We start from the raw sequence: 51165 nt of genomic DNA, 5'->3' as shown, positions 1-51165 counted from the left end.
CGAACAGGAAGTGTCTCCAGTTCTGCTCGTTCCGGGGGCACTCGCCGGGCTCTCTGTCGGACGCTTTCCTGTATCCGTGGCAGACTCACCTCCTCTATGCCTTCCCTCCGTTTCCACTCGTGCACAGAGTGCTCCAGAAGCTTCGGAGGGATCGAGCCACCATGATACTCGTGGCTCCAGCCTGGCCGAGGCAGCATTGGTACACCCTGCTGCTCGAGCTCTCCGTTCGGGAGCCCATCACCCTCCCATTGTGGCCGGACCTCATCACGCAGGACTTCGGCAAACTCCACCATCCGAACCTGCAGTCCCTCCATCTTACAGCCTGGTACCTGCGTGGTTGACCCACGCAGAGAGGGGCTGTTCGGCGGCGGTGCAGCAAGTCCTGCTTGAAAGCAGAAAGCCTTCCACTCGTACCACCTACATGGCAAAATGGAAGAGGTTCGCGCTCTGGTGTGACCAGCAAGGGCTCAACCCATTCGTGGTACCTGTCCCTACCATCCTAGATTACCTATGGTACCTTAAGGAACAGGGTCTGGCGGTTTCCTCCTTGCGGGTCCACCTCGCATCACTGTCCGCCTTTCGTCCGTCGGTCGAGGGTCGAACCATCTTTTCCAATCCGATGGTCTCCCGCTTCCTGAAGGGCCTCGACCGCTTGTACCCGCCAGTACGTCGCCCTGCCCCGACCTGGGACTTGAACCTCGTCCTGGCCAGGCTCATGTGTCCGCCATTCGAGCCTATGGCCACGTGTTCTCTCCTCTACCTCTCCTATAAAACGGCATTCCTGGTTGCCATAACATCGGCAAGGAGAGTCTCGGAGCTCCGAGCGTTGACGGTGGGCCCCCCCTACACCGTCTTTCACGCTGATAAGGTGCAGCTTCGTCCTCACCCGGCCTTCCTACCAAAGGTGGTCTCGGCCTTCCACCTTAATCAGGACGTCTTTCTCCCGGTTTTCTTTCCGAAGCCCCATGCTTCGCCCCGGGAGCAACAGCTCCACACTCTCGACGTCCGTCGGGCGCTGGCGTTTTACATCGACCGGACAAGGTCCTTTCGGCGTTCCACCCAACTCTTCATCGCAGTCGCTGATCGCATGAAGGGCGAGCCGGTCTCTACCCAGCGCATTTCCTCCTGGGTGACTCAATGCATCAGGTCATGCTACGAGCTGGCTCACGTGACACCATGCCGACTCACCGCTCACTCTACGAGGGCGCACGCCTCGTCAGCCGCCTTCCTGAGCCATGTCCCCATCCAGGACATCTGCAGAGCGGCCACCTGGTCTTCGGTCCACACCTTCGCCTCCCACTACGCGTTGGTGCAGCAGTCTAGAGACGATGCAGCCTTCGGCTCTGCGGTATTGCATTCCGCCACGTCTCACTCCGACCCCACCGCCTAGGTAAGGCTTGGGAATCACCTAACTGGAATGCATTGGAGCAATCACTCGAAGAAGAAAGAACGGTTACTCACCTGTAGTAACTGTTGTTCTTCGAGATGTGTTGCTCCAATCCATTCCAGACCCGCCCTCCTTCCCCACTGTCGGAGTAGCCGGCAAGAAGGAACTGAGGAGCGGACGGGCCGGCTGGGGTATATATTTAGCGCCATGGCGGCGCCACTCCAGGGGGCGCCAGCCGGCCCGCCGGGGTTGCTAGGGAAAAAGTTCCGGAGAAGCCGTGCACGCGCGGCGCGCACACGTATCTGGAATGGATTGGAGCAACACATCTCGAAGAACAACAGTTACTACAGGTGAGTAACCGTTCTTTCCCAAACGTAGCCTCTTTGCAAAACAGGCCTGAGCCAGGATTGAGACCCTGATTCTCTTAACACCCAAAGGTGGCATCATACCCCAAGCCAGCTGGCTAAGCTGCCTACGCTAGGGGTACTCAACAGGCCAGATCCAGCCTGCCAGATGCTTTTGAACAGACCCCAAAATCTTTTTATGTATTTATTAATTATTATTATTATTATTGTTATTGTTTTATTGTTTTCTCTGGAGTCTGGACCTTGACCAAGCAAGCTGGACCTTGACAAAACATAATTGACTACCCCTGTAAATCTACACAGTTCCTGATGCGTCACTCCACAGTCATGTCTCTTTGACCTCTGTTGTGACCACGGGGCCTACAAAGCGTACCCCTGTTGGGAGCTCAAATGTAAAGAGTCTGGGAAAGTGCGTGAGACATTACAACCGCCGTGAAAAACAGGCCAAGGCGTTAACAATGCTGAATGTTGTAACAAGTGCAAGAGACCCACGCGAAGAAGCTGGATTCACCCAAGCAAAAAGGCCCCCCAGATATAATTTGAGGATTGCTGAAATCATGCGTGGTGGAACACGGAAGATGTGGAACTAGAAATGAATAGACCAAAATCAGTTTGACTAATTTGGGAACACAATAATGAGCAGGGTGAAGTACGGTGCCCACTTGTCCCCTTTTTGGGTTTTTTAAAAAGCGGCTTTGACAAAACACACCATCAGTTCAGGCCTCGCCTCTTGTCCCCCCGCCCAGCTCGTCTCGCCTCATCTTCCCTACCCTGCCAGCAGTGAAGCCCAGCTGTCGTCCTGAGAGGGGAACGCCCAGGCTTGCTCTTGGCTAAGGAGCCTTGTTTTTCCCCTGTGAAGGCTGAAAGTCGTCGCCTGGTCATGCCAGCTGATTTGTGTGTGGACAGAAAGGGGGCAGCATGACTCAAACCTGAATCAGTGCCCGGGATTACTGTAGACCTGCCAAAAGACTGTCAGCTGACTGTGAAGCTCCACACCTGAGTTGTTAAGTGTTACCTGAGTTCCCCAAAAAACCAACCCAGGGTCACACTTGTATTAGTTTTATTACAATGCTGCTGTTAGGTCAGATAGAAAAGAGATGGAGCTCATTCATACATGCGCACATTCACTGAATACATACCGTCATGCACCCACACACTTACATAGGTGGAGAGTTACCGGAGACAGCATGGAGGCCGAGAAGCTGAAGCGTGGTAGATCTGGTGTGTCTGCCTGTGGTCACGAATCCAGGCTGCTAAGTAGGTCAAGACACAGGGGCTTGTGTGCATGCCTTCTTCCTCTTATTTTGGAACTGGGTGGCTCCTGTCACGTACGCTGAGTTTCCTTTCTGTGTCCGTCACCGAGAAGCATTCCCAGACCAGTTCCTTTCATGCATACCAGGATCTTCTTTTCTTTACAGCACTTCATTGACTGCCTTCTCAGGGCAGATTATATCAGACACACCTGGCTCCTCTCTCCTTGCAGTTCGTCTCCGCCCAGTCCCACATACACTCCCTCATTCACACTCTCTCTGAGGGATGGGATATTACACAGCTTGGAAGTTCATACAAGTGGTAACTTGCAAAGGTTACAGAGCTTGCAAAGGTTACAAAACTTTAAAGGCTACGCTAACAATCACTGAATTTACAAAGTCTGCAAAAAGGTTGCAGAACTCAATACAAGTTACAGATCTTACAATTGCATTTGAGCGGAGGCTTTACATAACATTTCCCGCCCCTTGGTCACCTCAAATTGTGGTGACCATCCAAAGGGGGATGGCGTGCCTCCGCTCATCCATGCCAGTGTTTCAACTGCTGGAACAATTCTGGATTTTCATTACACGTAGCTGTCCGAAATAGATTGCGGTTCGATCAGCTTTATGTTGGGAGAGGAAAATCAGGCAGGACCAGAATAAGGTGCAAAGCCAAGTGGCTGCGTTTATTTGGGGGAAAGTTACAACTTGGGTCAAGGGAGAGAGGCAATTTTTAGCTGGGATGTTGTTAGGCATGTGGAAGCCAGTAAATAATTAACAAGGTTTTGAAGAGATCTTAATGAATGTTAGTTAGCATGAGTTAGGCTAACTGTGACCCTGGTGACGTGAGGAGGCAATATAAACAACCCAAAAATCATTAACAGTACAATTCTATACTGCTCACTGCACCACACTGGATAGGCAGACACACCAATCACACAAGATGGGAATCGGGTTTGTCAGGGCGATGCCCGGTGCAGCACAGGAAAGAGACCCACAGGCCACTGCCTCAACCGCCCTTGCTTTCACACTAAGGGTAAACCCAGAGTGTGGTGTGGCTGCAGTTGGGCAGATTCCACTCACACAGACCGCAGGGACAGGAACTCCTTGGTCAGCTAATCCCCAGGTGGAGACAGCTCCCAGACACAAACACTCCGGACAAAGACAGAGCAGTGACTCACACACTTAAAACAGTTTACAATAAACAATTTATTAAAACCTTAGAACAACTATACACCTAGGCAATTGTGCAATTATGAGCTCAATACTTTAATCCTTAACACTGTGTACACACTTGGTACTGGGTTAGGGAGGGGAAAAATAGGAGGCTAGATAAGCAAACTGCCAGAAATTAGAAAACAAATACCGCACTCCAGGCGCAGCTGACCAGCAAAGCAGACACCAGAAGCATGATGAGGTGCCAGGAACAGGTCCAAGGCAACAACGAAGATGACACGACATGAGCTAGCTATACTGGGAGGAGACCCTGGCCAAAAGGTTGATCAGGTCCTTCAGCTGACACGCGGATACTCCACACAGATTTTGGGGGGAAACCTAGTTTTATAGAAAGGGTCTCACTCACTCGTGTCAACATCTGATTGGTCCCTGGTTCCCCCTCCCTCCAGGCTTTGAGCTGTTGCCCCCCACGCCGGCAGGATTTGCACACGGCACACTGGGGTATCTAGGCAGAATTAGGTCTCTGTATACAGTACTCTGGAGCTGCTGGGCAGAACTAGCCTGACCTCCAGACGACCGGGCCCAAAAAGAGTGGGAAAATGCATACTATGGAGTTGCTGGGCAGAATCAGGTCTCTGCACACTGCACTAGCCTGACCTTTAGATGGCCCAACAGAAAAAAAACAGGAAAGTACACACAGCACTTTAGTGTTGCTGGGCAGGATTAGGTCTCTGCCCTTTCCTATGCAACAAGAACCTGGTCCAAGATGGAGGCTGCCTTGTCCTTTTAACAGGACAAGATGGCCGTGGACCGACAATTGGCCATACAGAGCCATAACTGCGTATCAGGTTGCGACAGTAGCATGTCCACAGTAACAGAAATACATATGCAAATATTGACCGGAGGATGTAACAATGAGTGTCAAACAGTCCTTCTCATGTACAACATTTAGATGAAAATCACAACATTTGGTGGGAAGGTAAACAATTGGTAAAGGGGGTGGTTATCCCAGGCTTTTGGACGGAGGTGGCCACCATGGGGATAGGTATGTGACTGACAATTTGGCAGGAGACGGAGGGGTAAGGAGAGGGAGGGGTCTAGTTGGAGTTAAAGAGGGTCGTGAGAATGGTGTGTTGCTATTCCTTGCCTAAGACGGTATCTTTCCTCTTCCAGACACCACATAATGCTAGTGATGAGACAAGCGCTACAAGACAAACATAAAACATGAAACACAAAACACAGAACATGAGACAACATAGAACATGCCACACAGAACACAGACTTTCTCACGACACTATAAGCATGGTATTTTTATAACTCTTCAGCTGGCACCAGCTTTCCTGATGTTCTGGTCTGGAGGCTGAAAGATAGAAGCTTCGAAACAAATTAGCACAGTGCTCCCACCGTGGCAGACCCTGCTTGTTCGAGTTGTCTGCGGTGTACCCATTTTCCCTCTGGAGTCCCATGTCCGGTCAGAAAGGGTCGAGGTATCTAGAGTGCTAGTCATGGCCTGGTGGGCTAGCGTGGAGGAACCGTGGAATCCCTGGGCTATGCAGGTAAATAACACTGTACTTCATCCACATGGAACGTGAATCAGTCCTGCGATCCTTCCTCGAGTGGGATAGCAAAGAAACAGTTACACAAGGGGGAGGGATAGCTCAGTGGTTTGAGCATTAGCCTGCTTAAACCCAGGATTGTGAGTTCAATCCTTGAGGGAACTGGGGTAAAAATCTGTCTGGGGATTAGTCCTGCTTTGAGCAGGGGGTTGGACTGGATGGCCTTCTGAGGTCCCTTCCAACCCTGATCTTCTATGATTCTAAGTCCAGTACAGAAAATCTTTTAGCTTCGCAGCTGATTTGTGTGTGGACAGAAAGGGGGCAGCATGACTCAAACCTGAATCAGTGCCTGGGATTAGCAGAATCGCCCAGAGGATTCAGGGTGCCTGGGGTCTTCGGCAGCGGGAGGCCTCCGTTGCTGAATTGCTGCTGAAGACCCGGAACTTTGGTGGTTGGTCCTGGGGCGGAAGGACTCCCCCACCCCCGCTGCCGAATTGCCGCCAAAGACCCGGAGGGGAAGAAGCTCCGGGGGCCCGGGCCCCGTGACAGTTTTCTGGGGCCCCCGGAGCGAGTGAAGGACCCTGCTCTAGGGGCCCCGAAAATCTCTCATGGGGGCCCCTGCGGGGCCCAGGGAAAATTGCCCCACTTGCCCCCACCCTGGGCAGCCCTCGGGATCAGTGTAGACATACCAAAGGACTGTCAGCTGGCTGTGAAGCTCCACACCTGAGTTGTTAAGTACCTACTATGCTCTAGGCATGGCTGAATGACACCTACTAGCAGCAATTAACCATAGTCTCCTGTCCACAAACTTTAGGTAAACTCTGTGCATTGAGTTTTCACCTCTTAGAATCAGGATTCAGCCCAAAGCAGTGTTTTCCCCAGGGACTGAAATACAATTGGGTGTTCAAATGCACAGGGTGGGGATTGTAAAACCATTACATTGGCAACACTGATGTAACTCATTGACCACTGCGGGAGGAGGGTGGGGGAGTTCAGGGGGGTGTTCACCCAAAACCCTCATGGCCACATCTCAGGGGGCTCTGAGTTATAACCACCATGGCAGAGCCCAAAGAGACACGGCCTCCTTGCAGATCAAGCACCAGTTGGGTTGATATCTGATTAGGTCTTCAAGGGGGTCTGTAATGAATAATGACTTTATTCAAGCAATGGCACCATTTGGCTAATGGAGGTGGACCCAAGAACTGGAACTAGGGAGACTGGGACAGAAAATTCAGGGCTTAGAACCATTTCCTAAAGTTTCAGTTCTTGTGGGTTCGCTGGCATATTGGGACTCCTGGAGAAAGCCTGGTGAGAAATCTTCCTAAGCATCATTTTCCAGAGCTGCTGGGCTCCATAGGTTCCAGTTGGGTCAGCAGAAGTTCTGGCTGTTTGGTGCTTCTGAACAGCAGGCCGCGTTCCTCAAGCCTGAGCATGGATGTGGCTGCTTGGCTGTCGCTGAGAATTTTCCACGTCTAATTCTCATTCAGACCAGAGACTGGAAAGAGACAGCTCTTCTGGGAAGTTAATAGGCGCTGGGCATTCTGGTCCCATTTGGAAACCCTCACCCCTACCTGAGCCAGTGGTCTGGGCTAGTGACAAAACCGGAATCAAACCCCAGTATGCAAGGACTGTCCATAAAACTCCTTGGGTGTGGTTTATAATCCATATTGCAGTTGTGGTGTGCCTGGCGCTGCACAAACACAGAACAAAGCAACAGGCCTGCCCAGAGAGCTGGCACCTAAGGAAGTTCGGAAGTTGGATCTGAGGAGGGTTTGGGTATTGATCTGAGGAGGGTCGGAGGTTGGATCTGAGGATGATTTGGGGGTTGTGCTGAGTAGGGTCAGAGGTTGGATCAAAGGATTATTTGGGGGTTGATCTGAGGAGGGTCAGAGACTGGATCAAAGGATTATTTGGGGGTTGATCTGAAGAGGGTCAGAGGTTGGATCTGAGGAGGATTTGGGTGTTGATCTGAGGAGGGTCAGAGGTTGGATCAAAGGAGGATTTGGGGGTTGATCTAAAGAGGGTCGGAGGTTGGATCTGAGGAGGATTTGGGAGTGGATCTGAGAAGGATTTGGGAGTGGATATGAGGAGGGTCGGCAGTTGGATCTGAGGAGGATTCGGGGGTTGATCTGAGGAGGGTTGGAGGCTGGATCGAAGGAGGATTTGGGATAGATCCTGGTAAGGTCTGGGTTTGGATGCAGGACTTGGTGGGAGCAAGAGGGATCATAGCTCATCCCCCTCCCCTGCCTGGCTCTCAACCTGTGTCTCAAAGTGGACTGGTTCCCCATCGACGCAGGCGATGACGATTCTGCTGGTGCTACTGGACCCGCTGTAGTCACAGTTGGGGGGATCAGACCCTCCTTGGAGCTCACAGACAGTGAGGGGGAAGGGGCCTTCGCTGAGGCGCAGGTCTCCTCCAGCCGGCTCCCCGCCGTCCCCACAGACGGGCTCGATCTGGTCGGCACTGCTGTGGATGAAGGTGTTGAGGTGTTTGCACTTGTGGGCAGTGGCCAGGTCCCGGCGCCGCATCAGGAGGTTGCAGTAGCGCCGGGTGTCTGGAGGGCTGGGGTCAGAGGCGTCCACATGCTGCCTCAGGAACTTCTCATAGCGCGACTCCCCTCGGGCCAGGGCCAGACCAGTGACCAGCAGGACGAGGGGCAGCAGGAGTGCAGGGAGGGCTCCCTTCAGGGCCATGGCCAAGTCTGTCACTGGATCAACCTGCAGTGGGGAGAGAGGGGGGAGATGGGTAGAGACAGCGTGGGGTGGGGATCTGCCTCCTCCATGGAACCTCCTGGGCACTGCCCAGACCCCATCTGAGATAAGGGTCCCTGTTGTGCCAGGTGCTGCACAGACCCTGACCGAGATCAGGGTCCCCGTTGTGCCAAACGCTGCCCAGAACCAGAGATCAGGGCTCCCATTGTGCCGGGTGCTGCACAGACCCTGAATGAAACAAGAGCCCTGTTGTGCTGGGTGCTGCTGTGATGTTTCTTCAGGTGTTTGGAGCTGTACGTCACCCCATCACTGCCCTGCCTCAAAGCGAGAGAGATTTGCAGCTGCTAAAATGAGTCTGCTCCCTGCCTCTCCCATCAGCCAGCTGGCCTGGCACACTCCTCTGGTCCTGGTGCACCCTGGCAGGTAGCCCTTGGGGCTCTTCAGTTCCCCAGCTCTTCAGAAGCGTCTTCCTGCAGCAGGCAGCCCAGACAGATCGAGAAATCACCCAGGCCAGCATCTCCAAAGAGCCAGGACAAGGCCAGCCTGGGTACTCCGCCCGCCCGTCAATATCACAGCACTGAGCTGCATTTATAACCAACCAGGGTCCAGTCCTGACTAAAGAAAAGAGCTTTCTGTGCCATGAAGCAGAGAGACCAGAGGCTAAAATGATCACAGAGAAAACACACCTACGACCTCCGTCCCCAGTGACTCAACAGCCCTCAGCCAGCCACAACCCACAGCGAAGCTCCCTCTCTTACCTACTGTGACTTCTTGATGTCCCTCTCCCACGTGGCTAGAGACCTGTTGTGCAAAGCTACAGAGAGACCCAGGTGCTATGTCCCGACGTGGTGGCCAGAAAGGCGATCTCTCCCCTTCTCCTTATAGTCCAACTGACCTTAGACAGGCCAGGTAAAGGTCTCTGCCCCAATGACTGTTCTCCAATCAGCCGACACACTCCTGCCTCCCTCACCTGGCTCTCAGCTGGCTTTTCCTGTTGACTCAGATGCACGTAACTTCCTAAGTCTCCGGCCTTAGTCAGAGCGGTAAAGCCACATTCCTGTAATGAGGTTGAACTTGTAGATCAAGTTTGTCCCCGAAACACGCGTGAGGACTATCTGTGTGGCACATATCTTGATATGCACCCTCTGTGCCTACGTCAGGCCATGGTGTTACTGAGCAGTGTGTCACCGGCTTTCCTTTGCTGCACCTTGCAGAGAAATACTGTGACAGTTAGGGGCAGGGAGATGAATTTGTAACAAAACCAGTTACATTTAGAACTAAAGATCAGAGCTTCAAGTGCCACGAAGCAAAGAGAATAGAGACAGAAAATGGTCACAGATCAAGCACAAGTATAACCTCACTTCCTAGTGACTCGACCTGCTTTCAGCCAGCGACAACCCGCGGTTAAGCACCTCAGTGTGACCCTGAGTCCCTGTGTTCACACCCTGCACTTATTGTAATAGTCTCCATGCCAAGGATGCCATGCGAGGTAGCATTTAATGACAGCCTGGTGGGTAATATGTATGTGGAGAGTGTGCGCGGAATGCATGGCCAGAGTTATGAACATGAGCTGAGGTTATGACTGCAACGTGTTTGCCAGGTGAGCCTGGGGGCAGGCTAAACCAGGTTCACAAAGACAAAGCACAAGCCAATGACTCTGGTCAGGAGTAAGCAAACTTGATGGGCCCTCACCTGTCAAACAGCCTGTCCTTGCCAAGGAACAGGGGCTCTGTCCCCATGAGCCCCCGTGTCTCCGTTCTCACAGTGGGAATGACCTTTACTAGGGGTAACCCTCCAGAAACTGCATTTCAGAGGGTGACTGGACTATTAAAGGGGGCAAAACACCCCAGATCATCTCTCAGTCCCTTAAGAAGCCAAAGGGACCAGCTTTTTGGCTTTGGGAGTTGATCCTGACCTGAGAATCTGGTTCGCCAGGTTGCTGGGACCATGTGGGAAGGATTTTCCCTTCAGCCAAGTCCAGCTTGTTAAGTTTTTGAGGCAGGGAAGTGTTTTATCTTCATTTATCTTGTCTTTCCTGACTTTCATGCCCGATGCTCGAACTCACTTGAAAGCTCTCACTGAGTCTGTAAAATAACTTGCTTCATCTTTAATCTGAACCCATCCAGTGCTGTGTTTAATGTGAATCAGTTGATAATCCAGTTCAGGAGCACCGGCAGGTCCCGCCCCCGAAATACTGCTGACGACCATGCGGTTGCCACCCCACAAATGTCAGTGCCCTAGGCGACCGCCTAGGTTGCCTAATGGGTTGTGCCGGCCCTGCTCCAGTTAAAAGAACAGACTTGGTTTGACCCTCCTGGGGGGGTGGTGGGGAACGAATCCTCAATATCTGAGCTGCCCAGAAGAGGGCCATACGGTGCAGAACACACATCTGGGGAAAATCGGGGCTGGGAAGAGTTAACCAAGGCTGGGGGGGACCAGCGGACGGCTGTGGCACTGCAGGCAGGCTCCTGAACCTGAAACTTTGGCTCAGGACTGCTTAATGCACAGACGTGAAGCGGCTGCTCCCTGCGGGCATCCCAGGCAGAGGCAGGTAAAAGGGGACACGAGTCTTCAGCACTCTGGATTGCCCCTCCTCCGGCAGGTCACACTGACCCAAAGCAACTTTTCAGGATCACCCTCCCGCTTGGCAGGGGATCCACTGTATGGACAAAGCCAGCCCCTTGGAGTGATGGGTACAAAGGAGATGTCTCCCCTTTGCCTTATAGTCCAGTTGCTCTTAGACAGGCACTCCTAGGTAAAGGTCTCTGCCCGCTGACTGTTCTCCAATCAGCCGACACACTCCTAGCTCCCTCACCCGGCTCTCAGCTGGCTTTTTCTGTTGACTCAGACGCATGTGACTCCCAAGTCTCTGGCCTCAGGCAGAATGGTAAAGCCACATTCCTGTGTCAGGACGAACTCGTAGATCAAGTCTGTCCTCGAAACACGTGTGAGGACCATCTGTGCGGCACAGACACATAACTCTGTGCACCGGCCGTGCCTACGTCAGGTCATGGTGTTACTGAGCAGTGTGTCACCAGCTTTCCTTTGTTACGCCTTGCAGAGAAATACTGTGACAGAGCCCTGTTAGGGGCAGTGAGTGTGTTGGGCCTCAGAGGAGTTACAGAACAGAGGGTCTTCTGCCAGGTGGCATGCGGGGGTGCTAAAGGTCACAGCTGCACAGACCCAGACCGAGATCAGGGCCTCATTTTGCCAGGCACCGCACAGACCCTGACCGAGATCAGGGCCTCGTTGTGCCAGACACCGCACAGACCCTGACCGAAATCAGGGCCTCGTTGTGCCAGGCACCGCACAGACCCTGACCGAGATCAGGGCCTCGTTGTGCCAGGCTGCGCAGCACAGATCCCAATCAAGATCAGGGCGCCCGTTGTGCCAGTCGCTGCCCAGACCCCGACCTGATCAGGGCCCCCATTGTGGCAGGTGATGACATCCAGCTCCAGGGGCCGCACTTTTCCTCCTCTCTCCCGGACCGTGTCCGGGTTCGGGCCCTCGGCTCTTGCCGGGCTGGGCCTCCTATGGACCAGGTGGATCTCCTGGGCTATTGACCGTTTGTATCAATGGACTGGAAAAAGCAGATGGTTTGCAGCAAAGCCGGGGGATGGTAACTAATGAAGGGGGTGGGTGGTCACTGCTAGAGGATGATGTGGATCTGTTGGTAAACAGGGCCTGAGCAAGTAATGTGTGTTTGGATCTGGCTAAACGTGGTCAAGCGACTCGGAGCAGAGACCATCGGCGTATCTCCATTGCATGGGTGTGGCTGCTTGGTACAGGAAACACCTCTGGCACCAGGAGAGGCCAGGAGCGAGCGGCTTGAGACAGAGCCATCTTGCCAAGCACAGGGAGCTCCCATGTCCTGGGCTATGCATGTTGTTTACCATATGTGTGGTCACGGGTTCAAATCCTGGTTAGAAACAGCCGTAAGCTCTGATTGTTTAACCTCATGGGAGGAAATGAACCAGCACAGGCCAGATTAACTCTTTGTGGGCCTGGCGCCAAACATATTGGTGGGTCCCCCAAAACCGGGCTGCGCCCCCTCCCCTTCCCGGAGTGCAGGGGGGGCAGTTTCTGGGCATTGCCATTGGCCCGGGGCGCGGCAGCCAGCACTGACGAGTCACTGCCCCCCCTGCTCCCAGGCACCACCGACAACCACCCCCCACCCCAAAGCGCAGGGTCGAGACATGCCCAGGAGCCCCCGGCATCACAGTCGCTGGGGGGGCTGCCCCAGGAGCATGGGGGAGGCTTGCGGGGAGGGGGCGCGCAGCGCGATGAGCGCCAGGACCCCCTGCCCTGCACCAGACCCTTTCCTGCTTTGGGGTTTCAGCTGGGGCGGCTGGCAGCGTGGCGCGGGGCATTCTGGGACTAGTAGTGCAGCTGGCAGCGCAGGTCCCAGGGCCCCTGCGGAACACAGCGGCACGCAAACTACAACTCCCAGCACACCCTGCAACAGGCCGTCCCTGCTGCACCTGCGCACTGGCGCTGGGAAGTTGCTGACTCTTCACGTTGCTGGGCTGTGGCCCAGGCTGGGTTAACCCTTTGTGGGCCTGGCGCCCTGGCTCCACTGTAAACGCGGTACTGAACCCGCCACCGAGAGAGCCCAGTTGTGCCTGTCCTGGGACGGGAGGGACCATCTGCCTGCCCAGCTGCCAGCCCCCCTAAGAGAGGAACGAGAGAGAGAGAGACCTCATTTGGGGGGGGACTTGGGAGCACTTTCCGGGGGCTGTCTGGCCTAGTGGTGACCTCCACCATTGTGGGCTAAAATCCTGCCAGGAGCCCTGTGCTTTGGGGCCCTGGGCCCTGAATTTCTTGTCTGATCTGCCCCAAACCCATCTGGCCTGGGAGGCTAGTGTGTGTGGGGAGCTGGCTGCTACAGGATCCTACTTTCAGAGCCCTCCATCTGGAGCAGCCCCACCAGGCCTGATTGGGAGCCTCCCCAGAACCCCAGTGGGAAAATGGAGTAGATGCAAGGGGGGGGAGGGGGTTTAAGGAAGACAACCAGGGGCGGCTCTAGGTATTTTGCAGCCCCAAGCATGGCAGGCAGGCTGTCTTCAGCGGCTTGCCTGCAGGAGGTCCCCGGTCCAGCAGATTCGGCGGCCCGCCCACGGGAGGTCCGCCGAAGCCGCGGGACCAGCGGACCCTCCGCAGGCAAGCCGCCGAAGGCAACCTGCCTGTCGCCCTTGCGGCAACCGGCAGAGCGCCCCCCGTGGCTTGCCGCCCCAGGCACGCGCTTGGCGTGCTGGTGCCTGGAGCCGCCCCTGAAGACAACACACTTAATCCTGTAGCCCAGGGGTTCCTGCCCTGGGCTTGTGAAGTGGGGGGTCCGGTGTTCACATCTTTCATGGGCCGTTTGGCAGTGTGCCATAAATTTCCCAGCTTTGCCGTCCCTCTCCCAGGGCTGATGGTGTCTCCACATGCCGCAGCTCTGCCTGGGCACCGGTGCTTTGGTTTGTCTCTGTGTAGTGGGCATATTTTATATGAAACATCAAAACCAAGGGGATTTGCACTGTGTTAGGAGATTTTCACACCCAGCTTTTCCCACGTGCTGTCTCCCATCTGGCGTCACATGGGAAAGGAAAATTGTTTGAAACCAGCACCCCCCCAACCCGGTGAAGAAAGGCCCCATGTTCCATTCCCCACCCCCTGAGCCAGCCAGTAGCTAACCTGGGGCCAGATGGCAGCTGGTGCCCCTTAGAGGAGCACCATGTTCCATTCCCCGTCCTTTTTGAGCAAGACAGTCATGTTTGTCTGCTGCTACTGAAGCCCTGGAAACAGGGAGTGCTGGCTTGCCTGTAGCAAATCCCCCACAAACACTCCCCAGCCATTCTGCATTTGCAAAAAGTATTTTACTGCAGGAAGAAGCAAGATAAAACAGCATCCAGGGCTCAGCCTGGTAACATCTCCTCTGCACGTTGACCCTTCTCCGCCTCCCCCTCCATGGATAAAGGATGGGGAAAAGGTGCCCATACTACATAATGGGCACTAGGGGGCAGCAGAGGGGAAGGGGCGGCTATACTGTATCATGGGCACTAGGGGCAGCAGAGGGAGGGGGTGGGGAAGGGGCGGCTATACTGTATAATGGGCACTAGGGGGCAGCAGAGGGTGGGGGTGGGGAAGGGGCGACTGTACTGTATAATGGGCACTAGGGGGCAGCAGAGGGTGGGGGTGGGGAAGGGGCGGCTGTACTGTATAATGGGCACTAGGAGGCAGCAGCCAGTTCAGGCTGGGGAGGGGGCAGTTATAATTTGCCATAGAAAAAGGAACAACAGTCTTCGTTGCTGTCCCCAGTGAGGTGCCCAAATACTCTGTTGGGGAGGAGGATGGGGATGGCGTCCGGCAGCTATGGGCGCCCAGGGCTGCCAGCACTGCCAAAGCCCAGGGGAGCTGCAGGGCTGCATGTCCGCCTCACGGCTCACGGGCCGCCGCACACCGACGGCCGGGCGTAGTGCACAGGCTGCCCATATGTGCAGGCGACACAAATTCTCCTACTGCGGCCATCTCCCCTGTAATCGCAGCGGGGCCAGCGGGACGCTCCCGTTGTCTGGCAGTCCGTGACCTGGAAGGGAGAGTTGCTGTAGTAAAAGTCCCCGTGATGCCATGTCCCCCCTGAGCCGCAGACAGCGGTTATCACTGCCAGCGCCCCGTGGACGAAGCTGTTGAGATCTTTGCAGGCGGACACCGTCATGTTCCTCCGCGGCATCATGAGATTGCAGTAGCGGTTGGGGTCGGGCTCCCAGCTCCCGGAGGTGTCCACATGCTGCCTTTGGAACTTCTCGTACGGCGTCTCTCTCCCGGCCGCGGCCAGGCAGGCCGGCAAGAGGAAAATCAGCAGCAGGAGGCCTGGACCCAGTCTTGTCTTCATTGCTGGCTGGAGGGGAGAACGGGGGAGGTGGGTATGAGATGGGAACGTGAGACCAGCATAGCATGGACCCCCTGTGGGCGACTCACCCCCGCTGCAGCGATTTCAGGGCTCATCCTCGCTGAAGGCTGTGGCCACTCGAGGGTGCCAGTGTCGTTCTGTCACGTAGCATACAGCATTTAAATCACCCTGGCTTTGTCCCCCCTCCCCCAAGCGTCTCTTCGCCCCAGCCGTGGGCCAGCCATTTTTGAGCCCGTCTGCTAGTCATTCATGTAAAGCAGAGTGTTTTGGAGGGGATCCCCTTGTCCGAGTGACCCTGGCAATGCCCCAGACACCGACGTGCCATGCCAAACGTCCAGGCGCTCTGCCCAGGTAGGTGGGGTTTAGAGCACTTTGAACGCTTGGCAATCCCAGTGATTGTGCTGGCAAATTTCCTCTGCTCCTAAGGGTACGTCTACACTGCTGGGTAAGCCCAGGGTTAGTGGGACTCCACTCAGCCGAGCTGTGTTGGGAACCCTGAGCTTGGGCATCCGTGTGGTATTTTAACCGAAGGGCTTTTCTAACCCGGGCTCAAACCTGGGGATCTGGCATTCACACTGCAGCCTGCAGACCCTCCAGCACCCCACAATATGGCCGCTGTAGCCCTAGGGCTCATGGGAAAACTTTCCTGCCCGCCCTGCCCGTGAGCGGGAAGCCACTGGCTTTGCAAAAGGCTTGCTGGGTTCGCTCCCCGCTGCCAGCCCAGGCAGCTCTCTGACAGTGCACGTGGTCAGAGGACGGGTCCATGCTGACCTGAGCCGTGGCCGTGAGAGGACTAAGGAAGTTGTCCCGTGGAACTGGGAGATATTTCCGTCTGACTTCCAGGACCGGAGTCGAGCAGGGCTGCGTCTCTACTGCAAAGTGATCGGGCTTGGCCCCTGGGTCCCGGCTTCGCTTGAGCTGGGACCCTCCCGCTACGTTCCCTCTAAGCTGCACGGCCAAGGGCCGCACAGGCGTGTAGCCACAGGGGCCTGGAGAGGAGAGAGGTCGGAGGTGGGTGGGGACTGGGAAGGGGAGCGGAGCAAGTTGGGGCATGCAGGGCTGCCATGGGCCTCTCCCCTGCCACTGGGGAGGAGAGACGCCTCGGCCCTGGTCCCGGCCCTGCTGCCGGCGGGGAGAAGCATCTCTCCCCGGGCCCCGGCCCTGCTGCCGGTGGAGGGAGGCATCTCTCCCCGGGCCCTGGCCCTGCTGCCGGCGGGGGGAGGCATCTCTCCCCGGGCCCCGGCCCTGCTGCCGGCGGGGGGAGGCATCTCTCCCTGGGCCCCGACCCTGCTGCTGGCGGCGGGAGGGCTGGGGAGAGTCCTCTGATCCCAGCCCTGGGGCATCCTGCACCCTAAACTCCTCATCCCTTGCTCCACCCCAGAGCCCACACCCACAGTTGGAGCTCTCACCCCCCCTGCACCCCAAACTTCTGCCCCAGCACTGAGCCCCCTTCCGCACCCTGAACTCCTCATCCCTGGCCCCACCCCAGAGCCCCCACCCCCAGCCGGAACCCTCACCCCCCACGCACCCCACCCCTCTGCCCCTGCCCTGAGCCCTCCCCACACTCCAAACCCCTCAGCCCCACCCCTGCCACACATCACCTCCATATTGGTGCACATAACAAAATTCATTCTGCACATGGATGTAAAAAATTAGAGGGAACCTGGCCCACCAGCCCTGCAGGGTCCTGGGTCTGAGCCCTCGATTAGCGCAGCTGCAGTGTAGACGCAAGGGGGTGGGTTGAGTCCAGCTGATGCACAGCTTTACATTGCAGCGTAGAATCATAAGTAGGGCCCTACCAAATTTACATCAAGGTTCTTGTGTGTGGGGGGGTCCCAGTATTGCCACCCTTATTTGCTCTGCCTTCAGAGCTGGGCTCCTGGCCAGCGGCCATTGCTCTCCAGCTGCCCAGCTCTAAAGGCAGTGCCGCCGCCAGCAGCAGCGCAGAAGTAAGGGTGGCAATTCTGCGCCCCCCATACAATAACCTTGTGAGCCCCCCACAACCCTCTTTTGGGTCAAGACCCCCAGTTACACCGCCATGAAATTCCAGATTTAAATAGCCAAAATAATGAAATTTACGATTTTTAAAATCCCATGAGCATGAAATTGACCGAAATAGCCCGTGAATTTGATAGGGCCTGAAGCATAAGGCTGGGAACTAGATCTCGGCTCCTGGTGCTACCTGAGCACAACAGCCTGTTTTACGTGAATATTGCCCGAGCTTTCCCCTTTAGCAGCGAGTGAGGAAAAAAGCAGGGTGGAAGCAGGAGGGTATTTTTAAAAAGTGGTTGCTTCTGGGGGTGCTGTATTTTGGGCCTCCCTTGGCAAAACAACCCCAACTTTGCACCAGGAAACTTCAATAGCAATTGAGACTTTCCACTCCGTCCTGAGGCCTTTGGAGCAGGTCTTTGCGGCTGGAGTGCCCACATCCGAGCTGCTCTGAGAGAGACCCATGGCGGCAGTCGGGAGAGATTTGTCACAGCTCTGAAGGTCCCGGCTCTCAGGTCTTTGCAGCTAGTGGGCACCATCTAAGAGCCAAGTAGCCTTGAACAAGGGATGGGGGGAACCCGGCTGGGATTCACGAGCCCTGGATTTGAGTCCCCAGCCATTCTGCATTTGCAAAAAGTATTTTATTGCAGGAAGAAGCAAGAGAAAACAGCATCCAGGGCTCAGCCTGGTAACATCTCCTCTGCACGTTGACCCTTCTCCGCCTCCCGCTCCATGGATAAAGGATGGGGAAAAGGTGCCCATACTACATAATGGGCACTAGGGGGCAGCAGAGGGGAAGGGGCAGCTATACTGTATCATGGGCACTAGGGACAGCAGAGGGTGGGGGTGGGGAAGGGGCGGCTATACTGTATAATGGGCACTGGGGGCAGCAGAGGGTGGGGGCAGGGAAGGGGCGGCTATACTGTATCATGGGCACTAGGGGCAGCAGAGGGTGGGGGCGGGGAAGGGGCAGCTATACTGTATAATGGCCACTAGGGGGCAGCAGAGGGTGAGGGTGCGGAAGGGGCGGCTATACTGTATAATGGGCACTAGGGGGCAGCAGAGGGTGGGGGTGGGGAAGGGGCGGCTGTACTGTATAATAGGCACTAGGGGGCAGCAGCCAGTTCAGGCTGGGGAGGGGGCAGTTATAATTTGCCATAGAAAAAGGAACAACAGTCTTCGTTGCTGTCCCCAATGAGGTGCCCAAATACTCTGTTGGGGAGGAGGATGGGGATGGCGTCCGGCAGCTATGGGTGCCCAGGGCTGCCAGCATTGCCAAAGCTCATGGGAGCTGCAGGGCTGCATGTCCGCCTCACGGCTCACGGGCCGCCGCACACCGACGGCCGGGCGTAGTGCACAGGCTGCCCATTTTGGCAGGCGACACAAATTCTGCTACTGCGGCCGTCTCCCCTGTAAATGCAGCGGGGCCAGCGGGATGCTCCCGTTGTCTGGCAGTCCGTGACCTGGAAGGGAGAGTTGCTGTAGTAAAAGTCCCCGTGATGCCATGTCCCCCCTGAGCCGCAGACAGCGGTTATCACTGCCAGCACCCCGTGGATGAAACTGTTGAAATCTTTGCAGAAGGACACCGTCATGTTCCTCCGCGGCATCATGAAATTGCAGTAGCGGTTGGGGTCGGGCTCCCAGCTCCCGGAGGTGTCCACATGCTGCCTTTGGAACTTCTCATACGGCGTCTCTCTCCCGGCCGCGGCCAGGCAGGCCAGCAAGAGGAAAATCAGCAGCAGGAGGCCTGGACTCAGTCTTGTCTTCATTGCTGGCTGGAGGGGAGAATGGGGGAGGTGGGTATGAGATGGGAACGTGAGACCAGCACAGCAAGGACCCCCTGTGGGCGACTCACCCCCGCTGCAGCGATTTCAGGGCTCATCCTCGCTGAAGGCTGCGGCCACTCGAGGGTGCCAGTGTCGCTCTGTCACGTAGCATACAGCATTTAAATCACCCTGGCTTTGTCCCCCCTCCCCCAAGTGTCTCTTCGCTCCAGCAATGGCCCAGCCATTTTTGAGCCCGTCTGCTAGTCATTCATGTAAAGCAGAGTGTTTTGGAGGGGATCCCCTTGTCCGAGTGAACCTGGCAATGCCCCAGACACCGACGTGCCATGCCAAACGTCCAGGCGCTCTGCCCAGGTAGGTGGGGTTTAGAGCACTTTGAACGCTTGGCAATCCCAGTGATTGTGCTGGCAAATTTCCTCTGCTCCTAAGGGTACGTCTACACTGCTGGTTAAGCCCAGGGTTAGTGGGACTCCACTCAGCCGAGCTGTGTTGGGAACCCTGAGCTTGGGCATCCGTGTGGTATTTTAACCGAAGGGCTTTTCTAACCCGGGCTCAAACCTGGGGATCTGGCATTCACACTGCAGCCTGCAGACCCTCCAGCACCCCACAATATGGCCGCTGTAGCCCTAGGGCTCATGGGAAAACTTTCCTGCCCGCCCTGCCCGTGAGCAGGAAGCCGCTGGCTTTGCAAAAGGCTTGCTGGGTTCGCTCCCTGCTGCCAACCCAGGCAGCTCTCTGACAGTGCACGTGGTCAGAGGATGGGTCCATGCTGACCTGAGCCGTGGCCGTGAGAGGACTAAGGAAGTTGTCCCGTGGAACTGGGAGATATTTCCATCTGACTTCCAGGACCGGAGTCGAGCAGGGCTGCGTCTCTACTGCAAAGTGATCGGGCTTGGCCCCTGGGTCCCGGCTTCGCTTGAGCTGGGACCCTCCAGCTACATTCCCTCTAAGCTGCACGGCCTAGGGCCGCACAGGCGTATAGCCACAGGGGCCTGGAGAGGAGAGAGGTCGGAGGTGGGTGGGGACTGGGAAGGGGAGCGGAGCAAGTTGGGGTGTGCAGGGCTGCCATGGGCCTCTCCCATGCCACTGGGGAGGAGAGACGCCTCGGCCCTGGCCCCGGCCCTGCTGCCGGCGGGGAGAAGCATCTCTCCCCGGGCCCCGGCCCTGCTGCCGGCGGGGGGAGGCATCTCTCCCCGGGCCCCGGCCCTGCTGCCGGCGGGGGGAGGCATCTCTCCCCGGGCCCCGGCCCTGCTGCCGGCGGGGGGAGGCATCTCTCCCCGGGCCCCAGCCCTGCTGCCGGCGGGGGGAGGCATCTCTCCCTGGGCCCCGGCCCAGCTGCTGGCGGCGGGAGGGCTGGGGAGAGTCCTCTGATCCCAGCCCTGGGGCATCCTGCACCCTAAACTCCTCATCCCTTGCTCCACCCTAGAGCCCACACCCCCAGTTGGAGCTCTCACCCCCCCTGCACCCCAAACTTCTGCCCCAGCCCTGAGCCCCCTTCCGCACCCTGAACTCCTCATCCCTGGCCCCACCCCAGAGCCCCCACCCCCAGCCGGAGCCCTCACCCCCCACGCACCCCACCCCTCTGCCCCTGCCCTGAGCCCTCCCCACACTCCAAACCCCTCAGCCCCACCCCTGCCACACATCACCTCCATATTGCTGCGCATAACAAAATTCATTCTGCACATGGATGTAAAAAATTAGAGGGAACCTGGCCCACCAGCCCTGCAGGGTCCTGGGTCTGAGCCCTCGATTAGCGCAGCTGCAGTGTAGACGCAAGGGGGAGTTTGAGTCCAGCTGATGCACAGCTTTACATTGCAGCGTAGAATCATAAGTAGGGCCCTACCAAATTTATAGCAAGGTTCTTGTGTGTGGGGGGGTCCCAGTATTGCCACCCTTATTTGCTCTGCCTTCAGAGCTGGGCTCCTGGCCAGCGGCCATTGCTCTCCAGCTGCCCAGCTCTGAAGGCAGTGCCGCTGCTAGCAGCAGCGCGGAAGTAAGGGTGGCAATTCTGCGCCCCCCATACAATAACCTTGTGAGTCCCCCACAACCCTCTTTTGGGTCAAGACCCCCAGTTACACCGCCATGAAATTCCAGATTTAAATAGCCAAAATAATGAAATTTACGATTTTTAAAATCCCATGAGCATGAAATTGACCGAAATAGCCCGTGAATTTGATAGGGGCTGAAGCATAAGGCTGGGAACTAGATCTCGGCTCCTGGTGCTACCTGAGCACAACAGCCTGTTTTACGTGAATATTGCCCGAGCTTTCCCCTTTAGCAGCGAGTGAGGAAAAAAGCAGGGTGGAAGCAGGAGGGTATTTTTAAAAAGTGGTTGCTTCTGGGGGTGCTGTATTTTGGGCCTCCCTTGGCAAAACAACCCCAACTTTGCACCAGGAGACTTCAATAGCAATTGAGACTTTCCCCTCCGTCCTGAGGCCTTTGGAGCAGGTCTCTGCGGCTGGAGTGCCCACGTCCGAGCTGGTCTGAGAGAGACCCGTGGCGGCAGTCGGGAGAGATTTGTCACAGCTCTGAAGGTCCCGGCTCTCAGGTCTTTGCAGCTAGTGGGCACCATCTAAGAGCCAAGTAGCCTTGAACAAGGGATGGGGGGACCCCGGCTGGGATTCACGAGCCCTGGATTTGAGTCCTGGCTCCATCACTGACCTCTTGTAGGCGGCTTCAGTTTTGTTTGCTTAGTCCCCCCCCTGTAAAGCGACATCCACCTTCTTTGTACAAAGCCTTGGAGCCTATGGGAGAGAAGAGCCTTGTCTGAACTCCTCTTTGGTGTGTTTCCTACCGTTCCTCTCTACCAGCTAAACTGGGGAATAACCCTGCCTGGATTATACCAAGCCCCGTCTCCCATGCGCTCCCACTCACTTGTCCTGGTGCCTCTGTTTCCCCTGGAGAATCTATCCAGCTGTCTGCAGAGCTGGCCTTCCCCGGCTGCATGGGAGTCAATAGAAGAGGGAACCGGTGGCAGAGAAATATCTGACGTTAAGTATTTCATAATCCGGGCCCACAAGAAGTGGCGACACCCCATTGAAAGGGGAAGCTTTGCCCTGACCAACGGCAGGGTGGTTGGGACATACTCTGCTCGCACTTATCACAATGACCTGCCCCTCACTGTGCACAAGAGGCCCCATCCCAGTACCCTCCGGGGTTCAGGGGGGCCAGTGAGTAGCACTGGGTGGCGTCCTGGTGCTGGGTCAGGATGTCACTTCCGCATGGCACCACGGGAGACAGATTTCCCCAATTCTGGGATGCAGCTCGGGCAGCAGAATTGACCCACAATGCCAGGGGAGAGTTAATGAGCAGGAGTGGCTGGGTGCTTGGTAGAAAAATGCACAAACAGCAGCACAGAAGAGAGCTCAGCACCTCTTCCTGAGTCACCCACCCTGCTTTCTTCCCCAGGATGCTGGGGCATCTGGGGCAGCTCTGATTCCAAGGGTGGAATGCCCCCTACTGCGTCCCCTCTCACCCTCTGCCAAAGTGCACCCCTTAGGGTTACTGATCCAAATTTAGGGTCATTTGACCCAGGGGTTCCTGAGATACAGGCTGTCCAGAAAACAATACCAGCTTTTCTCACAGGTGATGTATTTTTGCAACTTATTCCTTTTTTGCCCAGACCTGGGGGATGGAACCACGGCTCTGGTGCTGGTGCAGCGGTGTGTCGCTCCTTTGAGGAATACCCGCAGTGAGTGCATGGCACCCCCCGCAGCTCTTTGGAGGAGCAGGAATCAAAACATAACTCGTGTCAGAGGGGAGGCAGGTCCCTTAACTCGTCACGTCCTGCTCGTCAGCGGTGCCAGTTTTGCTGCAAGCAGTGTTCCGGAAGGGCGCCATATACTGCTGGGCCGCTGGAATGCTGCATTCATGTCAGTTTTTTGTCAGTGAATATTTATCAGCTTCCCTTGCAGCTGCATTACCCCGCGCAGAGCGAGAGGTTGAACTCTAGAGGGGTGTTGGCATCCCCAGGAGCATCTCCTCTAGGGGCCATGTCGATGATTAACTGATTGACACCGATCACCCGGACCCAACTGGGGAGTCCAACCCCGACGTCCAGGGCAGAGAAGAGTTTGACTTTAGAAAACCCGAGCTCCACTTTGCTGCATAGATTCCAGGGCCAGACGGGACCTTGCGATCATCTGGTCTGACCTCCTGCAGAGTACAGGCCCGCAAGCTGCCCCAAATTGCTTCCTGTTTGAACTGGGGCAGAGCTTTTCGAAAACCAGCTGCCAGGGACGGAGCTGCCACCTCAGCCCTTGGCAAGTGTATCCCTGGAGCTAAGTGTCGCCAAGTTGCCTGTGGTCTACCAGAAGTTGCCAGGTCCCGTTAGGTTTTAGGTTGGACTATTCAAAGTAGACTGACACTCCTGTATAATTCTCCTGTCCAAGGGCCTATCCAGTGTCTTTTGTATGCCCCTGTAAGCAGCCCAGAACCCTGTACTCCCTGCCCCCCACAAAGAGGCGGTGCGCCTGGTACGTGGGTTCTCTACAGCGAGAAGAGTCCTTTGCCGAGATCTTCTGGAATCCCAAGAGCAGCTGCTTGAACTCTTCTCTTTGCCGATCGTTTCCCAGGGCATCTGCCCGCTGAACCATGGGACAATGTGGAACTATTCTGTAATGTGTTTGTGAGGCCTGGTTGTGCCTTAGTTTCCCCTATGTGCTGTTATACCGTGAGTATAAGCTGGAAAAAAAGCTGGACGAGCACAAGTCCATGGGGCCGGATGCGCTGCATCCGAGGGTGCTAAAGGAGTTGACCGATGAGATTGCAGAGCCATTGGCCATTATCTCTGAAAAATCATGGCGATTGGGGGAGGTCTCGGATGACTGGAAAAAGGCTAATGTAGTGCCCATCTTTAAAAAAGGGAAGAAGGAAGATCCAGGAAACTACAGGCCAGTCAGTCTCACCTCAGTCCCTGGAAAAATCATGGAACAGGTCCTCAAGGAATCAATCCTGAACCACTTAAAGGAGGGGAAAGTGATCAGGAACAGTCAGCATGGATTCACCAAGGGCAAGTCATGCCTGACTAACCTAATTGCCTTCTATGATGAGATAACCGGCTCTGTGGATGAGGGGAAAGCAGTGGATGTGCTATTTCTGGACTATAGCAAAGCTTTTGATACGGTCTCCCACAGTATTCTTGCCAGCAAGTTAAAGAAGTCTGGGCTGGATGAATGGACGGTAAGGTGGATAGAAAACTGGCTAGATGGTCGGGCTCAACGGGTAGTGATCAATGGTTCCATGTCTAATTGGCAGCCGGTATCAAGTGGAGTGCCCCAAGGGTCGGTGCTGGGGCCGGTTTTATTCAATATCTTCATTAACGATCTGGAGGATGGTGTGGACTGCACCCTTAGCAAGTTTGCAGATGACACTAAACTGGGAGGAGTGGTTGATACGCTGGAGGGTAGGGATAGGATACAGAGGGACCTAGACAAATTAGAGTTTTGGGCTAAAAGAAATATGATGAGGTTCAACAAGGACAAGTGCAGAGTCCTGCACTTAGGACGGAAGAATCCCATGCACTGCTACAGACTAGGGACCGAATGGCTGGGCAGCAGTTCTGCAGAAAAGGACCTAGGGGTTACGGTGGACGAAAAGCTGAATATGAGTCAACAGTGTGCCCTTGTTGCCAAGAAGGCTAATGGCATTTTGGGTTGTATAAGTAGGGGCATTTCCAGCAGATCGAGGGATGTGATCATTCCCCTCTACTCAGCACTGGTGAGGCCTCATTTGGAGTACTGTGTCCAGTTTTGGGCCCCACACTACAAAAAGGATGTGGATAAATTGGAGAGAGTCCAGCGGAGAACAACAAAGATGATTAGGGGGCTGGAGCACATGACTTATGAGGAGAGGCTGAGGGAACTGGGATTGTTTAGTCTGCAGAAGAGAAGAATGAGGGGGGATTTGATAGCTGCTTTCAACTACCTGAAAGGGGGTTCCAAAGAGGATGGATCTAGACTGTTCTCAGTGGTAGAAGATGACAGAACAAGGAGTAATGGTCTCAAGTTGCAGAGGGGGAGGTTTAGGTTGGACATTAGGAAAAACTTTTTCACTAGTAGGGTGGTGAAGAACTGGAATGGGTTACCTAGGGAGGTAGTGGAATCTCCTTCCTTAGAGGTTTTTAAGGTCAGGCTTGACAAAGCCCTGGCTGGGATGATTTAGTTGGGTTTGGTCCTGCTTTGAGCAGGGGGTTGGACTAGATGACCTCCTGAGGTCCCTTCCAACTCTGAGATTCTATGATTCTATGAGTGGAAGGGGACTGCTGGCTCTCTGGGCAGGCTGAGACACATATGTGTGGGTGTCCCCATGCCACCTGGCCCTTAGTCTCCATCTCAGTGGGGCGTCTGAGAAGACAACACTGAGGAGATTGACACCTAGCACCCAAGGACCCCGAGGGGCATGGACTCCCCACCTCTCCGCAAGGAAGCTGAACAACCCCCAGGCTGGAGATCAAAGGACTGGGCGGCGTGAGGTGGGAGGTGAGAACTGGGGGCTGGGAGGAGTCGGGGCTCTCACCTGGAGTCTGACCAAGGGGGTCAGACAGAGCTTGAACCAGGGGGTTCCCTACAGCTTGACAGGGCTCTGGGCTACCCAGCATGGTCTACACTAAGGCCGCCCTAGGCTGTGTCCAGGTGACTCATGAAATCGAGCGTTCTGACAGCGCCGTGTGAGCATCGCTGCCAATGCTGGGCGAGGCGTGTTCATCCTGGCAGCGCGGCCAAGTCTCAGTCGGGGTCTATCTCCGTTGGACTCGCTGGGCAGAGCACATGGGGTGCAGTGAGGGGCTGCAGGCCCAGAGGCCCAGTCTAAGGAGATGGTGAAGCCATGTGGATTACCCTGGAGGAAGAGCGAGACCCTGTGGGGGTCTGGCACCCTGTCAGAGTTCTCCTAGAGACTGTTCCAAAGCTGGGGGCATAGCTCCCATCCTGTGGGTCCAGGACAAACCTATTCCCCTACTTGAGTAGTTGAGGAGTAGCCACATCTCTTTCCCACTGAGCAAGGTCTCAGGGATGGGGTCTCCTCATTCTCTGGTGATCACGCTGAGGGTAGACCTACGCTCCAGCTTCGGAGCTGCAGCTGTGTCTCTATAGCTCTGTAGCGTAGGTGTTTTCTAGGTCGAGTACCACATTGCTGCGTATTATCATGTGGATACTATCCCTGAACAGGGCACCGGAGAGAGAGGCGGGAGGGTCTGTCTGTACCTCTGGGCATCTGTCCCCACTGGCGGCGTTCCACAAACAGGAATTCTGAGCTTCAAAGGATAGATCTCCTGCTCCATCAGATGGACGGTTTCCCTTTGGTGGGGAGTGTGCTTTGCAATCCAGAGGAACACAGGACACGGGAATGGAGAGACCCTCACAGTGTGCAGTCCCCTGCTGTGTCAGGTCACTGAGGCCCACCACGCACTCTTGTTCCAAACCTCAGCCCTCTGATGGCTAGAGACCAACTTCTCACCTCCAGGCTCAATTTGTTTACGGCTTGTTTATCCCTATTACAACATGATTGTTTAGGAGGGCTCTGATCTTCTCCTCCCTCCTGATATATTACAGAGAGCAGTCATATCCCCTCACCTCCCACCATCATGGTGTCCCCAAGAGGTAGCAGGCTCCTGATTTTAGTCTCAAGAACTGGATCTCCTCAGGGATCTCAAGAGGCCACAGCTGTCGGGTGGCATTCGGGAAAATCCAGGCAGGCATGGATGCATGTCCCTTCTGTCCCGCCAGGAGCAGAGCCGTCATTGTTCTGCCTGTGGGTACAGAAACGTCTGCCTCTGAAACCGCCTGCCAAACGGGCACCCGGATCTCATTTGCGCTGCCTCTGGAGAGAGCACGTGTGTCCTGCCTGCAAAATTCCACTCTCCGAATCTGTCTGTGTTCCTAGGCGGACGGGAACGTCTGCTCCGCCGGGTCCAACCCCAGAGCGGTGGTGCTGTAACACTTGCCGACTGCTCACCTGGACAGTCAAAGCACAGGTTCCCTGACTTGTTACAGGTTCTTCCCATGGCCTGGCTGCCTGAGGAATCTGACTTTTCAACATCTGCTGCCTGGGACTGCCCCACGGGCTACTCCTTGCATTTGGGTTCCCCCAGAGGTCCAGTCAGTGCCATTAGCACCATGGGCCGGAGAGTGATGCACCAGGCTATCTGCACTGCCTTTCTCTGCAATGCATGAAGCGTGCTGGTATGGCATTACCACACTTGCACCCAGCCCCGTACGTAAAGCGGGCGTGCTACACTCATGCCCTCAGAGCTTGGCTTCGTGCCACACGCTCCCATGGGATGTGCTCCATCCTGGGTGGAGCTGGTGATGTTAGCTGTGTTTTCCCTAAGGGTTATAGCTTCCCCTACATTAGTGCCTGAGTGATTAGTTCCAACACTCAAGAGAATGACTCCTGCTCCCAGATCCACAGCCATTCGGAGCTACTCCAGGTGCAGGGGGCTGGACTTGATGTCTTCTCCAGGTCCCTTCCTGACGGACATTTCTGTGATTCTATGATTCCAGTTCTAAAGTACTGTCCTTCAGCAGGCCCTTCATGTCCCAGGCTTTCCTAAGGACACTTTCCCTCAGTTCAACATTAAGGGACCCACCCAATACAGACATGTTGCATCGCAGGCGTACATGAACAAAGCTCAACAGTCAATATGATTGAAAGCAAAGTCATTTATTTCTCTCCAGCATGCTCTTATATACAATTAAGACCAAGCAATCAAGCAATTGCTAATTGGTTAATAAGGTACACACAGGCACAACTGTAACTTCATTGGGTAATTGTCATTCTGTCCCACTTTCTAATTTATTATCCTGTTTACTGCCTACCAGCAGATAAGAAGTAGCCTCAACCTTGAAACTTGCATGTCAGTTTCTCACACTCTCATGCACAACAATCCCACACCTCCCCCATTTTCTCATAATAAAAAAGGGAAGGCACAGCAAAACATTCCCAGCTCATAGCATCACATTACTACAATCTATTACACAGCAAAACTAAAAGCAAATTTAAACACCAGCTGCCTAACTAAACCATAACAATATCTTCCGCAGTGCCCTACTTTTACCTATACATTCCTCCTCCAGGTAACGCAAGTGGCCCAAAGGGCCAGGAGGGTTCTGCCAATGTGCAAACACCCACAAAGCAGGTTTCCAATAAGGGCTTCCACTGCAGCAACATGGGGCAGCAGGCAGAAGGCCGTTGTATTTATGGCACTCTGCGCCAAAATCAGCCAAGGCCGGACCCACTTCGCCGGAATCCATCTGGGACCTTGAAAACAATCTCAGTTGGGCCACCTGGCATTTGCCTCGCTCTGGCATAACAACTTTATCTCATCCCTCTGTTCTTATAACCACGCTGCTGTAATTTTCCACCAAGGCAGCATAGGGAAGATGCAACCGGACATCTCCCCCCTATTCGTAAACACAAAAAAAAATTAAAAAACATCCAATAAACTACACCAAACTTTATAGCAAAAGGCGTACAAAACAAAACCAAAAACAAATAATATATCTTATGCTATAAAGCTCACCTATAACCATGCAATTCTCAACATATAATACCAACAACAGCAAACAAAACAAACATAAATCAACAAAAATAAAACAAATAAATGGTGTAAATTCTGCAGGGTTCCCCCATACTCTATTGCACACCATCTTGTGACAAATTTCTATTACCAATTCATCCCTCATATGTCAGGTGATCAAACTGACACTGAGGGAGGGGGGGTCCTAAAGAAAACACAACATAAACCACAAACATTTTAACAACACCACAGCAAGTCTGGCCAGAAAACACACACCACAAACAAACATAAAACATAAAACATAAATTTAAACTTCATAATAAATGCATGGTACATTAAATACTATACAGCTAACATCAATTCTCTTAAATATCTAAAAAACAAAAACAAATATACCCCTACTGGGCAATCAATCATTACTTAAAATACACAAATACCCTTATTAATTTCAGGCAAAACAGGGGAATCACTTCAGCAATTAAATCATTTACAGTAATACAATTGCTTCCTAGCTTACTTCTAAAATCCAAAGCTAATCACAGCTTAAAATTTCACCATTAACTTCTACTTTTAAACACTAAAAAAAAAATCACCACTTATATGCCCTTAGCCTAATACAATTACAATTACATAGCACTATATACATTCTTCAGCTAATACAACAAAATTATTCATAACCAAACAATTACAAACTAATTTCTTTGCCTAAAATTTATTTACAAACACTTCAAAACACCAAAAACTTTACTCTTTAGCATCTTTACAAAATTCAACTGCTATTCCCTCTAGCAATCACAGAGTTAACTTTTTACTCTGCCTTAAATTACTCGCTTGTATTTCAACAACCACGTGTCTCAACTAAATCACCAGTCCAAGTATCCCCCTGAATATTTGAAATTCCCAAGTTTGTTGTCTGTTGCCCGCCGCCTGGGCCCGATCCTTTTTTCCTCTTCAGCTTCTCTGTCTGTTGCCCGCCGCCTGGCCGCTTGGGCCCGATCCTTTTTTCCTTTCCAAGTTCTCTGTCTATTGCCTGCCTGCCTGGGCCCAATCCTTTTTTCCTTTTCAAGTTCTCTGTCTATTGCCTGCCTGCCTGGGCCCGATCCTTTTTTCCTTTTGCTAAACCGTTTCTTTCATAAACACTAACTTATCCCACTATCAATTTAGCTAGGAGGGTATACTTCTTAACTAGCCCCCACCCTTCTAATCTCTACTGCAAGCAATTATCTGTACTTTCCCACCGTGGGGGCTACATCTAATATCAAGCAATCTACAACAACCAATCATCAGCACATAACACAAAATTAACAAAAATCTAATAAGGCTAACAAAAGCACTTTACATAAAGGTACTTCAGATCACATAAATTCAAAACCATTCTCCCAAATTACCTAAATTTATGCCTAAATAACCCACAACTCCCCCCGTGAAAATACTCAGCAAACCCTTTGGCTGAGTTTTCTCAAACTTAAAAAACAACAAACAATTAAACCCTAGAAAGCTGGGGTAATTAATTCCACAATCATCCTCCCCATGAACCCGGCAGGGGTTCGGTATGTGAGAGCCCGCACCCCCCAACCCAACCGGTCCACATGCTGGGGTTAGTAATGGGGGGGGGGGTAATATCATTTACAATCCAATGGGGGGGGGCAATACATGCTAAAATTTTTATCCAAAACACAGGGCGCAGCCTGTAGAATAAATCCCAAAATCCAATTAATACCACATTTTTCAGCAGGAGTCCCAAATTTCTTCCTGCCTGTGTACAATTCTTCGTTTCTTCACCAGGGTCAGTTCTCAATGTCCTTGACCGGGGCCAGAAAAGAATGAGCTGTCTCCAATCAGCTCATTCTGGTTCCTTTTCTTTCCCTGCTTGGCTTCTTTTAATCTGTAAATCCTGTGTCAGAACACCCAGCTGTTGCTGCTCATACCGGAGAAGCACAACGGTTTTCCCGGCACTGTCCCAGGCTTAGACCAGCCAGCGTAGAACGCCTTCTCCGGGCTCCTGCCAAAACAATTTACTTGCTTGTAGGTCCGAACGACCTCCGGGGCCACGGCACGAGCCTCTGCCTGCGCCATGCACTCCAAAGTTTTCCCGTCCAGGGCTCGCTTGCAGCGGAGCACCTCCTCACGTGCCTCTGCCTGCTCACGAGCCTCTGCCTGTGCCATGCACTCCAAAGCTTTCTCGTCCAGGGCTCGCTTCCAGCGGAGCACCTCCTCACGAGCCTCTGCCTGCTCCCCCTCTTTCCACAATGATCCAGCTGGAAGACCTTGCATTTGATTTAACTTATTATAAATGGCCTGCAGCTGTTGACCCTGGCGCTCCATTTTCTTATAAAAAACATTAAACTGGGTAAACTGAATAGGCGTAGTCAAATTGGGATAGACCTGTGATGGCACGTGTCTCACCCGAGCCTCCTTTATTTCCCCGCATTCGGGACATCCCCAGGTCCCGTGGACACGGCATGGCTTGGGAGGGGGTGCATACGGCAAAGCTGTTTTCATAGGCTCGGGCGTATTGGAGGGTAGTGGAACCATAACAGGGGCAACATTATCCAGGTCGGAAGCCAAAGGTATCACCGTGTCTTGCCACCGAAAAACTCCCTGGCTCCAACCGACAACACAGAAGGCATTTCGGGCGTTGGGCGGAAAAGCTTAAAAAGGGCCGCCTGCACTCCTGCCTCGGCCACAAGAGTTTTTACTATCTTCTTTGTCTTATTCCATACTGGACTCAGCGAAAAGGCTTCCTTATCGCCCTGAGCCACCGACTTCCAAAGCTTGGAGCCTAGCCGCTCCCACACAGTTTTATTAAAAATTGTACTCGGCTTAACAAAAGGTTCCCTTCTCTGTCCCCACCGCAGCAGGCGGGATAACATATCAAAGGGGAGCCTTTCTCCCTGCCGCTTCATAATGTGCAATAAAGGCTTCTGTGTTATCTTTTCTTCAGCTGATACACCGGTACTCACGTTAGCTGCTCTGCCCTTCTCCACCGCGGCTTATAGCCGCTCTCCTCAGGGCTCAGGTGCGCCTCTCTTTTCGGACGCCCGGGGGCTTCTCCAGCACTCCCTGTCGCGGCTCCCAGCCGCCCGCCTCTGGGCTCAGGCTCCTGGCCGTTCGCCTCTGGGCTCAGGCTCCCGACACTATCATCACTCGATACGAATCACGTCGGATAAGCACTCCCCGCCTCTGGGCTCAGGCTCCTGGCCGTTCGCCTCTGGGCTCAGGGCTTCTCCGCCTGGGTCAGGCCACCGACACTTTCATTCGATACGAATCACGTCGGGGTCACCATTTGTTGCATCGCAGGCGTACATGAACAAAGCTCAACAGTCAATATGATTGAAAGCAAAGTCATTTATTTCTCTCCAGCATGCTCTTATATACAATTAAGACCAAGCAATCAAGCAATTGCTAATTGGTTAATAAGGTACACACAGGCACAACTGTAACTTCATTGGGTAATTGTCATTCTGTTCCACTTTCTAATTTATTATCCTGTTTACTGCCTACCAGCAGATAAGAAGTAGCCTCAACCTTGAAACTTGCATGTCAGTTTCTCACACTCTCATGCACAACAATCCCACACAGACACTTCTGCCAACACTGTGACCAATCAGCCTGAATTTGGTGTGCCACCTGGTGAACATAAGAACGGCCATACTGGATCAGAACAATGGTCCATCTAGCCCAGTATCCTATCTTATGACCATGGCCACTGTCAATAGCACATTGTCAAGTGCTTCAGAGGGAATGAACAGGACAGGTAATCATCAAGTGATGCATCCCCTGCCACCCCTTCCCAGCTTGTGGCAAACAAAGGCTAGGGACGCCATCCCTGTCCATCCTGGCTAATAGCCACTGATGGACCTATCCTCCATGAACTTATCTAGTTCTTTTGGACTTCACAACATCCCCTGGCAGTGAGTTCCACAGGTTGACAGTGAGTTGTGTGAAGAAGTATTTCCTTATGATTGTTTTAAACCTGCTGCCTGTTAATTTCCTCAGGTGACCCCTGGTTCTTGCATTGTGTGAAGGAGTAAATAATATTTTCTTATTCACTTTCCCCTCACCAGTCATGATTTTAGAGGCCTCTATCATATCCCCCCTTAGTCGTCTCTTTTCCAAGCTGAAAAGTCCAAGTCTGATTAATTTCCCCTCATATGGAAGCTGTTCCATACTCCTAATCATTTTTGTTGCCCTTTTCTGAGCCTTTTCCAATTCCAATATATCTTTTTTGAGATGAGACGACCACATCTGCACACAGTATTCAAGATGTGGGCGCACCATGGATTTATATAGCAGGAATATGATATTTTCTGTCTTATTATCTATCCTGCTCTGGTGCGCTGATGTGCACTAAGAAAGGGCATCCGGGAGCAGCACCAGGCACACAGGCCTGAGAGCGGGGGAAGGAGCTGAGAGCAGGCATCATCGGTGCATGGAACAGGCACTGCAGCACTGCCTCTGGGGGTGGGGAATGGGAACAACCACTGAGCAGAATGGAGACATTCGCACGTCTCAGAGCTATTGCTCCAGGCCCGATTATTGACATGGGGTGTCGTCACTCTGTACTGCCCCATTCCCCATTATCCAGTATAGCCGCCCCTTCCCCGCCCCCACCCTCTGCTGCCCCTAGTGCCCATTATCCAGTATAGCCACCCCTTCCCCACCCCCACCCTCTGCTGCCCCCTAGTGCCCATGATACAGTATAGCCGCCCCTTCCCCACCCCCACCCTCTGCTGTCCCTAGTGCCCATTATACAGTATAGCCGCCCCTTCCCCACCCCCAGCCTCTGCTGCCCCCTACTGCCCATTATACAGTATAGCCGCCCCTTCCCCACCACCACCCTCTGCTGCCTCTAGTGCCCATTATCCAGTATAGCCATTAAAGGAGGTAATCAGGTGGAGAGGGGCGCTACATTGGAGGCACTGCTGGGATCCCGTCTTTTAAACTCACACCTTATATACACCCCTGCTGTCTTCCTGGGAAATTACGTAAATTCCCAGTATGGATTACCAGAAGAGGCTTGTGACTTAGTGTGAGCTGGAGCGGGCTGACCCTGAACGCCACTTCCTGCTCACGAATGTACCCACTGAATGGGACGTTAGAAAAATTGAAGAGGAGATTGCTAATGTTAAAGAATGGGGAACCTGTGTGGTTCGGAGTCAGATGCAAGCAAAAGGGGAAGCTACTTTATCCTTTCTTGTAGAGAGCAAGATTATACTGTCTACTGTGGTGACTCCCCATGTAATTCTGCCAGATGGAGAGAAGGATGGATGGAAGGTGACCATACAAGCACAATCACGTTTTCCCTCCCCACCTGCCCCACCATCTGAAACTATCAATTTTCAGTCCAAATTGAGAGACTTTCTTAGGCAGGAAGGGAAGACCATGAGTGAATTAAGGACTCTTTTGGGAATCATAGAATCATAGAATTCAAGATCAGAAGGGACCATTATGATCATCTAGTCTGACCTCCTGCAAGATGCAGGCCACATAAGCCGATCCACCCACTCCTGAACTAATTCACTCCCTTGACTCTGTTGTTGAATGCTCCAAATCATGATTTAAAGACTTCAAGTAGCAGATAATCCACCAGCAAGCGACCCCTGCCCCATGCTTCGGAGGAAGGCGAAAAACCTCCAGGGCCTCTGCCAATCTACCCTGGAGGAAAATTCCTTCCCGACCCCAAATATGGCGATCAGCTGAACCCCGAGTATGTGGGCAAGACTCTCCAGCCAGACCCTCTGGAAAAGGCTAACAATATCCCAACATTGACCCTTTGTACTAATTACCAGTGTGGCACGTTATTGACCTATTGACTAAACCCGTTATCCTATCATACCATCCCCTCCATAAACTTATCCAGCTTAATCTTAAAGTCATGGAGGTCCTTCGCCCCCACTGTTTCTCTTGGTAGGCCTGTACCTCCCCCCAGTTCTACGGACCAAATAATTTTTGCTATGGGACAAGCAATAGGGGAGTCCATAAAGACAGCATATGAATCGGGCCCTTACAGAAAGCTGAAGTTCTTTTCAGGTATTAAACTAGTGCCTGTAGGGGAAGATGACTATGACACTTTGAGGCATCAACTAAATCAGGTGATGCAGGAATGGCAATGTAGCGCCCCTCTCCACCTGGTTACCTCCTTTAATGGCAAGCCGCTGACAGGTTCTGATGGGCAGGTCTGGGTTCTTTTGGATCCCGCCACCCACTCAGCAGGGTGAATCTTTTTTTCTTTTTTGTTATGAAATTATTTGGCGGTGCCTCCACCCCCCTCGCTCCCTATTGGTTGCTGGGCAGACTCTGAGTTTGCCTTGGCTCCTCCTCCCTGAGCTGCCAGCAGACAGAGCTCCAGGAATCTAGGTAATCTCCTTGGGGGTTACACATGTAAGGAGGGAGCGTGCAGGAAACGCCCCACAAGCTTGGGAGCCAGCATCAGGCTGTTCCTCCCTCTGGATTCCTGGGCTCTGGGGAGGAGGGGGTGCGAGTGTCTGGGTGGGGAGTCTTTGCAGCTGGGCTCTGGGGCATAGGGGATGCGGGTGTCTGGCCCCTCTGCTGGGCTCTGCCGGGGAGGGGGCAGAGAAACAGGGGGAATTTTGTTGTGTCTTTATTGTTACAGGTATTTTGAAATAAATTACGAAAATAATTGAAACTGGTGTGATTCTATAGTGTTATTTTGATAAATAAAATATGCGATATTTTGCAGAATTTTAAAATATAGTGCCCAGAATTTTTAATTTTTTGGTTGTCAGGGTTCCTTCCCCACTCTGAACTCTGGGGTACAGGTGTGGGGACCCGCATGAAAGCCCCCTAAGCTTATTTCTACCCCTTAGGTTAAAACCTGGTACACTGCCACCACCAAGTGATTTAACAAGAAACAGGGAAAGGACCACTTGGAGTTCCTCTTTCCCCAAAATAGCCCCCCAAGCCCTTACACCCCCTTTCTTGGGGAGGCTTGAGAATAATATCCTAGCCAATTGGTTACAAAGTGATCAAAGACCCAAACCCCTGGGTCTTTGGACAATGGAAAAATCAGTTCAGTTCTTAAAAGAAGGATTTTATTAAAAGGAAAAGGTAAAAATCATCTCTGTAAAATCAGGATGGAAAATAACTTTACAGGGTAATCAGATTCAAAGAGCCCAGAGGAACCCCCTCTAGCCTTAGGTTCAAAGTTACAACAAAACAGGGATAAACCTCCCTCTAGCAAAGGTAAGATTCACAAGTTGAGAAAACAAAGATAAACTAATATGCCTTGCCTGGCTGTTACTTACAAGTTTGAAATATGAGAGACTTGTCCAGAAAGATTTGGAGAGCCTGGATTGATGTCTGGTGCCTCTTAGTCTCAAGAGCGAACAACCCCCAAAACAAAGAGCACAAAAAAAAAGCCTCCTCCCCCGACCCGAAGATTTGAAAGTATCTCGTCCCCTTATTGGTCCTTTGGGTCAGGTGTCAGCCAGGTTACCTGAGCTTCTTAACCCTTTACAGGTAAAAGGATTTTGGTGCCTCTGGCCAGAAGGGATTTTATACTATTGTATACAGGAGGGTTGTTACCCTTCTCTTTATAGTTATGACACGCCCCTCAAATCACAGATAGTGTTGGACAGCTGGTTCCACACTGGCTGTGATTTCTTCCTGGAGCTCTAAGAGAAAACAGAGTTAATAAGACACATGCACCTTTAGACATACTACTGATTATATAAAAACTAACCATACATCCCACATTCCAAGAACACTTTTTAACCAGTTGATTCTGGGAAACTTTCATGGGAGAGTGCATCAGCCACTTTGTTAGAAGCTCCTGAAATGTGTTGTATTTCAAAATCAAAATCTTGGAGAGCTAAACCCCACCGAAGAAGTTTTTTGTTATTTCTCTTGGCGATATGAAGCCACTTTAGTGCAGCATGGTCTGTTTGTAGTTGGAAACGCCGCCCCCAAACGTATGGGCGTAGCTTTTCCAGCGCGTACACAATGGCGTAGCATTCTTTTTCACTGATTGACCAGTGGCTTTCCCTCTCAGACAGTTTCTTGCTGAGAAACATGATAGGATGGAATTCTTGATCTGGTCCCTCCTGCATTAAAACTGCTCCCACACCACGCTCGGGCGCATCTGTGGTCACTAGAAATGGTTTGTCAAAGTCTGGGGCCCTTAGCACAGGGTCAGAGATGAGTGTCGCCTTAAGCTGGTTAAAGGCCACTGACACTCATCAGTCCACTGAACTGCATTTGGCTGCTTCTTTTTGATTAGGTCTGTCAGTGGGGCAGCGATTTGGCTGTATTGTGGTACAAATCGCCTGTAATATCCGGACAAGCCTAAGAAGGATTGGACCTGTTTCTTTGACTTTAGGACAGGCCACTTTTGGATAGCATCCACTTTGGCCTGTAGGGGGTTGGTAGTTCCTTGACCCACCTGGTGTCCAAGGTAAGTCACTTTGTTTAGGCCTATTTGACACTTTTTCGCCTTAACAGTTAGTCCTGCCTCCCTTATGCGCTCAAAGACTTTTTTGCAGATGCTCCAGGTGTTCTGCCCATGAATCAGAAAAGATGGCCACATCGTCAAGGCAGGCGACGGCAGATTCTCCCAATCCAGCTAGGAGACCATCTACAAGTTTTTGGAAGGTGACGGGTGCATTTCGCAGCCTGAAAGGGAGCACATTAAATTCATACAGACCGACATGGGTGACAAAGGCTGACCTTTCCTTGGCGGATTCATCTAGCAGTACCTGCCAGTTCCCCTTGGTAAGGCTAAGGTAGAGATGAACTGGGCACATCCCAGTTTCTTCAATAGTTCATCTGTGTGTGGCTTTGGATAGTTGTCGGGACGAGTTACAGCATTTAGCTTACGGTAGTCCACGCAAAAGCGTATCTCCCTGTCTGGTTTGGGAACTAGATCCACTGGAGATGCCCATGCACTGTCAGAGGGGCAGAATACACCCATCTGTAGCATATCCTGGATCTCTGGTTCTGTAGCAGTTTTAGCTTGAGGAGACGCCCGGTAAGTTTGGGCTCTAATTGTGTGAGCATTACCTGTGTCAATGGAGTGGTATGCCCATTCTGTACATCCTGGGGTAGCTGAGAAATCGGTGTGAACCTAGTGCACAGCTCCTTGATCTGCTGTCACTGTATACGTCCAAGGGTCGTGGAGAGGTTCACCTCTTCCATACCACCATCACTTTTTCCTTTGTAGTAGACGCCTTCAGGCCACTCAGCGTCATCTCTTCCCTGGGCTGTAAACTGGAAAACCTTTAATTCTCTGGAATAAAAGGGCTTTAGAGAATTAGCATGGTACACCTCAGGCTTTAGGTTTGAGGTGGGGGATGCTATGAGATAGTTAACAGCTCCGGGACCTTCCCATGACGCTTCCATCCCGTGAATGGCCCTTCCCATGACACTTCCATCTTATGGGCCTGAAGCACCTTCAAGACCATAACCTGGTCCCCTACTTTGAAGGAACACTCTCTGGCATGTTTATCCTACCAGGCTTTTTGCTCTTCCTGAGCCTCTTTTAGGTTTTCTCTAGCAAGGGCTAAAGAGTCTCGGAGGGTGTTTTGTAGGTTGCTTACAAAGTCCAGAATGTTAGTTCCTGGAGAAGGTGAAAACCCCTCCCATTGCTGCTTCACCAACTGTAATGGCCCCTTAACCTCACGGCCATACACAAGTTCAAATGCTAAAAACCCTAAACTGGGATGTGGTACAGCCCTGTAGGCAAAAAGCAACTGCTGCAACACTAGGTCCCAATCGTTGGAGTGCTCATTTACAAATGTACGTATCATGGCCCCCAAAGTTCCATCAAACTTCTCCACCAGGCCATTCATTTGATGGTGGTATGGGATGGCCACCAAGTGGTTCACCCCATGAGCTTCCCAGAGGCTTTTCATGGTCCCAGCCAGGAAATTAGTTCCCGAATCAGTAAGGATGTTGGAGGGCCAACCTACCCTGGCAAAAATGTCTGTTAGTGCCTGGCACACACTTTAAAAAAATATTGGAGATATACCTATCTCCTAGAACTGGAAGGGAACTTGAAAGGTCATTGAGTCCAGCCCCCTGCCTTCACTAGCAGGACCAAGTAGGACTTTTAGCCCTGGTGTTGCTTAGAGCTACTGCTTCCGGCCATCGGGTAGCAAACTCCATCAAAGTCAGTATGTACTGATTTCCTCTGGGTCTCTTCTTTGGGAAAGGACCCAGAATATCCACAGCTACTTGCTGAAATGGGACCTCAGTTATGGGGAGTCACTGGAGAGGGGCTTTGACCTGGTCTTGGGGGTTTTCCCACTCTTTGGAACAGCTCACAAGACTGGGCATAAGTAGAAACATCCTTGCCCATTGACCTCCCCAAACAGTCTTTGGTCCTGTTCACCCCAGCATGGCCACTAGGATGATCGTGGGCTAAGCTCAAGAGCTTTACCCAGTACTTAGTTGGAACTACCAAATGTCTCTGAGGATGCCAGTCTTCCTGGTTCCAAGCTCCCTGGAGGCTGTCATCTGCTTCCTGCTCAGCCTGGAACTGTTCCCTTGATGCTGAAGACATCAGTTCCTCACTGGATTGTGGACCTGGGCTTGGTCCCTCTGGAAGCAATGCAGGTGATGGGGCTGTTTCCGTTGACTATGAACCGCTCTCTGCTGTTGCACTATGTGGTATTTCAGGCTCTGGCTGAGCCTCTTGGGTAGGGTTATCTGCTGCTGCTGCCAGTTCAGGCCCGCTGGTGCCCTCTGGCGTTGGAGTTGTAGATGGGTTTGCAAGTGCTGGATTCAGTGCTGGCAACGGTTCTGGTGCTGGTGGCTTTGCCAGTTCCAGTTCTGGAACTGGCTTTGTCTGGTCTCTGGGACTGGATCCACTACGGCTGTTGCAGTCTTTGGCAGTGAATCTGGTTCCACCACCTCTGTCTGGGTCTCTGGTAGCATAGACGGGGCCCTGGTGGACGGCTCAGGAATAGGGATGGGTGTGGAAGCTTGCCTGACTTGGCTGCAGGTGACCACTCCCACCCTCTTGGGTAGCTTCACATGGTTGGCCAAATCTTCCCCCAGCAGCATGGGAATGGGATAATCACCATAGACTGCAAAAGTCCACATTCCTGACCAGCCCTTGTACTGGACAGGCAACTTGGCTGTAGGCAAGTTTAAAGATTTTGACATGAATTGTCACTTGGGCCTCTGGGTTGATGAATTTGGGGTCCACTAAGGACTGGTGGATAGCTGAGACCTGTGCTCCAGTGTCCCTCCACGCTGTAACCTTCTTCCCGCCCACACTCACAGTTTCCCTTCGCTCTGAGGGTACCTGGGAAGCATCTGGGCCTGAGGACTTTGGGTGTGACTCTGGTGTAATGAACTGCAGTCTGTTGGGGTTCTTGGGGCAATTGGCCTTCACATGCCCCAGATCATTACATTTAAAACATCGCCCAGCTGACTGCTCACTGGGGCGAGGTGGGTTGCTGGAGACTGGTGTGGTGGGACAATAAAGTGTCTGGGGTTTTCCTTGGGATGTAGGTGGGGCCTTGGGTTGCCCCTGGTGATAGGGTTTCGTTTTGAGTAGCCCCTTCTGATATTCGCTCCAACTGCTACTAGTTTTTTTCTTTTCTGCCACCTCCACTCATTTGGCTCCAATTTTCCCCTCCTTGATTACAGTTTTGGGCTTCCCATCTAGGATGTACCTTTCTATTTCCTCAGGAACACCCTCTGAGAATGGCTCCATTGTCATTAGGAAGGGCAACTCTTCTGGAGATTTAACACTTGCTCCTGATATCCAGGCATCCCAATTTTTCACAATGTGGAAGGCATGTCGGGTAAATGACACGTCTGGATTCCACCTTAGGGCTCTGAACCGCTGACGGGCATGCTCGGGTGTTAGTCCCATTCTGATTCTGGCCTTGTTTTTAAAAAGTTCACAACTGTTCATGTGTTCCCTAGGCATTTCGGCCACCACCTCTGCTAAGGGTCCACTGAGCTGTGGCCTCAGGTTTACCATGAACTGGTCGGTAGAGATGCTGTACCCAAGGCGGCCTGGGTATCATCGCCTGACTTGTAGGTGGGGAACTTTCTGGTATGGGAAGCGGTACCTGGAGGAGGATTGCCAGGGTTGCCTGGTATATTCTGCTTAGCCCTTGCCATCTCTATCTCCAGTGCATGCTTCCTCGCCTCCATTTCTTTTTCTTTTGCCTCCAGAGCTCTCCTGTGGGCAGCCTCTTTGGCTTTTTCTTCTCTTTCAGCAGCTTCTTTCTCGAGTTGTTTTAATCCAATCAGTCTCTTATGTTCCTTTTCTTTCTCTTGTGCTTCCAGTGTGGCTAAATCCATTTTTTTCTTGACATCGCTGTCTGTCATCCTAGCCTTTCTGTGTTTAACCTGGCTATACCTGAGAGTTAGAAAGAAAAAAAACCAACCCAGTTTGTGAATTCCTTGACCCCTCTGCCTTCAGGCAGAGAAAAAAAAAACTCTAACAAGAAAATTTTGTCCTTTTAAAATCCTGCTGTGCTTTTGGTTAAAAAATGATCTGACCGCTCTGCCACCATGTCAGGGTTCCTTCCCCACTCTGAACCCTAGGGTAGAGATCTGGGGACCCTCATGAAAGCCCCCTAAACTTATTTCTACCAGCTTAGGTTAAAACTTGATCACTTTGTAACCAATTGGCTAGGATATTATTCTTAAGCCTCCCCAGGAAAGGGGGTGTAAGGGCTTGGGGCAGGGCTGGTGCAAAGAAGTTTCGCGCCCTAGGCGAAACTTCCACCTTGCGTCCCCCCACCCTGCTAACCCCGCCCCCCCATGGCAGCTAACTCAGCCCCCCACCCGGGGAACCCTCCCCCCGCAGCAGCTATCTCCCCCACGACAGCTAACCCCTCTCTCCCCCCATCCCCCCACGGCAACTAACCCCACCTGGGGAGACTCCACCTGTCCCCCCACGGCAGCTAACCCCACCCGGGGAGACTCTCCCCCCTCCCCCGCTACGGCAGCTAACCCTGCCTGGGGAGACTTCCCCCCCCCCGCCATGGCAGCTAACCCTGCCTGGGGAGACTTCCCCCCCCCCCCCCGCTACGGCAGCTAACCCTGCCTGGGGAGACTCCCCCCGCGGAAGCTAACCCTGCCTGGGGAGCCCGCCCCAGCTCACCTCGGCTCCGCCTCCTCCACTGAGCACGCCGGCGCTGCTCTAATTCTCCTCCCCGCCCAGGCTTGCGGTGCTGATTGGAGGAGACAGAGCGGGGGCTGTGTGCTCAGCAGAGGAGGCAGAGTGGAGGTGAGCTGGGGCGGGGAGCTGTTCCCCTGTGCACCTCCCCCCCGGTTACTGCAGGCAGCCCTCCCCGCGCACCCCCCCACCCAGCTCACCTCCACTCCACCTCCTCGCCTCAGGGGACTTTTAGGCGCCCCCAACCACTAGGCGCCCTAGGCGGCCACCTAGTTTGCCTAAATGGTTGCACCGGCCCTGGCTTGAGGGGATATTTTGGGGGAAGAGGAACTCCAAGTGGTTCCTTTCCCTGTTTCTTGTTAAATCACTTGGTGGTGGCAGCGTACCAGGTTTTAACCTAAGCGGGTAGAAATAAGCTTAGGGGGCTTTCATGCGGGTCCCCACATCTGTACCCCAGAGTTCAGAGTGGGGAAGGAACCCTGACATTGGTGCAGAATCCCCCCAGGAGAAATAGTATGTGCTCAGCATGTCTCAGCTGGGTGGGGACACAGCAACATTGATCCTGCTAGTCAAAGATTGAAATAATGCTTTGTCTATGCTGGCTCAGGAAATGCTTTTCCAGCCATGTTAGCTGCAAACCCATTGGCAACCGGACAATCATTATGGTAGATCGTAGAGTTGTGTCTCTGTATCTTAATCCTAGCTGCTATTCCTAAGGGCAGACTGGGCCTCACTAGCTGCCCTGCACTGCAAAGCCAGTATGACTACTGTAAAATACTAACCCTAAATATACCCCCAACAACCCCAATACTTAGCAATACCGCAAGGCAGCAGGTGGGCCCTTAGGTATTCCTGGGGGCTCCCCATTTCAGATCACTGGTTAGAAGGTGGCAGGGGGACTTCAGTAGGTGGGTTTGGATTGTCGTTGAATTTCATGTCACGGCAGAACAAGATGCTTTTCTTGCCCAGGCCCAGCTGGTACTGCCATATGTAGATCTTCTCCTTCGGCTGCAGGGTCAAGCTGACAGACTCTTCCATGTCAGTGGCCTCGCTCCAGTTTTCCTGCTCCGTGTTGACGCTTTTCCCGCCATATTGAGCTGTGAGGGAGAACTGGTACTTGGCAATGGCTTTGGTGAGGGCTCCTGACTGGTATGAGGCTGAGATGCTCACGCTCCAGTTGTGCTCTATGCTGCTCATCTTCTCCTTGGCATAGCCCACCTTCCTGGTGATCTTGTTCCAGGTGATGGGCGTGTTGGAATCATTGGAGATGGTCTTGATGGCTTTCCAGGTGCCGAAAGCTGAACCCTGGGTGATAGCCAACCCACCAGGGAGGAAGTTGACCACATCAGGGTGGAAGGAATAGGTTACGGCATCCGTGTTCTCGTGGAAATTGGTGGTTCGGTAATACTGGATCCCCCATTCGTCATGTGGCTTGACGAAATAATAATAGTCCTTGATGCCCCAGTAATAGAGGCCATCTCTGCAGGATGGGTGGAGGCTGTATTCGACAGCATCAGAATCGGTGTTCATGTTAGTGACCCTGCGGTAGACGCCCTTGCTCTGGAAGATGATGTAGAAGTACCCAAAGACTGAGAGATAATGGTCTCCTCCCTGGCAATTGGGGTGGAGATTGTAGACTTCGGCTTCTGCGTCCATGTTCATGTTGGACACACGGCGATAAGCCCCTCCTTTGATGATGTAGAAGAGGTCATCCTGGTGGGCGAGATAGTGCTCCCCACCCTGGCAGGAGGGGTGCAGACTAAACACGTTCAGATCTTTTCCTTCGTTGAAATTGGTCGACCTCATGTAGCAGCCCAGGTCTGAGCGGACGACGTAGTAATATGTGTTCACCCCGCAGAAATCGGCCCCCGGGGCTTTGCTCTTGGGGACTATGGCAGGCATGGTGTTCGGCACTAGAAGATAAAATAGTTTCTTCCCATTGATTATTTTGTATTGCAGTAGCACTTGGAGCCCCCAGCTGAGATCAGGGCCCTATTCTGCTAGGCATTGTCCATACACATAGTAAGTGAGGGTCCAGCCGGAAGAGATTACAAGCTCCATAAACCAGCATGGTGGGGCCCACAAACCCACAGTGTAAAGGGTAAATGAGCTGCTGTGGGCTCCAGTTACAACTGCAACAGGTGTCAGGCTTGGTGCGAGGGGTAACAAGGGCAGAACCCGGCTCAGGTAGGGGCTGCCTGGGAAGGAGAGCAGATTTCCAGTTCTCCCTGGGGTCAGGGACTGCTTGAGCAGCTGCCACTGGCTGGGTCTCCCTGAGGGAAGATATGCCCCATGCGGTGCTGTCGTTCTTTTGATTGGGTGCTGGTGACTTGTCTGAGGTTGTGGTGCCCTGCCCAAAGGGGGTGACAGCTTGGTTTCTTTACACCTGACACAGGCCTTGGTAGTGGTGTGTCTGGGTTTGGGGTCCCATCTCAGAGCTTGATTTTGGGGGGATATTTGCACTCACGACTCCCCGACGCTAGCTGGAGAATGGGGGGATCGGTGCTCCAGGAAAGCAAGCCGAGGTTACTTAATCAGGGGCCAGGCTGGCACATGTTCCCAACAAGATAAAGGAGCATTGTTCCCATGGTACAGGGGGATATTGGCAGCATGGGCTATGGCTTGACCTTCGTTCCCCCATTGCTTGGGACTCCCCTTTCCCATCCCCTCTGGTCCCCCCTTCCTGGGGACCACCCTTCCCCCATCCCCTCAGGATCCCTCTTCCCTGCATCCTCTCAGGATCCTCCTTCCCAGGGACCCCCCCTTTCCCCAATCCCCTCAGGATCCCCCTTCCCAAAGACTCCCTATCCTATCTCATAGAACTGGAAGGGACCTTGATAGGCCCCTCTTCCCCCAATCCACTCAGGAGCCCCCTTCCCGGGTCCCCCCTTCCTCCAATCCCCTCAGGATCCCCCTTCCCGGGTCCCCCCTTCCTCCAATCCCCTCAGGATCTCCCTTCCTGGGGACTCCCCTTCCCCTCATCCCCTCAGGGTCCCCCCTTCCAAGGAACCCCCCTGCCCCTCAGAATTCCCCCTTCCAGGGGCCCCGCTTCCCTCAATCCCCTCAGGATCCCCTCTGCCCTGGGACTCCTCATCCCCTCAGGATCCCCTCTGCCCTGGGACCCCCTTCTCCCCCAGTCCCCTCAGGGTGACTGACAGAAATATAGCCAATTGCTCTTGTGGATCAATATTAAAAGGTTCACGTGCCCAAACAGCCAGGTGTAGCTAACCAGATGAACTGAAGTAAAGCAGCACAGGGAAGGACAGAGCCATACATACCCCTTGCTGTCAGATGTCACCGGCGTGATGCTCTGCTCTGTTCAGTGTGGATAACAGTCGGTTGCGTGTGTTCCCTCTGTGTGCTGCCCCAGCTCTGCGCAGATCGCTGGCACAGCTCACCCCCAGAGAACCCCCAATGACCACAAACTCCAACAAGGTATGAAGGCACTTGGCCAGGATCACTGTCAAACAAAACAAAGTCTCTAGCTCCCCGGATCAGATATCTACAGTTCTGCTAGTACGTATGTGCTCCCTGACAATGGACCGGCTCAGTCAGTGGCAGGATTTACAACTGCCCCCTAAGCCAGACAGAGACAATGGTTCAGTGTAAATTCTTATACACAGGTGTAAACAAGTTACACATCACTCCTGACATATTAAGTGCAACCCCTCTATGCAGTAAGGTGCCGCTTCTCACATTGTACATGTTGATTCGAACAAAACAACTCTATCCATCATATCACCCTTTTGCCCTTGTCTTTAGGATGGGTCAGCCTGTGCCTTGTTAGCTGTGTGGAATGTGCAAGTATCGGAGTGTTCTGGTACCATTCTAGCATATGTTTATAGCTCTAGTGTTCAGGACCTTTTAGGTATGAATATTTTGCAACATCAGCCCTTTCCTTGCCAGCTTCTGTGAGCCTCTGGCTCACAGCTTAACTTTGCTTTATGTTTGCGTAAGGGGTCCCTTTACCAAAACTCAGCAGGGGTATTTTGGCTGGCTAGCTCCCAGTACTAACAGGAAGGGGAAGGGTCGATGAGAAATCAGGACCCTGAGACTGACAGTCCCCAGGAACAATGGGGAGAGACCAGTGCTCTAGGTCAGCCTGATTGACAGGGCGGGCAGGCTAATGAGGGAGTCAGGAGCCCCGGAGGTTCCCATCCTGCAAGTGAGCTGGAATTGCCTGGAACAGAGTGGGGCCGAGCTAAGGAGAGAGCAGGGGCCCGAGCTGAGCTGGGGAGCAGAGCTGTGCCAGCCACAGGGGCCAGAAAAGCAGCCCAGGAGGCAGGTCAGTGCTGGGAGCAGAGTCACAGAAGCAGCCCAGAGAGCAGATCTGTGCTGGGAGCAGGGCTGTAGCAACCAGAGCCAGGAGGGCCAGAGAAGCAGCCTGGGGAGCTGGAGGCAGAGCGGCAGCCGTAGCTGTGCTAAGCAGAGTGGAGCTGGAGCTGAGGCAGAGTGGTGGAGCTGAGGCTGGAGCAGTCCGGAGCCAGGTGCGTGAGAAGCTGGGGAGAGTGAAGGGGATCCTGGGCAGGGGCCCAGCCAAGGGAGACACCCCCTGCCGAGATGCCTTGCAGGCCAGACTTGAAGGCGGACCGTAACCCCGATGGGATGGGGTGATACTGGGAAGAAGGGTCCTGCCACCTAGAACCTGAGGGCGTGTGGCCACCGCCAGAGCAAGTGTCTGACCCGCAGCCTCCCTGTAGCACAGCCAGGGCCTGAGAAGGAGGCCTGGGACATGTGAGGAACACATTTCCCTTACGTTACAGAGCTGCTGTTTGTGATGCCCTGTGCCACAGAGCGGGGTGACTTGTTTTCCTGTAACCTGTCCCATTTTTAACTTATTTTTTAAATTGGTTGCTGTTTAATAAATTGTATTGTATGTGATGATCAGTGGGTCAGGGAAGCATCCAGTGCAGAGAGCGCACCCCAGAGTGGGGACACCCTAGCCCCTGCCCTAAGGGACCACAACAAGGTTGGGAGTTGAGCCCCCCAGGAATCCTGGGCCCAGCCTTGCTGGGGTTACGAGGACTCTGCCACACAGCAGAGTGGAAGGGGAGCCCTCTAGATCAGGTCAGGCAGGGTTCTGGGTAAAGGGAGTGGGAGCGAGGACTCAAATCCTGTCACTAGCCCATTTCACCGGGGTCGTGTATAAGCCAGGAAAGTTCTCCACAATAGTGGGACCATTTCCCTGGTTACATTAGCAAAGTCTTGACCATTACTTTACTTCAGGCCTTAGGCCTCATACCGGGCCTCTGATATAAGGGTTTATGTTTCAGGGCCTCATCTTACTACACCCCACCTCTAGGGAAGCAATTAATCTGGTGGCGTGTGCACTGTACACAGAAAATATGCTGCACACACGTGCATTTAGGAGGGCTTGTATTTATATCCACTAGCTGGAGGGGATGGCATACATCCCCCACCAGCCGTTACTTGTTGCGTGCCTTTTCTGGCTCTGATTTGGTAACCACATTCCATACCAGTCTGGACGTGACAGCACTCCCTGCCTGTAGCAGGACACAACCCCAGTGTATCTTTGTCTTTATTCCCTCCTGCCTTGTGAAATAGCTCAATGTGAGAGAACAGCACGGTGGGGAAAAGCAGACCAAAACGATGAGGTTAGCACAGCATTAAGGTTCCTTGGTGCTATGTCGTCCTCTTGCAGAACATTTTGCTGGGCAAAATAAAATCTTCTGAAAAGCAGGCAATGGAAAGTTAAGATGCCAGCACAGTCTTAACTCTGTTCTCTCTTGGCAATACCTAATACACCCCACTAATGTTTATTCTGCTGATCTGGTTCACCTCCATGTACAAACCCATTCACCCACAGGACTCCTCTTAAGACTAGTGAAGGACAAAGTGGCATTAGCAGCGTCATATTCCACTCAATGTGGGCAGTATCCTTTGGCCCTATGGCCTGCCACTCCCACAACCTGCGGCTATGCAATTCTCCATTGGGGTTCTCCCATCACTGACGTTAACCCACCTCCCCAAAGGGCACAGAATTCAGAATTTTCCCTGTTCCATCTGGGGATTTTGATTCGTGTGCAAATGCAAAGACTTTGAGATTGCAACTCCATGGCATGGACCCCCGGAGTTAGCTGAGGCAAAGGAGGCCGCTGCTTCACGCCCGTCAGGTTAACAAAATGGAGCCAACCAGCGGTGAGGGTAACCTATAACGGAGGGGCCGTACCGCATTGTTTCTAGTCACAACATCTATGTATTTGGAGCCGCACATGTGACATCGACTCTTTGTTCTACCGCAGGGGTCGGCAACCTTTCGGAAGTGGTGTGCCGAGTCTTCATTTATTCACTCTGATTTAAGGTTTCGCATGCCGATAATACTTTTTAATGTTTTTAGAAGGGCTCTTTCTATAAGTCTATAATATATAACTAAACTATTGTTGTATGTAAAGTAAATAAGGTTTTTAAAATGTTTAAGAAACTTCATTTAAAATTATATTAAAATGCGGAGCCCCCACGGACCAGTGACCAGGTCGCGGGCAGTGTGAGTGCCACTGAAAATCAGCTTGTGTGCCACCTGTGCCATAGGGTGCCTACCCCTGTTCTTCCGCCTGGGGACACACCGGGTTGTGACATTATTGATATAAATTGGGACCATATAGAACATGGGTTGCAACCGAGGTCCTGTAGTGGCACCAAATCTTAGGTAAAGGGGGTCATATAAGGTGTCTAAGACCAGGTTATGGGTTGCTGGTTATGATTATGCTGTCTGTGTGCATGTATCATTTTTAGTTGAAGTTATGTATTTAGGCTCTATATTGTCTGTATTTCAAGTTGGTGATGTGCTTCTGGGTGATACCCTAGACAAGTTGGTGTTAGCTCTGCTTAGCCTGCTTGATGGCCCATTAAGGACCATCAGCTACACAATTAACCCATGGAGAGAAGGCAGGCACGCCTTATGACTCAGCGAAGTATGCAGGGACTGGCCCATGTGACTCCAGACTCCATTTGGCTGTAATTTTCCACAGTGGGGACAAAGAGGTTCTTACACCTGGAAAAGCCTATATAAGGCTGATGCATCATCTCCATCTTGTCTTCAATCCTGCTTCTTACCTCTGGAGGGACTTTGCTACAAGCTGAAGCTCTACACAAGGGACTGAGGACCCATCCCAGCGGGGGATGTACTCCAGAGACTTGATTTAAACCTGCAGTTTATGCTATCACTGCTGCAAGCCTGAACTAAGAACTTTGCCATTATTGTATGTAATTGATTCCATTTAAACAATTCTACCTCTCATCTCTACCTTTTTCCCTTTGTAAATAAACCTTTAGATTCTAAAGGATTGGCAACAGCGTGATTTGTGGGTAAGATCTGATGTGTATATTGACCTGGGTCTGGGGCTTGGTCCTTTGGGATCGAGAGAACCTTTTTCTTTTATTAGGGTGTTGGTTTTCATAATCATTCATCCCCAGGACGAGTGCACTGGTGGTGATACTGGGAGACTGGAGTGTCTAAGGAAATTGCTTGTGTGACTTGTGGTTAGCCAGTGGGGTGAGACCAGAGTCCTCTTTGTCTGGTTGGTTTGGTTTGTCTTAGAGGTGGAAAAACCCCAGCCTAGGGCTGTGACTGCCCTGTTTGAGCAATTGGTCCTGATTTGGCACTCTCAGTTGGGTCCCGCCAGAACCGCACTGTCACACGGGTAATAACCCCAGTCTCAATCTTTGACAATGACTCTATAATGGACAGGAAACCAGATCCTAGGAGAAGCTGGGAGAGTCTGTCCCAGCCTTTAGCAAACATATCAGCCCCTTAACCAGGCCCCGCCAACAGGGCGGGGCAAAGAGGGTGTCATAGGTCTCACCCCCACTTGGAGCTGTTGGGTTCCAAAATGGGGACCTGCATTGGCTCCCCTAAACTAAAATCCTAGTTTAGATCTGGTAAAAGCTGCTACCACCCAATAATGTACGTGTATTGGGACACAGTCCTTCCCCAAAATCCTTGGGGATCCCAAGAGCCCCAAATCCATGGAGTTCTTACACCTAGGAGAAATAAACCATTCCCCCCGCTTCCTTCCCCCTCCCTTTTCCTAGGAGAGATACCGGAATCCAACTACAGAGGGATGCCTCCCTCCTCCCCTTTCCCTGAGAATCCACCCAAGGAAAGATCAACCAAGTCCTTTACAGAAAAGATTTATTAAAGAATAAAAAGAAAGTAACTGTCTCTGTAACCAAGATGGAACAATACACAGGGTCTAAACTTATCAATCTCTGGAGAGAATCCCCCCTCCTTTCTTTCTCGGTAAAAGCAATAACAGTAGAGAATTAAAGAAATTCTATAGCAAAACACAGAATTGCAAATACAGAAATAAAAGTATAAGAATACTAGTTCCTTGCTAATACTCACTAGCTTGAATAGAAGAATTTATTGCAGAAACCTGGGAGGACTTGATTAAGATGTCTGGACTCCCTTAACTCCCAAGAGAGACTCTCTAAAAAAAAACAAAGAACAGGAAAAAAAACTTCCCTCCACAGGGATTTGAAAATATCTTGTCCCTCATTGGTCCTCTGGTCAGGTGTCCACAGGTACTGCTTGTTAACCCTTTACAGGTAGAAAAAAACCTTAACCCTTAACTAACTGTTTATGACAGAGAGCAATTGCCCAGGGGCCCAGGCAACTTAAAAGGGACCCCCGACCCGGCTCAGGTCGGTGCGGAAGGAGCCAGTAAGGGGATGGAGGGGGGGGACTACTGGCAGGAAGGAAGGAAGCAGGAAAAACAACGAACACAGACACGGGGTGCAGCACTGTAGCCTCCAGGGGGAGCTGGGAGCCTGGGCTCAGTAATGGCTCCTTCCCCAGCCTGTGCCAGGGACAGACTTTCACTGAAAGTCTTTGTGTGCCCAGCCCGGGGGGGACTTTCTCCAGCTGGACTCAGCCCCGGGCTCTGCCGGCCCTGACCTGGAGCCGTAGGCACCCGTGCAGGAGAGAGCTGGGGCCAGCGCTGGGGCGGGCAGGAAGGAGGCGCTGCTCAAAGGCCCCAGTAGCGCAGGTCTCGCAGGCCCTGGGGATCTGCTCCCAGCTGGGGAATGTGCCTGGGCGGGGCCTGGAGAGTGATGGAGCTGCTGCCCTCATGCTATCCCAGCTGGGGCAGGCTCTGCCCTGGGGCAGTGCTGGGGGCTCGGACGGGGACAGAGCAGGTGGGACACGGAGGAATTTCCCTCTGTGTGTCTGGGGGCAGGGAATGGGTCAGGCAGGGCCGGGCTGGAAAATCAGCCAGAGATGGGGGGAGGGGAAAGACGGTGTGAAATGGTGATGGGGTGGGGTGGGGGGTTGAATTATCTCTGTGCAGCCAGGGACCCCCAGGGCAGCCGAGCTGATGCTAGGGGGAGGGGGAGCTAATGAAATCCCCTCAGATTTGGCCACTTCTCTCTCCAATAGTGAGAAAATTCTCCCCCATTTCTCCTGCTTATCAC

General features: G+C 52.9%; 3 protein-coding genes across 4 annotated transcripts; all 3 read right to left on the bottom strand.

Moving 5' to 3' along the window:
• Window positions 1-7957: 7957 nt before the first annotated feature.
• LOC123348361 (ribonuclease-like) lies at window positions 7958-8428 on the bottom strand. Its single transcript, XM_044985881.1, has one exon. It carries the CDS (start codon window positions 8426-8428, stop codon window positions 7958-7960), a length of 471 nt encoding a protein of 156 aa, XP_044841816.1.
• A 6166-nt stretch (window positions 8429-14594) lies between these two features.
• On the bottom strand, window positions 14595-22056 carry LOC123348668 (ribonuclease-like). Of its 2 annotated transcripts, none has more exons than XM_044986266.1 (2): window positions 21986-22056; window positions 14595-15326 (listed from the first exon to the last, which is right to left on the bottom strand). In XM_044986266.1, exon 2 carries the CDS (start codon window positions 15318-15320, stop codon window positions 14871-14873), a length of 450 nt encoding a protein of 149 aa, XP_044842201.1. In that variant the 5' UTR covers window positions 15321-15326; window positions 21986-22056; the 3' UTR covers window positions 14595-14870. The 2 variants fall into 2 exon arrangements, with proteins under 2 accessions (XP_044842201.1, XP_044842200.1); XM_044986265.1 differs by lacking the exon at window positions 21986-22056 and adding an exon at window positions 15407-15523.
• Window positions 18353-19289, bottom strand: LOC123348670 (ribonuclease-like). Its single transcript, XM_044986267.1, has 2 exons — window positions 19183-19289; window positions 18353-19102 (listed from the first exon to the last, which is right to left on the bottom strand). The coding sequence occupies exons 1-2, from the start codon at window positions 19207-19209 to the stop codon at window positions 18647-18649; spliced, it is 483 nt and encodes a 160-aa protein (XP_044842202.1). The 5' UTR covers window positions 19210-19289; the 3' UTR covers window positions 18353-18646.
• Window positions 22057-51165: the final 29109 nt, after the last annotated feature.

The sequence above is a fragment of the Mauremys mutica genome, chromosome 13 (assembly GCF_020497125.1).
Source record: "Mauremys mutica isolate MM-2020 ecotype Southern chromosome 13, ASM2049712v1, whole genome shotgun sequence".
Classification (NCBI taxonomy): Eukaryota; Metazoa; Chordata; order Testudines; family Geoemydidae; genus Mauremys; species Mauremys mutica.
Note: the sequence above shows the minus strand (reverse complement) of the source record. Positions and strands in the feature narration are given on the sequence as shown.

Coding starts and splice junctions, on each gene's coding strand:
- LOC123348361 (XM_044985881.1), bottom strand. CDS start 8,428: ATGGCCCTGAAGGGAGCCCTCCCTGCACTCCTGCTGCCCCTCGTCCTG.
- LOC123348668 (XM_044986265.1), bottom strand. CDS start 15,433: ATGAGCCCTGAAATCGCTGCAGCGGGG. Junction 15,327..15,406: donor CTGAAATCGCTGCAGCGGGG/GTGAGTCGCCCA, acceptor TCTCCCCTCCAG/CCAGCAATGAAGACAAGACT.
- LOC123348670 (XM_044986267.1), bottom strand. CDS start 19,209: ATGAGCCCTGAAATCGCTGCAGCGGGG. Junction 19,103..19,182: donor CTGAAATCGCTGCAGCGGGG/GTGAGTCGCCCA, acceptor TCTCCCCTCCAG/CCAGCAATGAAGACAAGACT.